At 39.3% G+C, this 72,089-nt stretch overlaps 1 protein-coding gene across 1 annotated transcript; it reads right to left on the reverse strand.

Moving 5' to 3' along the window:
• Positions 1-1,362: 1,362 nt before the first annotated feature.
• Positions 1,363-58,897, reverse strand: TNIP3 (TNFAIP3 interacting protein 3; the record flags this gene model as incomplete). Its single annotated transcript, XM_080343340.1, has 13 exons — positions 1,363-1,484; positions 2,942-3,002; positions 6,180-6,338; positions 9,069-9,194; positions 12,145-12,261; positions 17,341-17,469; positions 21,181-21,312; positions 22,206-22,271; positions 23,391-23,480; positions 25,133-25,219; positions 35,191-35,323; positions 44,690-44,775; positions 58,715-58,897. The coding sequence occupies 13 exons, from the start codon at positions 58,895-58,897 to the stop codon at positions 1,363-1,365; spliced, it is 1,491 nt and encodes a 496-aa protein (XP_080199466.1).
• Between the last annotated feature and the right edge of the window lie 13,192 nt (positions 58,898-72,089).

A 72,089-nucleotide genomic window follows, 5' to 3' on the forward strand; every position in this document is an offset into this window, starting at 1 on the left:
CCATCCTGGATCCCAGAATGTCTACATACAGACAGTAGCTTTTATTTTTACTTTTTAAGCATATGGAGAAGTAAAAATAGTAAGTGTAATCAAACACACATATCAAGATTACTAGTTGTGTTTTGTCACCTCCACACACACTCCTGCCATCACATTTCCCTGCCCTAGGTGAACTAAGGCAGGGATGAGATGCTCGTGCATGCTCTCGCATCATGTCCTGAACATTGTGTTCAAGAAGATGCTGACATGATGCAGGAAGCCTGTGGCACCTCTGGGAATAACTGCCTCTCTTCATGGAGCATCTTCAGCCTTACATCCCGCAAGGGCTACAGACCCTTCTTTTCATCCAGATTAAACACTAAAATGGCCCATAGGTTAACTGTATAACACAGAGGCAGATCACTAAAACCAACTCCTTATGCTCAAGTACTGCAAGGCCTACAGACCTTTCTTTTCAGTAAGATTAAATCCTTAAGTGGTCTGTAGATATTTAGCTGCAAAATACAAAGGCAGGTTACTTCACCAACAAGAAGCATAGGATAGTTCTATGACACTTTAGTCAAAGAACTGAGGACTACCCAGCACATCACTGAATGTCACTTAACTGACACATTTCTTGGGAAAGAGGGAGCTGTGGTAGCCGTGTTTAAGTAACAAGTGATGTTCACAACTCCAAACTCTGCATAGACACATAAGGTTTTTGCAAATAGACATGTTTCGTTGATGTAATCTTAGTAGCTTCCTTTAGCTTTGCTCTCTTCATAAAGCTAAAATGTATAGATTTCATTTAGATAATTAAAATTGTCTTCCTACCATGGAACATTTCTTGTTCATTCTCATCTTGGAAAGGTTTGATGCAAAAGAGGGTAGAACAGAGGGGTTTGAGTGTTTTTTTAAAATCCTTTTCCCCACTGGTTCCTCTCATACTTCCCACATTCTGATGAAGTTATTTCTAGGCTAATTATAAAAGGGCTCAAATAAAAAAGTGCCAGATCCAAACCATCATACCACTGTGAAAGTTCAGTGTTGGAGATAACACTGCTCCTCAGGCTTGTATATAACTGATCCTCTGCCAGCTACCAAAACATAGATTTGTGGGGAAAATAACATTCTAGAGTAGAAACTTTGGGAAATAGGATCAAGTAGGATCAGTACCTCGGTGCAAATACCTTCCTGCCCCACAAAGGAGGGGAGAGAGGCAGGAAGACACAAATCTAGGTACATTTGTATGAAACCACACACAAACACACAAAATTCCTCCTTGATAACAATATGCCTTTACAGTCCCAAAGACATAGCAAACTAGATATCAAATCTTTGTCCCAAAGCTAGTTAGAGTTGATGTAGAGAGTCTCATATATTTCAGATATCTTTAAACCAGACTTTTTTGGATGGCATGTAATAGAAAATAGCAGTTTTCTGGTTCATTTCACTTGTGTCCAGTTCTAAAGTTGCAACCTGTGACCCATGTTCTGTAATTATCCCTTAAGAAAAAACACCCAGTGTCAAAAGAAAATTTGTTCAGCTAAGGAAAATCTAAAGGTTTTCCCTAGAATTTTAAAAACAGGTTTTTTTCAGGGAGACAGAAGTCAAGTCATATAAGCAAGCAGGCTAAAAGAAGGATTTTCTTTTCTTCAGAGCCCCTCGTACTGCCCTGGATCACAGCTGCAGTTGGTGGCCGGACACATTTTGTTTACTATTATAAACATCCTCTCTGTATTCTCTGGTGCAATTAATCACTTTAAGTGGGAGGAACTATAAAATTAATCTCCTCTCTTGCAGTCACAGCATTACTTTCCCTACGACCACATCAGAACCATCCAAACAGTTGCCATGCAATTGTGGGAAGCTCATCCTCCATTTTGGGAAGATATGTTCCTCAACCTCTCCTCTCTTCTGTGTGAATGTGGACAACAATAAACAATGGAAGAGCTCCTCTGCAGCCATCTTCTTCTAGATGCTACAGAACAGTTTTGATGATGAGCCCCTGCCAGCCTATATGGTACCCACTCACACTGAAATGACAGACACGTGAAGCACACACACTCTCGTTGTGCACACCAGCAAGCTTTGCTGGTCCCCTTGTGCAGAGAAGGATGATGTATCATTCATCTGAGATTCAAATGGGCCACCAGACTTGAGAACAGAACAAACACAAAACTTTAGGTGCCAGAATCCTCAACCACTTTTGAAGGGAAAGGGGTAGTTCAGGGGAGTTTCCAAAAGAGAAGATCCAGAGAGGCAGATTTCCACCCAGAACAATGTCCTTTCTTCCCTATGCTCTCTGGTGTCTATCTTTCGAGTGGTCTGAACCAAGTACTTCAAAACACCCAAGAGCTTGGCATGGATTCAACTCCAGGCACAGGTATTAAATACTCCTCCTGCTTTCCAAAAGAAAGTTTGCACTCACACTTCAGCAACTAATTAACTTTATACATTTAAATGGTTTTATTTTCAGACCTGGCACCTTAAACTATCAGAGCAGATCAAGCATAGCAATGGGTATTTTGCCTTTAAAGTGAAACAACATCCTAAAGCCTGTACTTTCTTATCAAGGACTTCTAAAGTCTGCCCCATCTTGGCCCTCAGGTTCACCATTTCATTAAATTTAGTCTTAGCTGGAGCAATAGAAGCTCCAAGGACAACTCTGAGGATATATTTTCTTCAGGACTCTTAGTAGGTGTTTAATGAGGTAAATGTGTGATCTTATAGTGTGTAATGGAGACATTTTATGAATTGCAATGAAGCTGAAAACCATAATGTAGATGATATTACATTAGAAACCTCATCTGTGTTGCACATACATCAGCCTCAGCTCTCTGAGGCAAAGCTGTCACATAAGCACTCTACAGATAAATAGTAAAGTTTATTCCACATCCCTCAAAGGCCCTCATTTTAAAAAAGTACATTTAAAATATGCTCTGTACAGCTGTTGTCTTACCATTTGCCTTGTGCTGCACATCTGGCGGAAACTGGTCAGGAACATACCACTGATAGTCTGGCTGCACAGAACAATAAAACATTATTACAGCAATATGGACTTCATAGACACTTCAAACAAAAGAACAGTGACATGTTAAAAATATAATTGTGCTGTAAAGTTTTTACTAGTCATACAAAAGTAGTTTACAAAAAAAAATTCTTATATTTAGCTTTATATTTCCACTGATTGAGTCTTTCAGCTTGCTTCCCTTTTTATGGCACGTGGTTTAGATGCTGCCCTCGTCAGAAATATTGGTGTAAAATCTTGCTAGATCCCACAAATCAAAACGAACATCAACAGAAACAAAACAGATTTTACAAGAGCTTTATAATACACTGTGACAAAGGAATTAAGCACACTGCAAGATATTAGCCGACATCACATTTTTAACTGGCTCCATCCTCTGTACTAAAGAAGCCCAGAGAAACGTGGTACACATCCATCTGACAGGTGAAACAGTTCTAGTTTGAATACTTATAACACACATAATATGTTTCAGTGTGATAGGAATAATCCATTTAATAAAGTTCTCTCCCCTCCTCCCTTCCCTACAGGTTAGCATTAGTGTTACAATTACATTAGCTGTTATTGCATAACTTCCTGAAAATACTGTGGGGTAGGAAAACTCCACATCTTTCTTATGAGAGGAAGCATTGGGAAGGTTGTGTCCACACAAACATAATTTTGTCCAGGGAAATCCTGGAAGAAAGAAATACTGCATTACAGTCTATGCCACACACAGTGGTAAATGAATAGCAAAATACCACTACAGAAAACAATTTTGGGACCAGACAGTTCCGTTGAAGTTGTATTAAACTGTCTATGTGGTTTGAATAGCATATGCAAGCCTGCCAAATTCCAGGTAATTACTGCCACAAATTAGTTAAACTGGGAAAATAATTACTGTTTTGCAGAAATTACTTTGACAAAATCCTGAGTAGTCCCAAGGAACATCTTACAGATTTCAACTTGTGGGAAAGAAATTTCATTGACTTCTAAAGAAGCCTTGCCTAAATTAAGATGGCAGGATGAAGCTGTAGATACAGAAAACAGATTTAACTTTTATGTATGCTGTCATCCATAGTTAAATAGCAGTAACCACTATCATATGCTGTCAGGGAAAAAAGGAACTGTCCTATATTCACTGAAATTATACCATCCACAGGAATTCTTAACTAATTCTGTGCTTGTGAGCTAACAAAATAGGCTTTGATACAAAGCAAGACTCTGCTTTACTGTAAGCATGGGTGGCTTTTCATCTGATGGCTCAAAATATATTTATTTGCATTGCTTTTTTTTTAGTTTCCATTGAATTTTTTGCTCTCTGATCAACTCTTTCACAGGCGCTTACACTATGCAAAAATTTCAGAGACTAGTGTGTATTTCACATCAGACTAAGCAAAATGCTTTGACTAACGATGTAAAAAGGAACAAAAAGTTGCAAAATATAACAAGAATGAAAAAGCAAAAGCATAGACTAAACACACAGGATTACGTATGTTAACTCAGGACACTCATTAAATTCTAACACCTTTCTTCATTGCTAGCAAATTGCTCAGGGAGGTATCAAAAGCTCAGAGCAGCAATGCTGCACTCACACAGAGAAAGAATTTGAAAGAAAACTCAGTGAAACTGGGAGTTACAAAGCAACCAGTCAAACTGACCCCAGCACTCTGGCAGGAATGGCAAAGTTGTAAACTTGGTGATACCTCACAGAATTAGAAACCCAGATGATGAAAGTTCAGGGAGAAGAGCCAAATAATCTGGGACAGTGTCCAAATTGCCATGAAAAACATTGTGCAATACTTGCAACTGATAAATAGGCAGATAAGCACATTCATGTGTGCTTAATGGAAATTACTTGTTTGACCACAGCTTTTCCGGTGGATTTCTGCAGTCTGAAAGCATTTTGCAAATTCAGCTATAATTTCTCTAATAATTAACATCTTTTGATATGCAACAGCTTTAGAGCCAGAAACAGATATTATGTATTTAGAATGACATCCACCATGTTTAAATGCATTCTCACTAGATTTGAACAAGCACAGCCCACTTAGATGCACTTCAAAAATATTCTTTGAAGCGTTATTTTTCTTGAAGTGGATAACTCTGCCTCACATAGCCTGCCCTAGTGCTAAGTTATTCTTCTTTGTGCTGAGGAAGACAGAACCCTGTTGTGTGCCAGGGAAAAAAGGTATTCCTAAAACATTCACAGCCAGAGCGTCTCAGCCTCAGTAGAACCTTATCCTTCATGTAATCCCGTTTCACAGCAGAGTACCAGAGGGAAGATACTACTCAGTACAAGCAACAGCACCTGGAATTTCGCACTTGCAGGTTAATAGCAGCACTGCGTAACCTGTTGATAGCTTGTCTGCTCACCCCAGAGTGCATACAGGGAATGTGAGATTGTGCAGTCTGTCTACAGTGGGATTGTCTGACTGTAGGACAGTTATATTACCTACGAATGCAGAGGCTGCAAGTAAAGAAGGAACGGCATTTTCCAAAGACAAGGCCAAAGGAAGAAATACCCAGTGTAAGACATGGAAATAAGACATATAAATCAATAAGCTTTCCTGGACTCAATAAAGGGAAGTGACCAGAATAATGCTGACCACAGACAGTTTCTCATTTTTGCCACTATCATGTATGTTGAAGGCCCAGAAGTGGGGTCCAGAGAGTATATCCAATTTATGAACTTGGGTTACTATATAACTAGACAGGCCTCTGAATATGTGTCATGGAAGTCAAGTAATCTAAGAAATTAGTGAGAGTCCAACCTTATTTTTTTGACTAAGGAATGACCATCAATATAATTGAAAACAAATGTATAATAATATCTTTTTTTATTCTTAGTGATAGTATAAGTAAATAACATTTGCCAAAGTAAATCATCAACCATGTATTTAAATTCCTGCAATTTTTCCTCTGTGGGCACAGGCTTCTGTTGGTTATGCACTGATTTGCAGATAGCCAGGGAAGAGAGACTGCAAAGAGATCAGGAAGGCTGTTCCAGACCTAAGGCTAATTCTAAAACCAGTACAAAAATCTTTATATGGAACCAATAACGAACTGGGAAACAACAGATTTATTTACTGGTGAGGATGGCACTGTGACAGCACCATGCTATTCTCCTGTGGTCATGATGCTGTGAGAAAAACCAGTGCCCTTGTGAAATGGGAGACAGTGGACACCTTACCGAGTGCTGCTGCTGCCCGTGGGGCCTACGAGATGCTGGGTGTGCTTGAGGATCTTGATAGGGAAGAATAAGTCCACAGCTCCCATAATTAACACACGGTGAAAGAAAGAGCGAAGGTGGGTAGCTGGGCCTCTCAGACTGTACTGGGAGGTCTTTTGTCTGTTAAAAAATAAGGAAAGCAAGAAGAAATTCGTTAGTAGTGAGAGATTATGAGCAGCAGAATATTCATGTACAAATTCATCAGTAAAAAGTAACAGGGAAGAAACCCTCCTCTCTCAGCATGTGTCGTAATGCTACTCATTTAGCTCCATCAGACTGTTCAGGATTTAAAAATATATTTAAGAAAGCTGACTTATGCCATGCCAGAGTCTTGACACTTTTTATGTGAGTAAATATTAGTTTCAAGATACAGCAAGCACTTTTCTGGGCGTTTTCTACATTCAAGAAACATTTTCGTGTCACATAGTTGTTTTCAGTAGTTTGAAATAGAACTACACGAACAGGCACTTGCATAATAAGAAAAATTAATAATTTTGGTAAAGGACCAAAGTTGATGGCCTCAAGAATTGCGTCTGCCTTTTCTTTGACCTTCTGTCTCCCAGCAGTCAATGGGAACTTGCCTAAGGACAGAACAGGGAAGGGTAAAAGAAGTGTCACAACTAAATAATTTGACTTAAGAAAACAAACCGATAAATATTCTATATGGCTCCTCTCACATTTAAAATCCTTCACAAGCTCTGTTTAATCAAATCCCAAGCCAGGAAAAGACAAACAAGATTTCCAGTGTAAACTCCCAGTGCACCAACTATTCGGCAGTGATTGCCTGTGTGTGTGGTGGTAGAGGCAAGGCAGTGCTCTGTGAAAAAGGAGGAATTGCACAGCGTCAAATGCCGTGGAGCAGCTGAGGCACTGCAAATTCACACCCTGCTTGTTCTCTCTCTTCTGCCCATAGCCACAGATAATCTGTGGAACAAATTTAGGTCAGCAACTGCCATTAAACGTGCACAGAGGATAGCTAAAAAGCCTGCTGCTGAGCCTCCTTATGCAGGTGAGCCTCGGGCACAACTCCAGCATCCTCCATCTCCACAAGAACACACCAACAAGTCCCAGCATCTGTCCTGCTGCTAATTTCCAGTTACAGAGCTGCTTCTCTGGCAGGCTAAGAGAGGAGGAAGGAAGGAAGGAAGAAGGGCGCTTGTTCTCAAGATGTAAAGAGCTCAAACCCTTCAGCTCTTCCCACCATACCTACTGCCAGTGGCTTTGGTGACTGACAAACAGAAGGAGGTGCCAGGAGTGGTAAGAAATTGAGATAATGCCTCAGTGCATCTGAGGACCAGCATTTCAGTGACATCCAACAAACAGGCACAGGAAAATAAAAGCATATCAGCTGCTCTAACTGCCTTTCTAGTTGTTCTTTTGCTTTCAAAGAGGTCTTAACCTATGTAGAAATGAAATATTCAGCCTAATAAATCAACCCCTCAAAAGCTGTATCCAAAGCCGTTCCTGTCAACGAAATGCAGGGACAGTCAAATTGTATATACACATTACACAGCACTTGTACAGCCCTTTGGGTATGTTGTACATGTACATTGCAGTTGGCATTTCTCCTGATCTAGAGCAGCTGGTGAGGAGCGGGAAAGGCCTTTTAGCCCCATTTTTAGTCCTGCTCTCTACTGTCACTGCTGTGAGAGGTTCTCATAGAGTGCATTGACCAGTTGGAGTTGTTTAAGAAATTCAGTTTTTCATAGTCTCTAGACAATGCAAAAATATAGAGGAAAAAGGCATCTTTGAGTACTCTATCCCCTACAAAAATATTCTTTGCCTTATTGAACCACACAGGAGTGGGCTGGTGGGTGGAGGAAATATACCTACAGGATACTGTATGCAATACTAACCGATTTGTCGAGGTATTTCTACAAGACTGGGATGCCCTGAGTGGCAATCATGGCATTCCCTCTTGTACCGCTATTTGTGTACTTGCAATGTTTCCAAGTAGCCTTAAAGACTGACTAGCCTGAGGCTCTACTGCAGCAGTGCCTGGTGTCAGCCAGGACACTCAACCTGCTCTGCACTCCAGCTGAAGGTGATGGGAGAGAGGGGCCATTTTCAGCACCTGGACTCTGATCCTGTTGCAAGACCCTACTAGTTTCGATGCATGGGTTGGTTGAGAATAAGTCAGTACTGAAGTTTCTGCTTCACAATGTTGGAGGGCACAATAAATCATCACAGAACACTTTGGGAATCAGTTGTTCTCTTAAAACATTGCACAATTTTGTCAAGACAGAAAACCTCAAAATTACATCATTTTTAAAGGGTATTGAGAAAGCTCAGAGTTTTGCATGCCGTGATTTTACTTTGGCTTCCTGAATGTCTGTGAACAGAATCCTGACACTACTGCAATGAGATAAAAAGGATGTCGCAACAAATAAACTATTACAGAGGCTGCTCAGCTAATTTGGATGGAGACAAGTTGTTTTTTTTTTCCTCAGTGATATTAGCATTACTCTGTAATCCCAAAGCAGAAGTCAGAATTCATTACAGAAGCTTTTTATTTCAAAAGCTGGTTTGATGTTACAACTCTTACATCAAGTGCCAGTGAAACAACCAACAATCTTCTTGATTTGTTTTTGGTTCCCCCTCCATTTCAGAACATGTTTGAAGAGTTTTTGCAATAAACACTCCCTTCATCTTCTTAATTTGGAAGTAGTCTCTAATCATTTCTCGTCTTCTTACTGCATTGCTTCGGAATGATTTCACCCCAGGTGGTGACCTCATATAAAATCCAATGTCAATTAATGGAAGCCAGAAAGCCTTGAGTTGTGCAGAAAGTGAGAAAATAAACATAAAATACATATGTGCCAGCAATGGAAGCTTTCTTTTGATTCATACCTGACAGTTTAGTTTACTCAGTTGAGACTGTAATCTCTCATTTATTTTCTGCAATTCTTCTTTCTCCTCATTAAGTCGTTCTCTGTCAGATCTCTCCTTTCTGAAGTCTTCTTCATATATTTGTACCTGCAATCATGATGATCGAGTATGTGAAATTCAGCAGAGGCACAATGGAAATTTTCATCCACTTTGTTGTTTGGTTGTTTTTTAAACACTGGCCAAGTAGTAGGGTACTTTGCAAAAGGATCCCTTCTCTTTACAATCCTGTAATTAAAAGCTTCCCTCATCTTTTTAACACCAATAAAAAGTGACAAGCAATGGCTATTCTCCAATGACACCTGTCAGTCAAAACAGTCCACACCACCCTTGTAATTTGTCTAGCAGACATCAGTTTTAAATATTCTTATAAATAAGATAGCAAATAATAAATATATAAATCTTTTAAAGTGATAAACAGTAGTAGAACATTTTACTAACACTTTTTTTTCCAGTTTTCTTTTCAATTATGAGCACTTTAATCTCCCCTCTGTACCTTGGATGCAAGGAGTTAGCATCTGGTGGAGATGGCAGGTGCTGGCACAACATGAAAAACTGACTTGTAGCATGCAGTCTGACAGATATTAACACCTTATCCAACCTAACGATGAACCAATATCATCAAATAATGTCCTGACATTTTATAGCCTATCAAATACCAATGTGACAAGACTGACTTTAAGCCTTCTTTGCTTTACATTTTTCCATAATTGTCTGCAGCTTTATCCTACCCACTGTGCTTATTGTCTAAGATGTGGCCCAAAGCACTATTCTGTGCAGAAGAAGTGAGAGTATTTAGAGCCATGGTCACATATCAGCGACCAGAAGACTGGGACTTGTCAGTATGGTCAAGGAATTTAGACCTTGGCTGGAGCACTGTGAAAAAGAAAAAACCAAAAACAACTGTAGGAGGCTATTGAGCCCCAAATGTTAGAAACTACATGTGGAAAAAAATAATTAGCCCATCTACCTCTTGTCTGCAATACAGAACTCCAATTCATCCTCTCAAACTGCAGCCCAAAGAGTCTACCCACTGCAGTTTAGAAGCAGAGGGAAACGTTATATACACAATTCAAACTGAAAATATAGAGGTTTGATCCTGTCCCTGAAAGATAAGCTGCCTTCCAAATACTGAAGGATGCAATGGCTTAGCTCTTATGTCACCAGGAATCATAGTGCTTCATCCCATTAAAAAAATACCTGACCACCAGAAGCACAGGCAGCAAGTACACAGATTCAGAAGCAAACCACAAATCTGTAAATTAATTGGTATTAAGCTGACAGGCTTCGTTCTTTAGCTAATGGACAGGCATCCAGCTGGTAAGAAGCTGAAGGTTGATGGTGCTTCTACTGACAAACAACAGCAAACGCACATTGGGGTTGGAACCACCACCAGAACTTTCAGAGGTCCTTTCCTGTACTCTCAATTGGTCACTAAATCTCACCAAAGAACTTCCATGTTGTGGGTCATGCCTTGTTCATCATATAGATGCCGTTTTCTTTTGCTGGCAGCAGCACTATGACTTCACAGGATTAGAGAGTTGTTAATGCCTCAGGAGAAGAAAAAAGTCAACACGGGGTTCTACAAATTATTTTCACAATTTATCTGTCACAGCTATTCCTGAATAACACTGTGTAAAATGAACAAAGACTTTCTGCGTGGCTGCATGGGCACTCGGCTCCACAGCCTGTGCCTAAAGGAGACATGAGTGCCCCTGACCCTCTGAAGCAGAGGCAAAGCTGTCATTTGCAGAAATCCAGGTCTCTTGCATCCCTGTCCACCTATATGCTTCTCCCTTCAGTATTTCCTCATTTCTTCTCTCCTGATTCCCTCTCTGCTGTCCCACCTCCCTCCCGCTTCCCAGCTGTACGATCTGCTGAAGCTGCAAGAGAACCAACATTTTCACAGTTTTGCTGTTTTCTCAGTTGCCTTGAGAAAGAGGAGGACACCTTCCAAGGAATTAATGCCTTCATCTCTTCTGCAGTGGCCAGCGATGGGCTGATGACAGCCAAGCTCTAATGAGACTCTGTCACACCGCTGTTTGTCCCAAGAGTCCCTTCTCCATACAGTTAAAGCCTTCTGCTCCATTTCGTGCAGAAGGAAGTCTGGGCTCACTCTACTGATTTATACAACTAGAAAAAGACATTCATAAAATGGTTACCCCATGAGAATTCTGGGGAAAAAAATGGTTTACTCTATTTTATTGTGTAGAATGAAATAATTCATTACTGTACAATCTAGTGCAGGATTTTATTCTCCAGCATGTGGCAAGCATTACATTTGAGAACAAAATCTGGCTCCACTGTCAAACGTGACAGAAACAAGTATTTTATTCCCATTGAATAAAATTCCCATTTTGATCACATCCATTTGTGTGTCAATAACATTAACCCTAACACTGTCCAGAATGACAGATCTAAAAGGTAAAATTATCTGAAAAGTATTGTGTTTTTAAACAGATTTTTTCATATGGAAAGAAAAAGAGTGCACAAAGCACTTGAATTGCACAGAAAGAAGATTAAGAATAATAAATACACTTCTCTATAGCGGCTGCTATGCAGGTTACAGATTCAATGTTTTGCCTTACACTTTGAACAACTGCAATGCCAACACATTGGTTTTCCAAGACCAGGATTCTTAGATAATTTGCTACAATTTCAACTTCTGAGAAAAAAGGAGAAGACAACACAGGCAACAGATTTGTCAGCAACTCATGAAGTTTGGTGTTACCTCTAGATGAAATTCATCCCCTAGCAGAGAGCTGACGGGACATCTCTTCAAGAGTCCCAAGAGCCATTCTGCTGCTTCAAGTCCTACACAAGGCCTTTCTCCAGTCCTCTGCAAGGACTCAGTTTCACTTTGTGGATGTTGCTGTGATGACAGCATCTTAGGAAACATCATTTGAACAGGCCACACTTCAAGTGGTTCTTCCTTTCAAAAGCTCTATATTATATCAAGTCTACCAGGCATTGTTCTTAGGGGACAGGGCAAAATTGTGCTGCATGAAATCCATCCAGTCTGAATTCCAGCTGTTCTCACCTGCTGTCTAAGAACTTCAAGTTGGATTTTCATGTCTTCAAGGCCGTTCGTGTCATCCTTCTCTGAAGGAGTCCCAAGAACAGGTGAGTGCTGCTTTTTCAACACATCCAGAAGGGCCTGAAATGTCAAATATCAAAATTAGTAAACAGAGATTCACTACATCAAAAAAGTCTCTTTAATGTATTAAACTGTTTTCTCTCTAAATAAACAGATTAGATTGAGTCACAAACTTATGGACCAAGTTGCAGTTGCTTCAACTATGTACATTAGATATAAAACCCATGAATATCATATATTCATGACCAGGTCCAAATTTTCAAAGCGCCCACACTACATTCATGAATTTGAGACAATGTTGTTTAGAGGACTATGCTTTTACTTATAACTATAAACAACATTTACCTGTGGAAATCACAGCTGCAAATCTCATTCATATACACCATTTCTCTGTGCAAGTCAGAATTTGGGAAAAACAAAGACAGGAGTCTAAACTCAGTTGAGGCCAAAAGCAAGAAAACCAAAAACCCAGGAACATAAAAGCAATATTCAAAGATGGTCTAAAAATGTGTCTATAGTAAAGTCAGGCTGACACATTTTTGCAATAAGCGTGCAAATTTCTTTAACTGAAACTGAAGTAAAACCTCCAGTCAAGAGGAAGTAATGTAGTCTCTAAGGCTCGTCACTAGAGGGAGTTATGAATACACACACTACACTGATAATGCTCTTACTCATTTTTCAGTCAAATTCTGCCATAGTTCTTGGCAGGTTTTATTTACTTGTAGCAGTATCACACAGCTCTTCCTTGGACTGGAAAAAAATTTTAAATCACTCTTACACACTGTCTATGACCACATGGTATACATATGGTATATTCTATTTTTAGACTATTCAGTACTTTTCAGTGTCTTTTACATAAGATATGGACTCAGTTAACATCTCCCCCTTGCTGGCCACACTCCATTCATGTCATAAGGGAAGGAGGCAAGATAATTTGGAGGGGGAAGAAGCAGAGAAGGAAGTGGCCGAGCAGGAAAACTAGTATCTAAAGTAACCCAAGGACTAGCACATTGCAGTGCTCTGCACAAATAGTAAAATAAATAATCTAAACACGTTTCACCCGGGCATTTAAGTTGGCCATGGATCGCCAGCAGCAGCAAGAATCAGTGAAGTCTGACAGTATTGCTGTACGTATGATACATTCCCTGGCTGACTGCAGCCCAGATCCTTTCCCAGGTGTGTGGTTTGCTGGGTGTACTACTCTTCCCCCTGCCTACATGGGATACATCTCAATCTCGCTGACAAGGACAGAGTTACGAGACTCATCTGGAACACAGGAGACCTCTGGATGTCCAAGAACCTGCTCAGCACTGAGCCAGGGAGATTAAGTTGCTCAGGGCCTGTCAACTGAGTATTGAGCACCTCCAAGGGGGATGATTCCACAGCCTCTCCAGGCAACCTCTTCTAATACTTGACCACTCTCGAAAGAAAGTGCTTCAGATGCCCTAACTCAAAGATAACTGATGCCCTGCTTCCTTCACAACATACCATTTTCCCAGTCACCTGCTGTACCCACTTTTTATATGTCTGTTTTCTGTTAAAGCTCCTTCACTAGAGTGCCATGGTGATGTTACCAAATGGTAACCTGTCTTTACAGCTGAGGTATGTATATGCACAAGCTGTTGATAAGCCTCTTGATTCTTGAACAAATGGCACTATATTGACTATTTTTCTTCTAGCTGACTTCCTAGAATCATATAATGATAAAGACCTGTTAGGTATTTGGGCAGTCCTTCAGGTTTTTTTGTTTATTCGGGGTGGTTTTTTGAGGATGTTCTACATCTTATGATTGTGGAGGTGGGGGGGAAGAAATCTAGAAAACTTGATCTTCAAAAGCTTAAGAGTAGAGAAAAATAAGGTGAGCATTTTTTTTTAATCACATTTGGAAACAAAATTGTAAGAAACCAGAGCACAAATAAAGCTGAATTGGTTTAGGGTCATACTAAAACCAGATCAAAATCTTTAAGGAAAGATTGTAAGAGACATTTTGAGAAGTTCTAGGTATGGGGAAAAAAGTAAAATTCTGTAATGTTGCTATTAGATCAATAGCAAATTATTGAGAATTATATCATTATAGGAGACTTGAGGTTCCAAGTATAAAATAGAAACTAAGCACTACTAAAGCTAATAACTCAAAGATGTAACAGGAATATTTTTCTTTCAAAATTCCCATCACACTGACCTGACAAAAGGTGGGGCTGTTTCAGAGTCATTTATGGAAGAAATGAAGATACTACTGTTCCCTGTATTTAAAAGACAAATGGGAATAACATGATCATGAGACATTTCAAATTAAAAGTAAATAAGCTATTTTAAATAGGTAACTAGGATGCTAAACTTCAAATGAGCAAATCTGAGAAAACTTCTAAGCACCTTCTGCAATTTCCTATATGCAATTTTTGAAGATCTTTTGGCTATTCCGACTTCATTAAAATTCAAAGTACTAGACAACCAACCAACCAATCCACTCCAGTCCCTGGAAAATAATATCTCAAGGAAGATGAAAAAAAATGTTTAGGAAAAGCCTTGATAGGCAGCTAGATTAGTAACTTCTAGAAGAAAAATTAAAATGCCTTTAGGAACTGGAGAATGGATTTAATCCCAAGAAAAGCTATTACTTTTGGTAGCTTTTAGATGACAGCACCGCATAAGAAAGACAGTCACACTGAGCTGTATGTTGCAAAACTATGCAAAATGTATACATCTATAATATAAAATAGATACATATAACCATATTTTTTCACTATACACATGAGTAGAAGGAGGAAGGCATTACACAGAAAAGCAAGACTGAAGACAGTATTTCCAATAAGAAGGATAACACAGAGCACTGTGGCAGTGGCAGGATGGCTGACAGCAAGGAAAACTTACAGATGAGAAAGAACTCACAGTTCACTGAGTTAAACTCAGCTTAACTTAGTGTGGTGTTAAATAACACTCATTCAGAAGTACTGCGATCTGAAAAGTGAAATTCCAAGACAAGCAGCAGAGAGTTTTTCTTAAATTTTCAACATCAAACATGGGACCGTATGACTGAAAAATAACTAACTTGGTTTCCAAAGCTGTGAAAAGAACAAGTAGTCCATGCAGCTACAAACCTCTGGATCTAACCTAAGAGTGTGCCAGGCTTGGGAGGAAATTTTGAACAGAATTGCCTTACAGACATGAGAAATGGGATGAAGGAAAGCACTCTTCAACATGATGTCTTTCATAAAAAAAAAAATAAAATAAAAAAAATAAAACTCTCAACAGGGGAAATACATTAGAGCTTCTTATTAACTGATTATTTAAATATCAGTTGAGATGACACTGCAGTAAAGTTATGAAATAAGTCAGAAATTTGGCTTGAACTATATGGCAAAGGAGGAAACAGCCACAGGAAAGACAACATTCTTGGGAAATGGCATTGCAAACTATTATGGTATTTCAACATCACTTTCATGCTGCAGACATCAAAGTAAGATCAATCAGACTCTAGTCACTCTGGATGTCAGGATCAAAGTTAGATGAAGCCAAAAGTTAGAAGATTAATGTACTTAAAGTAAAAAGGTTATTGTACTTAGAAACAAGTAGTAAAGTCTTCCATAAACTGAGAACTAAAGAGTCTAAAATGACTGAGATGAAAACCATGAATATTAGCAGGCAGATTTGTATTTTATAAGACCTAAAGACCTGGGTCAGCTTAGCTAAACTGTCCTTCAGTGAAAGTATGACTACTCACTGTAGCTATAGGGGAAGAACAAGTGCCCCTGAAAGCAACTATATTTTCACTAGAGGACAGTTCTGCTTCACAGAGAGGACAGACCTGCTTCACACGAGGTGTGAAGATCTGTTCAACAGCAGATCTGTTCAACACAGCTACCAAGAGAGTAAATGAATGTCATCTGCCCAGAATAGATTCAGCCTAATTGAAACAGATGAAAGCATCTAATGAAAGAAGGGTTACAGTTCCAGAACAGCCTTCCAACAGAAGCACAGTAGAAGGAGCTTAATTATTTTTAAGGAAATATTTTATTTTGGAGAATTTGTAAGAACTTCAATACACTGAATATGCAATAGCAGGAGACTAGACTTAAAAGGGCACAGAGGGTCCCCTCCAGCCTTACCTGCATTCAGGATATGAGATTTGAAGAATGCAAATATACAGAAAAATCAATAAAGTATTGCTCATGGGAAAATATGTTACATTAAATTCATGTTTCATTGAAAAATATGGTCTGTTTACCCCGTCTTTGTTACAACCACATGGTAAGATAGGACAGTAAAATAAAACATTGAAATAAGTTGTTTTACAAACAGAGCCTCTAAAGAAAGTTACCAAAAGAAAGTTTGCTTTGAGCAAATCTTGTCAATGAATTACAAAAAGAGCTAGAGATTATACATTCTGTCATATTTTTTAATATAGCAGTGTTACTTTTTTGCCTTGACTTTTGCACATAATGGCCCAATAGATTGTGTATCACTTAAAGTTACACAGCAATAGTTACTGCAGTGCATTTCCTCAGGAAGTGTTTGTGGTTCACCATGAAATACAAAATTGCTAGAAAACACCCACTGTTTTATGTGATCTTTTGATTAAACAAAGTTACATTTATTACTTTCCCTTGGCTGGAAAAAAATAAATTCCATTTATCTATTTTATGGCAATTTCCTCAATGACACATATATACACAAACATATGTATAAATATGTATGTACATAAAAAGCAAGACAGGAGCATGTCTTGTGAGAAGACACCATTATTCTCAAACACAGAATATATGTAAAACAGGTTTTAGACTGATTTTTTTTTTTAATCATAATGTTTGGCTGGATGCATATGAAAGCATCTTTGTGTTATTTCCCTTTTGTTGTAAGGAGGGAGAACATAGGAGATCTTAGATATGACAAACAGGTTTCATGGGAGAAGCCAAAGAGTCTCTTAATTTTTCCCTTTAGAACACAATCCCGAAGAACAGCATGCACAGGTATTAGCTAAAGTAAGTGCTTGCTTGTATCCCCAGCTCCCTAATGGTGCCACAGGCTTGCTCCTGTGAACAGGTTGTTCTCCCAGGGCAACTGGTAGTGCCACTGCATGGCAACAGAGACCCTGGGAATTAAAGGAAGAGGTCATGGTCAGTGGCTCATTTTTGTTCATACCTTATTGAGACGACTTATTTCACACTCATAGTGTTCTTTCTTTCTGATCATTGAGGCATTCTTCTGCTTCAGAATCTTGTTCTCTTCCTTCATTTCACGAAGGGCTTCACTAAGGACCTTTGTTTCTTTCTGGGATGCAAAAATACAGATAAATGCTGCTGAAATGCAGATGGAACCATTTTTCAAAAACAATTTTCAGCATATCTTCTGTCTGGCAGATGTGCTGCATTTTTGTTGTCCCAAACACAGCTGGGAAGGAAGGCAACAGGAAGGCGGATGGTTAGTAAAACCCAGATATGATAAAGTCTGTTGGAATTATTTTGACCATTCACCATATGACAAGACAGAGACAACATACCAGACTAAATCCCAACTCTTTACAGTCTGCAGTTGCACAAAGGCGTGAGAAAGCTGGCAGGCCAAGCAGATTGGTACCATACAGATGATCGTCCCAAACCTGCACTGCTCTCACGTACTCATAGTGTAAGGCCAGGGCTAAACACCATTGAAGCCCCAGCTGTACCCAGTGTCATACAACATTAAAGACAAAATCAGATCTCGGCATCACAGTCTGAGGGGTTTTTCCACAACATGAGAGGTTAAGGCAGGTCTCAGCTTGCTCAAGAATTACCAAGCTACCAACCAAGGCTAAAAAATACACCGTCTTTGACCTCATCACTGTTGTTGACTTGAGCTTGACCCTCCCTAGTGTGTGTGCCTACACTGTTGCCACTGCAGCAAACTACTTGCAAAAAGATTTACACATTAGTCTTTCAAGAGAGTAATATAGGAATTACTAGGACAGATTTAACAAACTTTTTCAAGTTTAATTCTCTTTTTCTATTGCTTTCAGCCGGGCTATGTTCAATTTACAGTGAAGGGAGCTAAGATCCAAATGAGATCATGAAGCAAGTGGCATAGTATAAGTTTCCCTCCCTTCTCTCCCAGGTTAATGCACTCCTCGCTAGCCCACTTTTGTCAGACTGTCTTAGACAAAAGCTGTTTAGACACATGAAACAGAATGGCTTCTTCTACAATTAAAAAAAAAAAAAAAAAAAAAAAGTATTTTAAAAATTCTTCTGCAGCTCCTTTATGTGATTAAAAAAATGAGATCCAACAATCACACTCCTGGGCCACGATATGAATGTTATTTTCTGTGCAACAGCCATAGCCCTTGTGCAGCCAGCTACTCTGGGCATTTATTGTTCAGGCTCATGAGAAGTGCATCCCTGCGTGCTAACTGAGCCACTGAAAAACATTCTCTTACATGTGAGGTAGCTTTATTTTCCTTCGTTCTAGGTTAGGTAGAATGTTTAATTTTCTCCCCAAACTAGGCAAGATTAGCAGAGTATGTCTGCATTAAATATAGGAACTCACCCAGAGAGCTAGCTCAGGCTGGCATGAGCATGTATGTTTTCCGATACTGAAGAAAAACAAGATACTGAAATTTATATAGGCTATTAGCTATGTTCTTCTCTCCACTTTTGCAACCTCCTTTTCCAAACTCCTAGCACACATTCTCTTTCTTGGAGGCTGACACCTTGGGAATCATGGCCATTTACAACATTTCCAGTTTGTTCAGGTTTTTGAACCACCTTATTTTGTACATCTCATTGCTTCTTATTTGACAAGGAATCTTAGGTGTCATGGCACCAAGACTTTCCAGTGACTAGGCTGATCTTCAATTACTGTCTCTGGGTACATGCTCATGGCTAGAAAGAACAAAAACAAATTAAACCTCCCAAACAGTTAGTATACCTCCGTGGGCCTTAGAGGACACAGGGACAGGTAAGGTTCACAACATTATCATTCTGTGAGAGTCACACCTCCTCATGCATTAAAAAGCAAATTAAATGGCTCTGTAAGATAGCAGCAGTATGTAATCTGTTCCAGGACTGTTTGGTGCTGCTGTTTTTCCTGAATGGCTCAGCAAAGTACCCAGAGAACTGCCACTCTGAGTAAACAAATTTAAAAGGTACTGTCAGGCTGCTGGACTAGATAAGTGAGTAGAGAATAAACATCTTTTTACTTTGCTCTGATGGTTGCTCTATACATGTGTTGCAGCTCCCTGGCTAGAGGGGGGTAAGAAAAATATTTAAAAAATAAAAAGGTTACTATCTTTCAAGAAAATAAAAACATACATATATACACACAGGTATATATATAAAACCAAATGCAGATATGAAGAACATTAGTTGCTGTATGAAATAAATAAATAAACAAACAACACATAAAGCCCTAAACCCCTAACCATAATAGATCTGTCATTCTGGGCCACTTCCACATCTGCTGAACTGTTTTTTCTTCATCCTGCCCCATGGTCACTATAGTGTTACTCGAGTTAGCACAGCTGCTGACATGGGTGTTAGAATCTACATTCATTCAAAATTCTCTGCTTTTAGCAGCTACATCTGTAAAGGTGCAGATCTGTATCCCTGCATGACATCCAAAAAGTAAATAAATTCAGAGTAAATAGAAGCACTTACTGGCTGAGTACATAATTTGTAAAGAAATCACTGATCTAAGGCTGACTTTCCATGCAGGTTGCTGGCCCCATAGAGATTTTTTTTATTATATTGTTATTTTGTTCATTATTCATGTGTGTAGTAAAAAAAAAAAAATGGGACAACATACTGCTCATCCTTTCCTTTTCAAAATGGTAGCTAGGGCCATTTTTCATATGCTAAAGGGCAAGCAGTAAAAACCTTAGCAATATGAGTAGGAAGATATATTGTCTTGCATTGACTCATTGACTTCACACTCTGCAAATACAGGCAGTGATTCAGCAAGTACATAATGACATGTTTTACTTTAAAACATCTAAACTGTCCTAGTGGTTGAAAATCAAGCATATGCTGAGCTAAGACCATATTATAACTGATAAGCAAGTAAGATGAATGTCCTGTTTATGAAGATTTTAAGGTTTTTGCATTTCTTTTCCTGCAGCAGCTAATGCACATTTAATCTGAGTCCAGAAGTGATACAATTGCCACTTGTTTGCAGGTTTGTTTCATGTTATCTATAGAGGAGCCCAACCTCGACTGTCAGAGCACCATCCAGAAACTCTTCCATAAGGTCATGAAGTACATGACACCATGAAACAGAATTAGAATAGGAGGTGTTACACTTTGTGGTTCTTGTGAAATGGGGTACAGGTTTTGTGTATACATTGGGCACATACATGCTTGGTGGTTTTACTGTGCTGAGAATTCTGGTTAGGGATCTAACTTTAGATGTGAATGCCCACACAAGAGTCAGTGCCTAAGGAGTCCCAAGAGAGGTGCCCAACCACTCTCAGGGTGAGGCAAACACTGCTTGAGAGCAGCTGATCAGCCAGTACTGACTAAATGGCCAATATTTACTGGGAGCTGAGATAACCAGTCTATATTATCAATACCAAAACATGGGTGTCTGGAGCTGAATTCATTCCTTCAAGTATTTATTGCCAAACATTTTGTGTAACGTCTGCAATGATGTTCCTATTCCATTTCAAATCACTGCAGCATTTTTGTTCACAAAGAAATTCACCCCGAACTGAACAGTAAAGGAGGAAATCTCTGCACTATTCATATCAATCTGCTCTTTACTCCCCCGCACACACTAATGCTGTGTTCTCTGCCAATTTCTATGGAAATGACTGTCTCTCTATACATAAGTTCTCTGATCAGACAGAAGATCAGCCACTGCCTTGGGTTTGATATTGAAGAACACCCAACAACACAATCTCATCACCCAGCTATGCAACAGCCCATGCCATGCCACTCAAAAGAAGAGAAAGAGGAAAAGCAAGGCAGCCTTCAGCCCTGAGCACAAACAGGGTAACAGCATGTACTCTCCTACCGTGTCCTGCAGTGGCCTTTCTCTGCCCAGGACTCGCAGCCTCTCATTTTCTGGGTGGTGTTTGTGTCTCTCTTCCTCCAGCTCACCGACTCTCCTCTCTGACATGTCCAGTTTTGTTTTCATTTCTGCCAGCTGAAAAGCAAGTAACAGACTGTGGTGGGCTGACTGGGGATCCTGAAAGGCACAGCACCCAAAGGTGCTTTCAAATCCTTTTGGCTTTCAGCAGATTTGCATAAAGGTGTGAATCTGGTCAGGTGTAAGGTTCACAGCTAATGACTTCCCTCTTCTTCCCTGCAAGTTCTGCTGATGTGTCTGCAGTGGAGACTTTTAATGATCCTGGGCAAGCTGTCTGTTGGTGTTAACCCAGCTGGCTCTAGCATTGATTTGCTGCCAAAGGGCAGCTACCACGGGTCTGTGCCTCCATACCAGTTCTCCATTTTAGTGTTCTTTTTGTTTCCTTCTGAAGTGTGGACTCCTGCAATGCTGCACATCCAAACAATCTAGCCAGAAGCATAAAACAGTCCCACATTAACTAAGAAAGAGACATTTGAATTCTTCTTCAATTTGGGAAAAAAAAAAAAAAAAAAACAAAAAACAAAAAACAATCCAGCTCTCAGTAGAGTTTACTGGAAAATAGTAGAGAGGAAAATTTCCTGATAAGAGTGTCATGAGGTCACTCTGCAAATATCCTTTTCATAGAAGGAAACAGGAGATGAAAAGTGTCAGTCAATGAACCAACTTGGGTTTTGGAACAGCAGGCAAAATTGTAAGCAGCCAGCTTCACTATGTAGCTGATAATAATGCGTGGAGCAAAGATACCACACAGCCACAAGCAAGAATGAAAGCTATGCCAATAGAATTTTGACCAAAAAAAAAAAAAAAAAAAGTATTTATTTACAATTTTTTTAAATGAAGAGCTTTTGTACAGAGAAGTTTCTCAAAAACAAAAAAGGCTCTCTGGTTATAGAAGGAAGCATTCATGGAGGGTTTATTCATATTACAACAGAAATAGTCAACATTGTTACCTGTTTTTCATAAAGCTGTTTCATATTTCTGAATTGATGATCCCATTGCTTGTTCACCTCCAGAAGCTGTAATTATCAGGAAGCCACAATAAATAACTCTTATTTCAACATTGATAACAAGTAAAAAAAATAGACTCACATTCTAATCATCTAGCTATGAGTGTTCACAACCTTCTCATTATCTGGCCAGCTCATATCACAAAAAGCAAGTTTAAGGTTTGGGAAGCTTTACAGCCCATCTGTCAGTGCTTTGGTATTTCAGTTAAAGTGCATGAACATTCAGGAGCTCACATTCAGGAAACAAGCAAATACACAATAAGCTACAGGTGAATAATTTACAACACTGTACAAATCCCAGGCTGCAACTCCTAAATGGCCAAGAACTTCCTGGATAGCTTGCTTCAACTTACATAAGCGTATTTCCAATTAGAAGCTCTCTGACTTCAAACAAGTGAACTGAAGACTCCTATTAACCGCAATTACTACTGGGTGCAAGCCCCACTTATCTTTCTCAGTATCACCAAACCAAGCAAGTATATGCATGCAGGACCAGCAATATTGGCTGACACTACGTATGCAAATGGCAGGAGTGAAGTCAATGTGCATGCATTTTTATTGGAGAAAGCCAAATATGCCCCTCTGAAGCATTTTGCTTTGTATAATATAGGGTCACTCTTCAGGATGCTCAGCCAAAGAACAGCTTCCAGTTTGCTGCTTCCTGGGACACAGACACTACTGGCTACTACTTCTGGTGGTTCCTTGGCCTTTACAGTAGTGGTCATTAAGAAAGTTTGCCCTTTGTACCATATAAATCTCTGCTCTTCTAGATTCTTAGCCACCTTACAAAAAGTCATCATCTGTTGTCAGGAATCGTTCTCCAAATACAACTCTGCCTAGCTTGGTAGAGAGAAGTAAGACTATAGGAATTAGATTAACCCTAACACTAAGTGCTTGCACACATCACACTATGAAGAAATACAAAGCAGAAAGTCTCCACATAGAAATTTTCTCACAAAAGTACAGGACAATGTCTTGCTGGACTGGCAGGTGAAACCAATTCCAGTGTAAACACAGTGTAACAGTTATAATACATTCAATGATTTCCTGCCCCGGACATCTTACTGATATTGTAATGTTTGCCTTAGAGGTTATAACTACATAGGTTAAGGGTAAATTTAAGATTACCTCTCGTCTCTGTCTTTCCAGTGAGAGGATCTGTCGTTCCAGTGAACTGGCTGATATAGTCTTCTTTTTAGTCACTAGTATGTGCCTTGACTGGAGAAAAGATATCTTCAAAAATGAATGCTTTAAGCATCCTCTCTTCAAGTCAAGATTATCACATAAAACTCCCATCCACCCTGCCATGTGCATGTAAAGAAACTGAAACAGCAACATTGCACTTGCATTTCAGTACCTTTACACCTGCTGATAGCAGATTCTGAATCACACAGATCCGCTTTAACCCAGTTTAATCTGTATTTTAATTGAAGCATTATACAAACAGACACTAAAATGAACAAAATTATGTCCATTTGTACCATCTGAGACATAAAAGACAAAATAGGATTTTAATTATCCTACAGATGGTAATACAAACAAGCTGTACAAACCACAAAAGTTAAGCATAAGCAGGAGTGGGCATAAGTAGTTCCCTTAATTTACAAGAACTAGAATAATTAGTAGTATTGCCCCTGGTAAGTGTTTGCAAGCCCAAGGCAATAAACTCTAGCACAATGTGTTCAAAACAAGCAATACGGTAAACAACTAGGTCATTTAGAGAAATTTGGAAATCACTCTGCAATTGTTCAATTTTTTAAAGTGTGGAGTTTTGTCCATGCAGGACGACACCAGTTAAACCCTCATTTTTATAATGGTAGTTTCATATACCACAATTTCCAGTAAGTTTCTATGGATTCTCATGAGAACAAATATGTGCTCTATTTTTTATATTTTTATATATATCAAGAGAACTGTACTGCACAAAATATATATATTCATAAAAATGAAACAACTATCTGTTCTGATATGTGGTCAGAGATTGTTTCTGTTCCTCTGTTCTGAATTTTCAACCAATATATGAGAAGCCATAGAATAAAAGTGTGAGCCCTTCTGAGGTCTTAAATCTCCTGAAATAAATTTTTCTTCATCTAGAGAATTTAGTGCCAAACACTAATGAAGAAGATCAAATTATAGTTTTGTTGTGTCTTTTCACAGGCAGAACTCCTGATCACTTATTTGCCCCTTGGCCAGTCCTGCCAGGCTCTAATGTGGAGCACTTGACTTCTATGCCAGAAAACACTTACTTAATCCCTCTCCCTGTAGAAGTTCATGAACATGTTTAACCTGAAGTATCTGAAGCAATGGAGCTAATAATGTGCTGAATTGTCTTCAGGGTATGGGCCTGGGGCATATATTTAAGTGTATGCAAGAGTTCTAGTAAAGTCAACACGACAACTCAAAAACTGAACAGCTATAGATACATTTGGCACCGACTATCACAGAATCACAGAATGTTAGGGATTGGAAAACTCAAATCCTGGTCATGCAAGTTGTTGGGTCACTTAACTTAGACAGTTTCTACCTTTTGTAAAATAACAAATTTAAATGACTTTTTTAAAAGGTCCTTATTAATATATATATATATATATAAAATAAAATAATAATAAAGTATTATAAAAAAAATACTTTTAGGAGGGAAAGAAACACACTAAGGGAGGTTTTCTTTCTAAGAATGCCATATCCAAAAATATTTCTAACATTTCCTTCTACTTTTAAACAGCGTAAAGCATTCAGACAAACCTACTGGAACAGACACGCTTTCCCATTAATTGTCCATCTCCAAAGTGACATGTACAATACCAGCACCAGCTCACAACATTCCTGTTAATCAGACAACACTTGAGAGGACAGCTGAAACAGTCACTTACTTCTAGTGGGTCTGCTGGGGCTTCCATATCACTTACATCTGCCCATGCATATCCAGAATGGCCTTGAACATTTGTTTCTCCACAGATCTTTGGAAGAAAAATAGCAGTGAAACAGATATTTTACATAGGCTAAAGGAGTGGGAGGATCACATTCAGACCCTGAAGATCCGCAAGCACTGCCTGTGGAAGCAGCCAAGGCTCAAAATAGGTGGTGGAATTCTGATTTTAACCTTTTCCTCCTTCCTGGCGGGGGCTTCCCAGCAGAGTTGAAGGACACTGCCTATGACTAATATGCCGGGCAAGGCAGTACTCTGCCTAATGTGCATGTAAATCACAATCAACCAGCCTCTTCACCCAGAGAGAGGAAGTTGCATGTACAAGGGAAGGAAGGGTACACTTTTTCAGTAAATAAGTGGACAGGGTTTTCTACCCTTGCTTCCAGTAGTAAAAACGGTCTTACGTAAGTATGACAAGTATTAAGTGACTGTAAGACAATGGGAACTATCATAACTGAAATATTAGTGAGTCATGCTTAGAAAAGAGTAACAGTGAAGTCTGTTAACAGCTATGGGGAAGAGCACACCCATACAAACCCCAAGATGTTTAGGGGAAAACCATAATTGGAAAACTAATTTACTTTCCCTGAAGAAAAGCTGTCCAAAAATGTAGAATGACAGGTGTTTTTATTATTCTCCTAAGGACCTGGTATTTGCAGTTACGTACCTTTTCTAAGCATAGATCTATATTCAAACTACTCAAGGCTTATTCACTTGAATACGCAAGGTATCAAACACTTCAAACTTGTCTTAGTTTCCCATTAGGAAAAAGTGGTTAACATTACCAAGTTAAACTCACAAGAAAGATTAACAAAGAAAAAGCTTCCACAGACTTCAAATACAAAGTCAGGATGAAATAGAAAAGCACACAATATTGTCATCTTCAGTCTTGGAATTCTGAACAACAAGAAATTTGAAAAGAAAACATGAAAGAAAAGTACATTTTTCCTTATTGTGGAAAGAACCATGGGTCTAAGGCTTTTTTTTTTGGTAGAGGATCCATATTTGATTTTCAAGGAATGGAATTAAAGCCAGGCCATGAAAAATCAACACAAAATAATATAAATAAGTGAGAGATCTTTCAAATTCAAAAAAAAAAAAAAAAGGATTTAAACAAAGTAAAGTAATCCTGTGAAATCCTGGAATTCAATAGCCACATTCCAGATCTCTGGTTCATCATGTGTGACTAAGCAACTCCTGTTTTGAAAAATAAATAAATAAATAAATAAATTGGAAAGAAAACTACTGTTTTATAATATTTACATATGAAATATATCCTCCCTACCCTGATGTTCTTTTTTATTTTTGCGTGGTTTATGGAGTAGATGGAAAAGTTATGGGGTATAAAGAGACAAATTTTAAAAAATGTTATTTTAATAAAGACATTTTTGATTCTGCATAGGAGTTATCCTACCCATCAAAAAATAAAAACAATTCACCTGTACCTACGTCAAAACTAGTCTTTTAACAAATATTCCTTACAGGTACAGCATTGGTTTAAAGAAGGAAGATCTACTGGCTGGTAACACAGCAATGCATTTATTAACATTTCTGTAGTGATTTATTCATTGCAAGAAATACAAGCCAGTAACTGTCAGGCAATGAAACAAAGTAAAGCTCTGTAGCACCTGAGCAAGGTTAAGTGAAAGGGGAAGGTCATCCTCGGGGAAACAGACACGCGAGAAGGCCAGCTTCCAAAATGAATAAACACACTGTGCTACCTGAGAGAATGTAATAGCAACAGTTAAACTGTATAATCCCCATAGTGGAGAAAGAAGAGAAAGCACCATGCATTTTTAAAAATAAGACCAAGTATTACATTATTATTAAAAGTTTATGTCAAATCAAAGCTCACATTTGATTACTTCAAAGCCCTTTGCAAAAGTAGGCAATAACCCTATTATAGACAAAGGGAAACACATCAACTGAATGCCTTTATGAAAGGTGCCATTTATAGGGATTTTAGCTAGTTGCACTATTGCTCCTTTCCACCCTCATCCACCCCACCCCTTGCGATGCTGTGAGAGATCTGGGGAGACCTGGAGAAAAAAGTGAAGCTCCAGGAAGAACAGAGGCTGGAACAGCAACAGTGTCTTCATGTCTCCCCTTTTCCATGCCAAACTGACCTGTACATTCATCCATTTTCACTCTCCGTGAGCCCACCATAGCGACCAAGCAGCCACAGCCATTACCCTTTCCCACACTAGGGCTATGCACAACTAACAGCAAAACTTGAGTCAAAACTCTGAAATACCTGCTGTGTGTATGCAGTTTGGCATTGTCAGTGAATGCAATCTATACTGGCCTCATTTACTGGGCAAATCTTCAACCAAACATTACAGTATTTTTTGAAAGATGCATTGCTCCCTGCTACGAATCAACTATCTCTGAACAAGATGTGCCTGTGTAGAAGCTCTCAGCTTTGTTACTGGTCTTCTATCCTACACATACACATTAAAAAACAGTGCCAGGCTTTCTTGCGTCATCTTAGCTTTTGCTTTTCACTACACGTATTTTATGCAAAATATGACAGCATAGAAATGACATTAAATACTCTTCAGTGCCTAGCTAGGCAAGTATAGCACGCACACAGATAACAGTGATGCTCCTTCCCACAGAGCTTAAAGCCAACTGCCTTTTAAGAGACTTGACAGGAAATACATCTCAAAGGAGAGAACGTGCTGCTTAAGAACAACAATGCTGCTCAGTTGTGTGGGTAGCTTGGTGGGAGATAGGTATCTTGTTCCCTACCTCACAAGTGTTTTTCTGTACTGATTGCCAAGTAAGAACACTACTGGGTATTGGAAAGAGAAGAGTATGTCTAAAGTCTATAGGGGTACCAGAAATGCCAACAAGTAGGGAACAAAAGCTCAAGCCCTTCTAGAGGTGATGGCCTTTTTCTAGTGATAACTGGGAGAGGTTAAAGCAAAATTGTTGTCCTCCTCTGTGAAAACAGCTCATGGCACTGAAAAGAAGGACCAGGAGATGACAACATTTGATTTCTTCGGCATCGCAGAGATAAAGACCCTACATTTGTTTATCGATCTACTGCTACACAATGAGGAACAACTTAGTTGTACAATAGCACTTCAGAAATCTGAGATATATAAGAATCCTTGAAAGAAGAACTCTTTTGACAAGTATCAGAAAGAGCACTTCAGAAATCTGAGATATATAAGAATCCTTGAAAGAAGTCTTTTTGACAAGTGTCAGACTTCAGAAGTTAAAAATAATAATAATAATTAAAAAAATTAAGGCATTCATATGTGGTTTGAAGCTATCAAATCAAATACACAGTTTTAAATTGCTTGGAGAATTCTAGTTGAAGACCGGACTTTGTAGTCACAGAGGACTGCTTACAGATACAAGCAAACTTTCCAAAAAATGTTATATTTTTCAGCCTGCAAAGCAGAAACAGAGCAGTTAAAGAGGAAAATTTGTCCTAATGTTACAGAGCCACAGGAAGCTTCGCAGGAAGCAAAAGCAACAGCTGAAGAAGGTGTCTGCAAAGTGTGAACAGGTCTGCACAAAACACTGTGAGAGTAAATTTTGGAGGAAAAACACAGACTTAGCAGCTTTGTCCAAATGCATGGTAGTGTATGATTGCTAGGTGTTGCATTGTTTGGTAAATTTTTACAGAAAAATTGAGAAGATATCAGAGGAGAAAACAAGCGTGTCTGTTTTGAACAGTGGAAAGGATGCATACCGATGCTGATGTCTGAGCAGCTCTAGCAGCCATGGACTGACTCCTGATCATATATATGCCGGACACTGCCATGCACGTTAACATCACCTCTAACATTGCAGTAAAGGGCTTGCAAGGAAAATCTAGTCATAGAATCATAGAACTCTTTTGGTTGGAAGAGACCCTCAGGATCGTCAGGTTCAACCATAACCTAACTCTAGTACTAAACTGTGTCTCTAAGAACCTCATCTAAAGGCCTTTTAAACTCCTCCAGGGATGTTGACTCCACCACTTCCCTGAGTAGTGTGTTCGAATGCCTGACAACCCTTTCTGTACAGAACTTTTTCCTAATATCCAATCTAAACCTCATTCTCTTGTCACAGACAACTGAACACCAGATTTTACTGTGGTGAAATCACACCTGCTTTAGGCACTAATATGCAAAATCAAGACTTGCTAAATGTGATGTAACAGCAGTGACAAACTGGTCAGCAAGTTTTATAAATCTCAACATAATGCTTGCACGAACCTTAATTTCCCTGATTATTCAATCTCTTCCTCTTTAAATGAACAAATCACTCCATGTCACAGCATTTACCAGTTACACTGAGGAAAAAAATTACGAGAAAACAGACTGCAGGGAATAGTCTCTGAGTGGAGAAATACAAACTTGGCAACCTCTCACAGCATAACTGCCTCTGATTTCTCCATAAGCACGTGTAAAATGACATCACAGCCTGCAGTGGACAGAACTGTGTTAGTTTTTATAGCCTCCCTAAAACAGACAGACATACAGGCCTTTATCTAGCTGGAGTCCACCACACGCTTTATAGAAAAAGTGTAAGTAATGTACATTCTTTTTTCACCTGTTTCTCATCCCTTTCTTCTACTTGCACTCTCTCTCCAGAGTCACTTCCTTCACACAGTCCTTCTATCCATCCCAAACAAGGAAACAAAACGTCATTACTCCTACTGCTGGGCTATGACATGTAGTTGCAGCATTAGCTACCACAGAGTGTAAATCAAGCTTTCCTTAAGTTTGAGCATAGCTTACATAAACACGGGGGAAAAAAAGGAGAGAAACAGACAGAGGAGCAAGTGGAGTTCTCTAGCTGTAGAAAATGAAGTTAATACAAAAAGAATGATCACACTTTCTGTCTTTGAAAACCTGGTCAGATCTGGCTCCTCCTAGAATAATGGTTGATAATTTCTATCTATGTGTATTGTAAAAATGTTTTCTTAACGTCTGTATGAGCCCTTCTGTTCCTTTTCTTCCACTACTGTATCTCTATTACTGTGACTGATCAAAACATGAAAATATTAAGAAAGTATTTTATAGAGCAAATCTGTATCTGTAAGTTTAAGTAATAGTCTGAAACCTTCTATATTGTCTGTAAAACATAATTTAAAACATTTACATTCTCTTAATCAACTTGAATCCTTAGTCAGACCTTTACCCAACTTTCTCCCACTCTTCACACTCCTTTTGCTCTCCCCATCCACGTTCACATACTTAGCCTATGAAGCATTACCCTTGGAATTTATTATTTTTGTCTGCACTACAGGCAATGGTGACAGAACCGGTCATGTGTTTTTCAAAAATCACCAGGCAGCTCTGATCATTAAGACAGATGGTACCTGTTTTATCTTTCATTGTTGTTCACAGTGGTCTTGTATTACTTTAAAGACTGGGTGAAGGGGGAAACACCCCCTTGTATTGCAGTCAGTTTGAGCACACTCAAGGAAGAAAGTTTCAAACACTTTGGAATGTGCTGGCAGGGAGCTGGGAGACCAAACCTCCTATAGAGAGGCTGCTGTGAGGAGCAGGAATAAGCTGGCCAGCTACCAGGTACAGAAAACACTTCCTGGGAAGCAAATGGGACCAAGGAGGATTTTCTGCCCCTCAGAAACTCACCAGGTTCACTCACAAGTGGCAGCACATAACCCTGCCGGCAAGGGCAATGTGGGCCAAACTGCTTAGAAGCCCTTTATCCATTTCTATTCTATTTCTATGGTATTCTGTAATTTCTGTTACTAGCAGCTTTGAGGTTGGATTTTTCCTCCCTGTTTAAAAATGAGAATTCTTTTCATTTGTACTCTAGGAACATCTGACTTTCCTGAGTGTAAAAGCTTTTAGTCATCTTTGGAAAGCTTGCAATGGGAGAAAAATTGAAGCATTGGAGCCTTAGCCAATACTGAACCCTCTCACAAGCATCAGCACCACAAGAAGAGAGAAGTTCTCATTTTGATGGTGTTGGATCTTTATTCTGGGAAAGGCTTCTGTTACAGTATCACAAAATAGGCACTCACAAATTAAAATAACGAAAGCTACTTATCACTTCTGAAAATTACGACTGTTCAGTAACTGCAGTGAAACCAAAAGCCATTAGAATGTTTGATTCAAATAAAAGGGAATTTTCCCTTGATGATGACAAAATGGCAAAATAATCCAATTATTTTTTTTTTCTTTCTAGCTGATCAGGTATCTGTTGCAAGGTTTGTTCTGGATTTTTTTTTATTTAGTTATTGCACTGTTTGGTTGCAGAATTTTGGACACTAGATTTCCTCTGAGATTACTTAGGTTAAAATTTGGTGGCCTCTGGGGAGCCCTCTGTTTGCTTACATTTTGGTTGAACTTCTCTTTTGGCTTTTTTCCTGAGCTGTTGTTATGCCAGTAGTTCTTGCTGCAATATTCTTTGCAACCCCTTTTCCCATTCTGGTGCACAGGATAAAATGGTAAAATCTAAGGAATTTTACTTGAAGAATAAAATCAGCTCTTAAACCAGAAGAAGAATCTACCTCCTCCTGTCTAAACCTGGTCCATATACACACCCAGCAAAACGTGCTAGTAAGGGATTTTCCCTTAAAATATGTGCAGATGCAAAGTGTGTCTTTTCATATGCGGGAACCAGATAAAATTAGAGCAAGATGTGGTTTCAGAGTAGGTAAAACATAGTGCAGGATTCTGTTTAAATATTTCCTTTATCTGCCATTTTCCACCATCACAAATGAGACTAACCATAAGGGCACAGCTACTCAATTACCTGAGCATTTGCACGCTCAGGCTTCATGATTAAAATCCCAGTTTCATGGTACAATAATTGGATGACAATTTCTAACTGTAGCAAACAGGCTATTTCGAGTTTTACAACTCAGTTGCTGCAAGTACAGACAGACCTTAAATGAAAAATATTTCTTCCTCACTTCATACCCAAAGCAGTTTAGATGCTTGAAAGTTTATTGCTGGGCTTTTGCTTGGCTTTTGGGTTTTTTTGTGGGGTTTATTTGTTTGTTTTACCAATTGATCCCATAAAATATACTGTCTCTGTCAAATTTACGTTGACACACCACTATTTATTTTAGTTGATAGTCTTTCCTTTCTATTTGATACTCTTACCTGCCCTCACCTCTCCCAGAAAACACCCTTCATGTGTGTAAAGTCTTGATGAAGCCCTAAACATACTGAAAAAACTCTGCAGGAGTACTTTTTAGTAATATTTGTATTTTGGTCCATAGTATTTAGTCTAGCTTATTCCAGCTGAAATGTAATCAACTTTAAACTTGAAAAAAAGGAAGCTGTCTTTCTGGTAATAAATGTGTTTCTTTGGTTTTTTTGTATTAAAATAGCAAATTGCTTGATCCCTTTGGCCTTCAGTTTCCCTCCTATAAAAGGCAGAACAAAGAGCCCTTTGCTTCCCAAGGCACATTTTGAGGACATGCAGTTTCACACACTGCAGCCTCTGCAGGACTGGAGCTTGCAGTCCTTGTTCCTACACACGCCTGCTGCAGGTCGTAGCAATAAGTGATGTTACAGAAGACAGGGGGAACAGATAAGTACGCATGAATTAGACATTATCAATTTCTCTAATCAGTGAAGATTCCATCATATGTTTCCCTTCTTTGGTCAATGGATCTAGCAAAAGTAATCATGTTTTATTAAAGCAAGAAGAGCCTAAATCAGTGCAAAATAAGGATGCCACACTCAGGTCTCACTTCTCATTTCAACTTAACACTTAAAAAAAAAACAGTTTAGACAGCTTAGATGAGCTACATAAATTACACAGGCACTCAGTCCCTCATATTAGATCAATGGACCACATTTGGGTGTTGGAGACCCAAGAACATCAACAGGCTCTCATTTCTGTGACCTGCCAGTAAGGATGTTCCTCTGTAATCTCCTTCCTCTTTTCCCTCTTCAGGAGGGGGGTGAACATAGCATCATGACAAGCTGCACTTAAAGTACTACAGATAAAGGAGTCATAGGGCTGAAGGATATGCTGAGAAATAGCTCATTCTGCAGACCTACATGTTCTCTCTCACAGATGTTTGCCTTTAAAAACCACAACAATATTATATGGGTTTGTTTGTTTGTTTTTTCTGGGGGGAATAAATAAAACTAAAAAAACCCGAAACACTGATGAAAAAAAGGAATTTGTTTACAGACATTTCCAGATAACAGTCTCAAAAGTGATTTAAGCTCAGAAGGAAATGCTGCTTTGCAGTGTGCAATTTATTAGCTTCGCTGCAGAAGTGTTACAGAATAAAAGTGACTTACTCACTCAGACAAATTCCTTCCTGATAAACAACACTATAGGGAAGTGTACACTTTTTTTCATTATTAACTTTTTCCTAATTCCTAAATATAGAATTTTCCCCTCATTTTAAGTCTAAATCAGCATTTCATTTCATAAACTGATATTTTTTGTTTAGTAGTTGTTGGGTTTTTTTTTAATTTTAATATTATTTTATAAGCTGCTTAATTAAAAGTATACTAGGTTTGTTAAAAATATTACCTCCTTTTCCAAAACACACATTCTGATACATGTACTCCTAGAATCTTATACTGATGTTGTTGGATCTTATCACAACAGTCAAGCTGTCACCCACTTGAAGTCCAAGTTAAAAACCAACCAACTGATAAGCTGTTTGACTTAAAAGTATAAATAAGATATAGCTAGTATAGTTCTAGTGTGGAAATAACATAAGCCTTCCTCTCTTAAGCTATGAAAACCACACACACCTTACATGGGTAAACAAGTGCTATAAATGCAAAAAGCATAAAAGCACTCCAGATGAAATATCGCCACAGTGTTCTGTGTGAGCACTGAAGCACCCCACAGAAAAGGTTAGGGTGAGTATATCCTTTCTTTTTCTTCCCCACACCAACACCTCCCCTTTCCAACATCTCCTTCTGTTGGAGTGAAGCTAATATGCAGGACCAGGTGTTTCCAGAGACCATCTGTAGCTTGCTGTTCTGCCCTGTAATTTCATACTTTAATGCTATTCAGTTGTGCACTGACTTCTGTTTTACCATGCTTATTCCTTCCCTGGGGCTGGGAATCCCTGTTCTTCCCTCTGGCTTCTCCCTCACTGTTTCTAATTCCACTAGTCTGACCCTGGGACATCTCCTTAGGCTCAGCTCTGCTTCATGCCTCAAGGTCTTGAGTCATTTTGGAAATGGCAGTTTACATGTGAAAGAAGCTATGTGTAATTTTGTATTTCATAGAAGGGAGTCATCTCTCCTTAACCTCCTCACCAGTTTCCTGCATTACACCCCAGGCTGCTGCTTTCAGAGGTTTCCTCTCCCCCAGCAGAGTCACACAGGCAGGTAACTATGTCATCCCTTGCAGCTGGATGGCATTTGTGGGTTGATTACTCCTCTCCTCGACACCTCTCACTCCTGCCTTTGCCACTTTGCAGAAAACTGGAATTTCCTTTTGTCCTTCTACTGCACAATAAAAACTGGCTGAGGAGGGAAACCAAGAAGGAAAACTAGAACATGTTTCTGTCATGGTTGTTAATCACTGCTTCACTGCAAGCAAAGACAACCATCTTAGCAGATGGCTTACAACTTTCTGTTTGTAATACCACAGAAGTGTGGGTTTGAATCATCATTTTTCTTCTTTTTCCTATACATCTAAATGCCTTTCTGACACTCCCAAAGATCTTTGTCTCCCATATCTCTGTTCATCCTCAGTTAAATCAGAACTACCAAATGCAATGACCTAAAGAAACATCAGTGTTCTTTGGGTATGCAGTTTTGTGGATCTGCATTATCCAAAAGGCACAGCTGACTACATAGGGTGGCACTTAAGCTAACCAGTACATTTACCTGACCTTTTAAAGCACTATAACAAGTGTCTCGTCACTCAGACTTCCTTGTAACAGAGAGTAACTGTATTGGGAAAGCAGCATGTAGCAAGTTCATTGTGTCATATCAGAAACCAATAAGTTTTATGCATAATCAAGCCACACAGGGAACATCCCCTGAGTGTTCTTCCCTGACAGACAAACATTCAAAAGCAGACTGCATTTACCTTAAGGGAACTCAAAATTCTCTGAGTATTCCTACTCTCTTGAGCAACAGGTTCAGGGTCCTCACAGGACTGGGAAGTGTTATTCTTCTCTATCAGGTTCTGTATTTCAACATCAAGCTCTTTACTTTCACACCTGTTTAAAAAGAAACAGCAACATTATACTTTGCACAAAAACTTGAAGCATAGAGAGGGTAAATTTGTCAGCTGTCTTCTTAATGTGATGACACAGACAGAGAACTGGTCCAGCACCAAGCTCCTGCTGCCTTCCTTCCTGGTACACAATCAGAGGGCACTAGAGCAGTGTCACACAGGCAGCCTCTAAGTGCTTTGTGATAGAAATCCATTTAAAATATTCAAACAGGCGGTCCTAATGAATTTTACCACCTTGCATCTAGAAAATCCAAGTCAACACTTTTGGGCAATATACGAAGACTGCCCTGCACTTTCACCCCCACCCACCTCCAATTTCAAGCATCAACTTTAACAGAAATGCTATCCAAATGGTTAAATTCATGTTGAACTCCAAATTTGGTGCTCAGTTCACAAAGTTTTTTGGTGGTACACTTTATTTTCTGTAACACTTTGTAATAGATACCTGACATGCATTTTCTTTTCTTCTTTTTTTTTCTGTTTGGTAGGGAAATTATTGTCTTTCAGTATCTCTGCTAAGCACTCTCAGGACTTAAGTGCACTTCAGGGCTTGCTTCAAATTTGTAGAACTAATTAGCAGTTAGGGCTGATTCACTTGACACACTGTAACGGTGTAATGCAAATTTCAGAGAATGGACCAGGGCACTATTAAAACAAACACCAAAAAACTCTAGACCCAACCCAAGTTTTCAAGAACTACTCATCTCTTACAAGCTCAGACTTCCATTTCCAAATCAGCTTAAACCAACTCTAAAATATAAGTAATGCATGACCAGAAAGCAAACTGCAAGGCTCAAAAGTATTACCAATCTGTTATAGCAAGAACACTTAGGCAGAAAATAATAAATTTTCCATTGGAACTACCAGAAAAAAAACCAAAAGCAGTAAGAATTTAACAGTTATACTTATTTCAGCTTAGACAGGCAATCCACAGGGATCACCCTGCAGGTTCTGAGGAAACCCTAGAAGGGTGACTGATAAAATTATCCAATAAACAAATGCATCTATTCTAATATAAAAGTAAATAAGTGTGGCAAATTTCATACTGACAGCATAAAGTGATTAATTTTATTCTTCATATTTACAGAGACTGTAACAAAAATGTATTTTCATTAAGCCTGAATGCAAAATCATTTGCAGAGGTACTACAATATAATACCAACAGCAGGAAATAAGGTCAAGTAAAATGCAAGAGGGTTTTTTTTTTTGACTTGCCAACTAGTAATCAAGCAAGTGGGAATTTCATGGCAGTTTCAGAGCTGCCATGAAGCCTGACTGCACCAAAACAAAACAAAACAGTTTAATGGCAGAAACAACAAGATATTTGGGTATGTTCTGAAAGATAGACCTCTGACACAGGAAATAGGACTTTTGCACAAGGAACCAAGGCCAGGTTTCTTTAGCGCTGGATGGTTCTGAAGCACTAGGAGACATCATGCGATTTTTTCTTCTCTGTAGAAAGATAATTCCTTGTACTAACCTTTTGCTTTGCTTTTTTTTTAAACTGGTATAGCAATTAGAACAAGTTCAAAGAAACAGAGTACCCAGCTAAAGAGAGTATTTTCTTTTGTTAGACCATTTTAACTGGCCACAATTCCCTTCCAAAGCCATGACAAGTAAGAGGAAGACTTGATGCAGGTTTTTATGAATGTCTGGGTGGCGCAGCAGGCTGCAGCTGCTCAGAATGCCTGCGGCAGTTTCCACAGCCCCAGCTGTGCGTGGGTGGCAGGTGAGCCCCAGCAGCACGGGACCATGTGGCGGCTCGTGGGGCTGGGCAAGCAAGCAAGGTCGCTCAGCACAGGGCCAGCACGCGATCTCCGCACTTCTCAACTTCCCTTTTGCTTCTAGTTTGAGGAAATGAGCAGGACTCTGGCCATACACAGAATCAAGGAACCACCAGCCTTGTCAGCATAAACACGTGTACAGCAAGAAGAGAACTACAGAAGGAAAACAAGGAAACTTGAGAAAGAAATCCAGCCCTTTCCTATCGTGGTAAATATTGCAAAATCCTGGACAAACCAGTGCAAATGGCACTTTTTCTTTTTTAAGCTATTCTGTGCTAAGGTTCCCCGACAATAAATTCTCAGGCAGCAGCATGACCAAGCATTCTGCTTATAACCTTTGTTTTTAATCAGCTATGTAATGTGAACTTTGTAACCTATATAGCAACACCCCTTGACTCTCAAGTTCACTCTCCTGCAAGAGAGCATCTTTGGCTCCTTTCAACTCCCATGCCTGACCTCACCTGAGATTGCTTTGAGTAAAAGAATTGGATATAGAATGTGCAGAGCACTCTGGGCTTTTGCAGATGCTTGGAAAAAAATGAAAAGCTGCATCACAGAACCAATCACTCATGGTGCAGTTTTGGAAAAGTGTGTGAAAATATCTATACACAGTATAGACACCTTAGGGCCCCAAGAAAGGTGGCAAAAGGAATGGACAGGTTAAGTAAAGCAAGGTGAAACATTACTGAGCAGTACTGAGGCATTTAGGATGGAACTGCTAAAACCACAAGCCAGCATTTTCAGATTTAGCTTTCAAAACTTCGGGTTTTTTAAATGTGTTTAAGCAACCAGCCAAATGTAGGCTAGTTTCTCTCTTCTTTTCTTGCTCCACACATCTCCTGTGTGAGATCAGTAGAGTAACCAGCTTACACTTAGCTGAGAGAAACAACTCTACCCTACAAGTTGATTCTGGTAAAGACTATTTTGCTCATTGCCTGGGGTTGCGGTCACACATCCTGCTCTAGCAACAGCAAAGCCAGCCAAAGAGTTTAACTCAGCTGCAGCCCCAGCCACTTTCCACCTTTGCTACTTCTCTATAGCAAATTACCATCCCCAGCTGCCTGCACAGCCCACTCACCTGGCTTGGTCAAAGCAGTCAGGGATTCCTTAAACCCTTTTAAGTAAAATAAAGCAGCTTAGACTAAAACAACTCTTCAGTATAAAGGAGCAATGTTTAGGTGCAGTCTAGAGCACAGTCAAAGATGAGCAACAACCACTGGCAGGAGAGTAGCAGCAAGTATTTAGGCAAGCTGCACTCATCTCTGCTGCAGGTTCAACCACAGAGAGAGGAGATGCGTGACCACAGCCTCCTGAGATCAGAGAGTGAATCAAGCTGGGAAATACCCCATGAAGGTGGTGGGTTGGCTTTAAATATTTCTTTTCAGACAGGAAGTGTTCACTCCTCTGCTCCCCGCCGTCTGAGGCTCTGGCTGTACGTGATGTTACTCCCAGCTGGTCCCATCCTGTCTCTGCATTCTCCTTTCTGAGCTTAGAGGTGCCTGGGCAAGAGCAGGAACCAGCTGTGCCTGGCTAAAACAAAGGGAACCACAAAAGACTCAGATCCCCACAAACTGATTGCTGCTCTGTAATACACTGGTGTTTCGACATTGTCATGAAAATCAGAAAGTTATTTCATTGACTGGAATTCTCAGTGCATTTGGCTTTCCCTCAGTTTTCAGACTAAGGTCTTCTGACCAGAAATTATTACTCCATTTAGCTGTATTTTATATTAGCCACTTGGATTAATGGAATTATATACTTATTGTGATGTAAAACGCTACAGTCCACACTTTCAAAGCACACAGATGATCTGAGTGCTGGTGATTAGGAGCTACCCCAGAACCTGACAGTTCTTGATGATTACCTGAGCTTCCCCTGGTGAGCTCTAGAGGGCACACGGCATTAGCTTCCACTTAAAGCAATTTTTTCAAAACTACTTTTGTTTTGTGAGATTCACAGATATGTTTCTGCACCATTAATATCCTTACTGTACTACATCATTGGTAACATTTTCTAAGATGAGGTATTTCAATTTTTACTAATTAAATTACGGGTTTGCAAGTAAAGCAAATAGGCAATCTGCTAGAATTTAAAACAAAAATCAGAAAACTGAAATACATTCAAATTTGGAGGTGGTTTTTCATGTTTTGTAAAATCAATCATCAGAGAATATTAAAATTTTCATGTGGTCATATGAAGAAATGTTATTCCTCTTCTATGTGTAAAAGCTTCCTAAAGTATAGAAGCAGGAAGGTATAGAAAATACACAACCTATCCTACTTACACAGTATATTATGATTAATGCAGAAGTCAATAAAAGATTAGATTAACTCCTCTTTGTAAACTTTGAGTTACTTGCTAAACTTCCTTTTTGGGGGGGAGGAAATCAAGACATTTCACATGGAAGCAGAACCTACAGATATTAACAGAGAAAGCTGATCTCCCTGCATAAGTTTTAGCAGCTTATAGGAGAAAGAGAAAGCACAACCTTACTCATAATTTCCATGTCATATCCGAAAAGTGGTAGCCAATATCCTTCTAGCCATGTTCTCCAAGAAGAAGAAATTCCATAGGTCTGTTTGCAAGTGGCCACATACATGCAGGGCTTCACTGCTAGAGATTAACTGTGCACCAGATTACAGACATTTTCATTTTTCCCATGTATTCACCTAGCTGCCTTTAAAACAGTTTTGACTTTTTGCTCTATGGTTTGTCTTTGCGCCATTTCAAGTTCTAGGCTTTATCGGCTTTTTGTGATTATTTATAAATGGTTGTGTAATTTTAATAGCAATTCAGTTTTTCAGCTGAGAGTCATGATGTAATTGTGCCCAGCACACGCTTTGTACATTAATGGGACTGAAATTCCTACACAGATCAAAGCCACATAGCAAAATAAACTATGCTGATCTGTCTGTCCTCACAGGGTTAGGCACTGGAGTGCTGGCTGTACATACACAGGGAATTATATCAAATTATGCATGTAACTGAGTCAGAGCAAACCCTATATTTGGCCCAAAACTATCCCTAAAGGCAGAATATGATGGCACCAGAAAGGAAGCGCGAGCTGTGGACACCAATGGCTTCAAATAGCATCAAGGGCTCTCCTTGCAGTCTTTCCCTGGCTAGGAGAAGCAGCAGAAGACAAAACAACTGCCACCAATCCATGCTTTCAATAATGGAACAGAAACCAGTTCCAGCTCCCAATGACCTGGCTCCATGTTCTTTTGATGAGACACATGCTTGGGGCTTGTAGTAGCACAGATTGATAGCCGAAAAATATATGTTTACCAAATAGCCTGGCAGGAGGCTCATGCAGAGTCCCAGTTCTGCAGCTGGTACCATTTGTGAGCTCTTAGCTCTCCCTCATTTTCACTGGAACCAGCATTATTGCTTACAAATAGTAGTTATGTGGCAACAATGGACATAGCTACAATGCATCTTTAGGCAATTATTGCAAAACGAAAACAACAAGGAAGACATATCTATTTGAAATAAAAATTTCAAGGCTGTTGTGCTGGGGTCATTCTTTTCTGGTGAAAGGGCAAATACACACATATACAATTGTGGGGGAAAAAAACAAAACAAAACAAAAAAAGGTTTTAGGCCAGGATTTACAGCCAAACACCAACACCACAGAGTCATATTTTGACGGGAAATGAATTCCAGAGTGTAGGGGTTAAACACATGCTTCATCCCCTTGGGTGGGCATTTGGGACATGTAGGATTCTTACTCAGCTAAGTCTGAAATGCAGATCCACATAAATAAATTTCTGCATTTGAATTATGGAAGATGAGCTGGTTTGGATGAATTAAAAAACATGGCAAATTTCAAAGCAAACCATTTCAGCTAATATTTCCCTCGACACATTTCACTTCAGTAAAAGGCCTTTAGAATATGGGAGAGAATGAGACCTATATTACAGAAATTTTAATCTAATTTGTGCTGGAAACAGACTTAAAAGGGGAATAAAATTAAACATATAATTCTTACAAACTACAATGTAATGGTAGAACTAGCCTATTCCTTTATGTTCCATCTGATTTTACAGGATTCTTGTTCTCTTCTAATTTAGTTTTTTTAGAATTACATTTTTTTCATGTAAATATATTGGGATTTTTATATTAAAATCTTTTCCAGTTAAGTCTGAATGACAAAGAATTTCCGGTCCTACAAGCAACGGGAAGAAATTTTGCCAAGAAAACAAAAATACTTTTGTTACAGAAAAAAATTTTGCAGCCACATGAACTCTTATGAGTTCAGTAGATCCTGAGCTGACAGACAATAGTTACAGCGTCATGCAGCTCCCTAAGAATCAGTGGTGCTATTCCAGTACTCAACACCCAATGAGCAGAGCTCTGCTCAGAGTTTAGGGTTAGGAATTTGAGCCAGATCTCTTGAAATTGAGCTCCACTAGTTCTACATTCCCTCTCACTATTACCACTATCAAAACAAAACAGTTTATTGGGTACAAAGTGTACTGCACTGATGCAAACACAAAAAGAACATCTCCCTTTCATGATTATGAGGATATACTTTAAAAGAAAGGGGGGGGGAGACACACAACAACAACAATAAAGAACACTAACCACCAAACCAAAAGCAACATGTTATTTCAAATTATTTCCAACTTAATTTTTTAACTCCAGTTTCATAAAAAATAATTCACCCTCTATTTCAAAAGCATAGCTGGAAGAACAGCCACTAGCAGCAGCTGAGATCCACCTAGCAGAAGAACTGCATTGGTTTTGGATATGTCCCAGATGTTAAAAAAAAAAAAAGGCTGGCACTATTGGTTTGGGACATGTGAGATAAGAAATAATCTCACTGCAGTCCCAAGAAGAGAGCTCCGTAAAGCAAGGTGTATGATAGGGGTTAAAACATGTACGTACTGCAACTATAGCAGAGAAACCACTTAAACTTTCGCTCAAATCTGATTTAGCCAAAACATCTGCCTATCACCCCATAAACGTCCCTACACTTCTGCTCCCTTTATGACAAAGGAATGGAGCTTTTAAGGCACATTTAATAGCCAGCAGCTGTTTGGCTGTTAAATGACACATCTGGAGAAGCTGTGTGCTGTTAATGTGAACAGAAACAATTATTCTTTAATAGTTTTGCTTAATTTTAAGAATTACACAAATCACAACAACCAAAGGGGTGAATGTTCTTAATGAAAACACATCTGGTTTCTCTGAAAATAAGCCAAAAGAAAACAAAAAAAGGCCCAGTGATTAAGTGAAGCTGCACCTATAATCTGCCACATCTCAGTGGAGAGAGAAGCTACTGATACATAGACACTTAGCATCTCCCAATCTTTGACTAATCTCCACAAACATGTAAAATGCGAGAAGATGACAACTAGCTGGTTCATTTTAAATAATACTTTACTTATCACAAAGTGCTGCACTCCTCCATGCCTGCAGGTTCCTGTCCTTTGGGACTGTGTTCCAATGCGGCTGCCTCACTTCTGTACCCCAGGCATACAGCCTGTACATCAGGACAATAACAACATACCCTTTTCACTTGGATCTTCTGCTTAGTTATGCTACCAAGACAGTACTTGAATTTCTTCCTGATGGATGGCATTTGGGCTGGCTTCAAACCTCAAGAAAGCCATTTAAATTATTTTCACTCTCTTTCTTGGGTTTTAAATGAGCCGTGAGTGAGTGACAGATGACTGTAGCTGCATGAGGATCACTGGTAGAAAGGGAATTGAAGTATTGCCATGAGAATGAATCAAATGGAAAGCTAGTCAAGAAGAGCCACCAAGTAGCATGTGCTTTCTGAGCAGATGAATTCCCCCACCAGAATGCATTCATGCAGAAAGCTGGAGGAAGACAGCAGAAGAGTGTTGAAAGAACTGAAAACTAGGAGCTACAAAACAAGAAGGGAGACAGGTCTAGATGTTTTCAGGTGCCTGCTCTTTTTCTGTTAAGACCAATAGCTAGAAAACTTGCACAACTTTTAGGACACCGTCCTAGCCTCAGTAGGCACCTTTTTGAAATTATCTCACTCCAGCAGCACTTTCTGGACTGGCTGCTCGCTCCACAGCTACAGCTTGAGCACCACGAGTCTATTCACATCTTACACACACTCATTTCTGTGAAAAGCTGTGATTCTGATGCAATTACATGGTTGACATTTTTAGCTTGTACTTTACACCACTATCCTTTCTTGTCCCAAATCAGGCATCACCACAAACAGAACAAGATCTATGCACTGGCTGTTTTGCTTCCTAGTTCAGCCTTGGCTAGAATGTGGATGCATCACCAACACGTTACTGACCTGGGCTTACAGCTGGGCTGCGCCCTTGGAGGAAAACACATCCATGATTCATCTGGCTTAGTGTCTCCCACAGGGACCTAATATTTTCAGTGACTTACTAGCAGTGCAAGCAGAATAAACAGATGAACACCATTTGGAAATTCGGCCAGGAAATTTAACATACAGTAGCTGACAGAGGACAACCGGCTCTGTTAAGTCAGGCCAACTTCTTGCCTGCGGTAGCTGTTAGGCAGCCAAGCCAAAAGGCAGAGGAAGCTCATTGCATGGCTGTCTGTGTTACAGATCCAGGGCTTGAACTGCCAGCAACTGGCATTGGTTTCACCAGAGTCACCATTGCCAGACAGGAACTTGGTGCCTCCCACCCTCCACAGAGACAGGTTAGAATCAAACTACACTGGCAGCAGCTCACAATGTCTTGAATAAGTGGGAAATCCCAGCCCACAAGGGACTTCAAATCCAGTTCTTTCACAATAAACTAACCTGGAAAAAATGCAGGAAGAAGGGTAGGGTATTATTTCTTAAGCTTCCCCAAACAATCTACAGTTACCTTAAAACAATTTTTTCTTTTTATCTCTCTCTAAAATCCACACCCTATACTTAGTAGTTTTTAAAGCTACCTTTTAATCATTCTCAGCTGCCTGGAGGTTTGGTGGGGTTTTTTTTTAAGCCAGAGTTTATCTTGCTGCCTGCAGCGGTATTCACTGAAATACTCAGCACTATTGATTTTTGTGAAGCTCCTTATTACTCACTGACAGTCTTAGAAAGGAGGTACCATTACCACAGCCTCATTAGAGGCTGCAGCCATAAGACAAGCTCTTTATCTCTATATCATACAGTATAACCTCTTTTACTGTCATTATCAATAGAACTAACATTAGTTCATGAACAAGCAGGTGCCCAAAGAGGTTGTGAAATCTCCATACTTAGAGATGATTGAAACTCACCAAGACAGGCCCTGGGTAACCTGAACTAACTAGCCCTGCTTTGAGCAGGAGGTCGGTCCACATGACCTTGAGGTCTCTTTCACCTACACTGTTCTCTGTGATTTTGCTATTCTGAGCACAGAAAATTTCTGTTTCACTCAAACAGAAATGATACAGACTTCCACAGGACAGATTAAAGCGGAAGAAAAAGTAGTAACCAGAGTCTCTGGAAGATAAATTGATTGTCAAATGCAGGAAACACTCAACTGTATATTTCCAATAATGTAATGTAAATTGCTTTTTTTAAAAATAAAAACAAAAGAAGTCTCTACGTGTAAAATTAAGATAGTAAATACCTTTCCATCTCAACATTCTGATTGGGCCCCAATTCTAGATTATCCTCCGCATCTTTATTCTTCCTTCTGAGGTGCTCGCAGTGAAGCTATTAGAAACAGGGAGGTAAAAAAAAAGTACACTTAAAGGGGAAATAAAATATTTACTATATAGGAAGAAAAATTTAAGTGCACAATTACAATGAGAAGAGATAACCAGGTCTTGCATGCATTTCTATTTTCCTTTTCATATACCATAAGTGGCTGACAGGTAAGCCAGGAATCTAGTTTTTCCCTCCCATCACCATTCTCTCTTAATTCCACCACACTGTCAGATACATTTTTGCAAGGGTAGGAGCAATACTAGTCTCTGGCTGTGGTGGCAAGAATCTCCCCAAGAAGGAAAGCTGTCAGCAGTGGGAGGAACATTGGAAGTGTTGTAAAAAGGACTCATATTATTCATCTTAAAATAATCAACTATCTTAAATACTCTAGAGATCAAGCATGTCCTCATGTTGATCGGAAAATTCATATGCTTCATGGAAGCATTCAGTAAAGCTACTGCTCCAAATTCAAGTGAATTTGGGTAATGAGTCTGATCTAGATCACTTGGAAAGAAAAAGAGCCATGCATGAGTTATTGTGCATTAGTGCATTGTCCAAGAACTGTATGTTAAGGAATAAACTGTTTCAGCTTACTGAATTATTTGGTATACTGCTTCTTATAGAACTTCATTAGAAATAGCTTATATAGAAATTGCTTAGCATAAGTAACGTAGGCCACAAGCTGTGAACTTCTGAACTTTCTGCCTTGTTAAGCAAAATAGAACCCCAGAATTAGTTCAAGCAAGAAGATAAAGGAGCTTTTGATCATCAGCATGAGCTACATCCCTAGAGATAAGTAAAGGAACAGCACGGCACATCTAAAAGAAAATGAGAAACAGAAAAATGTTTTGGTTATTGCCAAGGACTTTTCTCCCCACCTGCAGGTCCAAAACAACAACTAAAGGACAGACTTAGACTGACATCTGGTCTGACCGACAACAGACAAACAAGTACCTACAGAGACAAGAAACAGCCTGCCTGATGAAAATTAAGGGATCTAATGAAAAATGGGGAGATCCTAGAGTCTCATTTTACAATTGGCCCAAAATGATGCATAAGGAGTGGGAAGCTTAGATTGTAAGGATATCATTGCCCAGGGTTTTCTTTACTAGGGGTCCCTCTTCTGGAGGCACCCAGCTCGAGCTGCTCTCTACACCATGCCTTGCAAATAAGTTATTTAGTTAAGAAGAATTTCTGGAATCCACACCTGAGTCTCTGCTTCAGGAAACCTAGGGAAAAGAAACTTCCCAAATGTATACAGACTCCAAACGAGTTTCCCTCTGGTCAGGGCCAGCTACTGTCTCAGCACTGCATTTCCAAAGAGAAAGGAGAGAAGAAAAAACACACCTTTCACAGAGAAAAGGACACATATCAGGGTAACAGTAAGCCGTCCTCATTTAGATATTTCCTTTCAAACTCCAAACTGGAAAAAAAAAAAGTGCAAGCTTTTAAAATTTTATGAGGTACCAGCACCTCTCCATCACAAGGGAGAGAACAGATGGTACAGAGTGAGCCAATGCTACCTCATCCAGAGGAGTCGTTCTGCTCCTGTGCTGTCGGCTGGTAAGAGCCCTGGGTACATTTCTTCAGGCTATATGAGACATCATTAGTTCATCAGAAAAAGGAGACTAAAAGTCTCATTCTTCTCTTCAGATCAAAATGACAAACAATAACATTATGATAGTTGCTGGATTTAGCAAATTGGCAGGTTACAGTTAATTTTGAACTAAGCAGTTTCATAACACCTATCATAAGGATAGCAATGTGACCACTAAAAAAAAGTGAGAAGCCATCAAGAGCAAAACCTGTTATTTATAACCAAATAAGTTTTAAATTACAAGTCACTCTCTTTATTGGTACCATCAACTCTATGTGAAACCACAGCTGAACATTTTATAGAAACCATGCTGCTTCATCTATGTGCAGAGCAGAAATTTAAAAGGAAAGGTTGCCAGGAGAAGATCTGAGGTGTTCGGCATCCCTCCCCTATCTTAATTCTCATTCCTGCAGGCATTTCACACATTTTAAATGCATCTGGTAATCACTAATTACAAGGATCCTATTAAGAAAAAACATCAATTCAGTTTAACAAGAAACTTGATTCCAGCTTGTCTGAGTTTTACGAGTGTATGTTTAATCATAACAAAAACATGTTGAAGTATGGAAAGCTGTATTTGTTTCATTTCAGTGGAAGCTGCAGACACAGGGTACCAGTGAGAATTAAGTCTTATTTTGGAGTGCCTAAACTTGGCTTGTAGGTGTCTAACTTAAAAATACAAAATTTGAAGAATGTTGACTGAGAATTAATGCTCCCAGCCCCCACTGAAACAAGAAATAAAATGAAATCTGCCCATACTTATCTGAAGAAAAAAAAAACCAACCAAACAAAAACAAATCAGAGAATCCAAACTGCTAGTCCATCTCTAATGCATTCAACTGGGCTTAGACATTTCAACAGCCACAGATGCATCAGTCAAGTTATGCACAGTATTACAGCCCAGGTGCTGAAAAATAGGCCACATTAAAGTGATATGGGTTAGATGTTACTGAAAAGAAAATAGCTATGTTGGTAAAATTGATATAGCAAGAAGCAAAGAAAGTTCTGGAAAACTGAAAAGAAAGAAAAGATGAGAAGAACACAGAAAAAGTGTTTCTCAGGCATGTCAGCTCCTGGTTCTGCAGTGACAGAAGAGCAAGCCAGGCTCAGGGGTAGGCAGGAAAGAGACGCTGCGCACCCCCTGTTGCTGGGGAATGCTCTGGGATCACTGGGTGGGTGCTCTGTGTTCTCCCCGGCCCTGCTCTGCCAAGTCAGGGAAACGCATGGAAAGAAGCTGCTAAAGCTGACAATTCCCAAATCACTGTGTGGCCCAGCTGCACACCCAGCTAGCATAACTAAGCAGTTCTCCAGAAGTCCTACTGCTAACATCTGCTGGGGTGGGGGGGTTCCCTCCCCTGTGGCTCAACACAGTCTGTTGTACATATCTGCTGACTCTTAGTCATATGCAGATTTTGCAATGTGTCCTTCAGTGCTGGGCACCTTGATTTAATACGTCTATACAAGCCAGCCCAGCTATCAGAAGCCATTTTTTTCTTGTAGCATGGGAGCGCGTCTTCCCTTTTTTATTCAGGCCAAGATATGGTGAAAAGTAGCAAAAAATTATCTGTGATGAAAACTGGCGTGAACCACCCAGCTGAGCATGGTCAGGCTAGTGCCAGCTTAGCAGCATTGCAGCATGACCACCCACTTAGATTTGCTTTCACTGTTTCCCAAACTATTGATGCACAAGGGCCTATGTTGATATGGAGTAATGGCTTTGCCTTTCATTTCTTATGGGTTTTTTTGGTAAAGCATGTTAGTTCTGGAAGTCTCTTTTTTATTGTTATTAAAAAAATAATTGAAATTATTCTTTACAACAAAGAATTTACTGCAATGAATCTGATTTGTGTTGGCAGCGCAAGTTATGCTAAAGTTACAGCTATGCATCTGAACAAAAGAGATGCAACTAGGTTATCATACCACGTGCAAGTGTTTGGTTTTAAAACAGCTATAAGTTTTTACAACTATAATATGCAATCTAGTGCTGTAGGTTTTTATTACAGACAAATTGAAGCCAAGATGGATAAAATTCAGCTACTTCAAAGAATTAAGGCTCTTTAGAAAATAGGGGACTACAATAGTCATGTAAAAAATTGCTCAGAATTACATAAATTTTCTGTTTTCTGTCAAGGCTTTTAAGAACCTGAATACCCTGAAGTAAAACAGGATCAGTTTTGCTCACAGATTTATGGGTTTTTTAAAAATAGTTGGTAAAAAGCATGCAAAATTCCCTTGGTGCTCACCCACCAAATTTATAACTGTTCCAGTAATAATCTAAGTCTGAAGTACTTCCTAGATACATTCAAATAGGTTGAAAACAGCAATTTTTTGGTTGGATTATTAATTTGTATTAAAAACAAGGGAGTTTTCCAGATACAAAAATCACATTTGGAGAGGAGAAAGAGAGAAAAAAAAAATCACTCAAGAATGAAAAGGTGACTTACTAATTCTAATAAATTCTCTATTATAAAAATGACCACAGACAGAAAGACACTCATGCTGGAGTTTAAGAAATGTTATTCAAAATGAACTTCACAAACATCTGTATTGTAAGTGTTAAATCCTGCACGGCTCTTGCACCATTCTCTTTTCTTGCTCCAAGTCTAGTTCCAGGTTAAAGGCATCCTACTTTTCCAAACAGTTGCTCATTTTCCCCAAACCCACTCTGTAATTCACTTGTTCTTCAATTGTAACAAAGCAATATTTTGTAGGGATGCAATGTAATATGGACGTCAGAAATGACTCAGCCTAAAAGAGGCAGAGAAGGGAAAGGACATTTTTGTTTTGCTTTTTCCTGCCTGGATCAGCTCAACAATTCAATTTTACAGGCCACCACCACATAAATGGATATATTGTCGCAGTGGAAGGAGCAGAAAACAGTAGTATGCCAAATAAATGGAAGTATACTAGCAAATGCTACATAAGGAACAAATCCATTAATAAGTTACCCTTTCAGTGATACTCATTTCTGTATTGCAAAAGATCCAAGGCCTGTCACAGCCCCATCAAGTAAACTTACCTCATGTAAGTGTTACCCATATTGCAAAATAGCACCGAAACAAAGTGGAACATATATAATCATAAATGCTGTTGATAAACAACCATCAGGTTTTACATCTTCTGTGTGTGTGGCTGTCATGTAGGAGGAGTGGGAGGGAGAAGTGGATTATTACTGTAAATGTGATCAAAATGGAAGAACAACTAAAGAAATTTTAAAAAGCAGTTAATGAAACAGATCTTAAGCAACACTCACTGAAACTCATCTGAAACAGCAATAAAGCCTTCAAGACTTTTCGCTCCGAAGAAGTCAAACCTATAATATTTCTGTGGTCTCCTCCTACCTAGATATTCCCAGGTTTGGTATTCATAATAGCACTAGTGTTCAGTACAGTCAGCCTTGAACCAGCCATTGCATTACATGTGCCTCTACTTTTGCTTCCACCACCCTTCGCTAAAAATGCAGCTTCAGTCATGTAAACGCAGCACCAGAAAAAGCCACAGACAAACACAGCAAGATCTGCCAGTTCTCTCATCCTCCCAGTTATTTCCTGATAAAGTGCTGAAACTTCAATAGTACACAGTTTCCAATCAAAATTTTAAGTGTGAGGCTTGATTTTTGACAAAATAGAGTAGTTAGGTTCCTTAGTTCTGTCTTGGACTATTTGGTTCAGATAAAATGAAAATGGTACCAGCTCTGTGTGATGGAGGAAGATTTAATGCCGAATACTTAAAACTGATCTCACCATTAAGTACAATTCTCCTTGGTTGGGGTAACAGTGGATTCAGAACACTGAACACCCCCAAAAAATTAATTCACAGATGCCCTCCCACAAAGCTGTGATATCCACAACTTGATAAGCAGTCTATTTACATTTCTTGAGATAATCTCAAAATCTGCAGCAACTGAAGTAACTCAAAACCTAAACCAGTAGAAATGCCTTGAAGGGGATCGGACCAAGCAATGAGCCAACTAAAAGCTGAACACACTATTTCTACCTAGAGTTGAATGCCTGGCTTTCCGCAGAGAGCAGATGGGGCTCCTGGGAGTCTCTGCACTGTGGGTCCTCTGGCTCCGGTCCAGAAAACGTGCAGTGTAATCTCTGCATTTGCTTTCTCATACTGGAGGTAGCAGAGTGACTTCGCACAGATAAGACTGCTGCATAGCTCTTTGGTCCTACAAATGCTGGTTCACCACACAGTGTCTGAAAATACTTCTGTTGACACACACAAACTAGCTAAAGTGTGTACAAAACATTGTTTTAAACGACATGATCTTGTTAAAAATCAATATATCACTTTTTTCTTAAAACAAAACAGGAAGAAAAACAATTTTTCAGGCATATTTTTCTCTTTGAAAATCAGTCCATTTGTAGACATTTTTGTATTAAAGATCACGAGAACTATATCTAGAAGTGAGAAAATTATTCCCCAATGAGTATAAATCCCTTCTTTGAGTAGAAATCAGTGGCACAAAACCAAAAAGCAACCACAGTCATGCCCAGGGCTCAGGTGATACAAGCTTTTGCATTTGAGCTTACCATGTAAGTCACTCCACGTGGGCATCCGCACAGATGAGTTTAAAGCACGCAGGCTAATTTGAAAGGCTACGAATCATAAGTTCAGTGCCAAAAATACCTTGACCACACTTCTAACATGCAAAACAGTCACATAAGAAATAACTAGAGGAAGTTGTAAATATCAGGCCATGGAAGCCACACACAGCATACCTCAAAACATCCTCAGTACTTATCTGGCTTTCTTTAGTCACCCTCTCTCTCCCATCATCTGAGACTATTTAAAAAAAAAGGTGAAAATTCTAGCCTCTAATTATTATAAGGTTATGAGTTCGGGGGATTTAAGCTTTTCTGTTTTGGGGAGCTTTACAACATGTTAAGAAGTTGCTAGAAAAGGTATGATGACAAGTAAAGATGTTGCCTATAGAAAACCCTATAGAAAATTTTTCTGTGTTTTGAAACAAATTTTAACTTTGAAGTTAGTTGAGCCCCTTCAATATTTAAATGCAGCCTGTCATTAATTTTCTAGATATGGCACATGGATTCCTGATTTTTAATATGTTTAGAAGAGAATATTTCTTCCCTGGAAAATGTTAGGTTCAACTAAATCCAATTATTGTACACAGAACTAGGGGCAAAGGCAATGATACTTTGAACAATACCTATTGTACACAATTTCTGTGAAAGCAAACTGTTGCTAATAGAATACAAATTAGTTCTGGAAAAGCATAAAACATATTGATAAAATAAATCCCCCAACAATAAATATCTCTGATTTGTTTAGAATTCATTTCTCAAGCTATCATAGATCTGTCAAATACAGAGAAATCTGTCAAGTACACAGATCTTCAGAGAAACACTTGCAAACCAGGCATATTTAATGGAATAGCACTCCATGAGTCTTTCCAATGGTATTTTCTCTTGTTCTGTATCCAACTTTAATTAGCATGACAAATTATTTGGAGGTGGGCAAGATGGGAAGAACTTAGGTATTGGCTAAATATCAGCTTTAAATTGTGCAGTGAAAAAATTGTTCTTTATTATTATTCACTGCCAAAGTATGGACAGGAAACACTCAAGAGATAAAATACAGAAGTGAAAAGGAAAAATGCCTCAGGACAACAGCAGGATTAATAACTATGATATTCACTGATAGTGCCCAAGATGATTTTTCTGAACCATTTTTTACTAAGATCTCACTACAGTGAAATTGTGATGCTGTGATAAGAAAGAGAAATGATGGAAATTTCTTGTGCGATCCAAAGTCAAGAGAGAAAAATTTAGGATCTCTCAACTCAAATGACTTCAGAATCAAATATCTGAAGTATAAAGACTTAGTACATTAACAGGAAGGAAATCACTCCAAGAATGGGGCCCATGTGGCTGGGAAGGAAGGGAATCTGTGAGAAAAGAATTCAAGATCTAGGTAGGTCTCCCTACAAAAACTATGCAACTACAAGAACAGAAGTTTAACAGTGAGAAGGGAAGAAGCATCTGACTTAGACGAGAAGTGCAGCTCCATTTTATTTCAATTTCATGCTCTCCAGCCAAGCTTCAAAATCCCAGGACAAAAATCAGAAAGAAGAGCCCATAGAAATGTAGGAACAATCTAACAAGCTAGCTGCAAAAAACTTTGGTATTGCTTGGCTGGCAGGAGCACCAGTCTTAAGCAACTTAGAGACCTGTGAAATGCATGTTCCTTCCTATACATTCTAGAGTGCCCATGCCCACACTTCTGGAAACACAATGCTGCTGCTGCTGCTGCTAGAAACTGGGACTCTGCCGGCAGCATATCACAGTGTACTAAGGATCCAGAAGCAAGTCAGGGGAAGATGATCCTTTAAAAATAAATCCTTCCCCAGACTTCTTAATGGCTTTGCTGTGCGCATTTTGTAATACTCACAGGAATACTGACAAAATTTGCTTCAATTTGAGAAGTGGGAGGTGAAGCAACCTGGAGTTCCTACAGCTACCCTAGCACAACAGGTACACATGCCTTCTGGCAGCAAACACTGGCTCTGAAAACAGAGGGGTTACTTCTCACTACAATGGATAGAGATACCACAGCTTTACATTTTTATGAAAGAATTAAAACACGTTTGTTTTCTTCTCCCTCCAAACAAACCTCATCTCAACAGTCCTCGTAGCTCACCTCATTTATCACTTACTAATCCAAAATATACCACTTGAAATTTATAATACTGTGATGACAAGTATTCCTTACTCAAGATTGCAATGCATCAAAACTTCTTCTGGGACACAGCATTAATGCCAATTTACAGCAACAATGCAAGTAAAAAAGAAAAATCAACCAGCCCAGAGCCCTAGCCCAACTTCAAATGCTACATGGATTATAGAAAACAATTTGTACCAGATGTGGCTAAAAGGCCCTCCTGTTGCCTAATGACATACCCAGCTAAGGGAATCCTGTGCCTGCTCCAGTCAGTCGGCAGCACAAGGAGTACCCCAAACTCTACAGAACAGGTTAAATTTCCAAAGGTCTCAACAGAAGCATTACCCAAGGGAGGATGAGAGTCAGACCCAGTACAAGTGCAGCAAATCTTTGTATCACTAGATTTACCCTAAAATAACTATTTAGTCTTAATACTCTATATGGCAATAATCCTTTACTATTCCTGTATCTCTCGTTGTCTAGCTTTGTGCAAGAAATTGAAGAACTCTGCTACAGTTATTCTATACAAAAATCATGAAGAAATTAAAAAGCTATTTAGAAAAATAAAATTTTAAAATAGTAAGCTTTGGATTTGAGGTCTCTTTGGTAGAGGACGAGAGAAAAAAGGCACATGACTTCATTCTGAGGCCAGGCAGAGACACACTGATAAGAACTTCAAATTAATGTAGAAGTTACTCACCATATTTAGGGAAGGTGATCGTCTCTGTGCTGCTAGGTTAGGACACACTAGTCTCAATAAAGGCCTCTGAATCAAATGAGAACTAAGTGGTTTGGAGGCAAATATATATATACATATATATATCTACCTCAAGGTTTAACCTACACTCCAGACTTAGGGAAACCCCTTTCTTAAAGTCATTCTAACGTTGAGAGCATATTCATATCTCTCAAACACAGCCCACACAAATATACTTGAAAGCACCGCTTGTAAGAGACCACAGAGGATTCCCTCTCGTTCTTCAGATTACCATGGAACAGTGACACAATGGTACACCCACGCACCAGCAAGAGCCACTCTGTGGGAAAAGCAGTGGTCTAGCACGGTGGAAAAGTTGCATCAGCACAAAAGGTATAGAACACAAGTATTAATCTAGAAGCAGAATAATTTACTGTAAGGAGTAGATAGGTCAGGGACTCATTTCTAGGAATGCATTTTAATTAGAATTTATTCTAAAGGTTTCCCTACAGAATCAGCGCTCAGTTCAGCCGGCTATAGTCTCCTCATCAGAAGAGACATTCAGCTCTTCCCTCAACCAGAAACACTACATTATCATATATGATTTTCTCTGAGTAAGAGGGCGTACAGAGGTGGAGACTTGCTGAAATGTCTTCACCCGGATGAGAAGTGATGAAGCATTTTCAAAAGTATACTACTCATTTCAGGCTATAGTCCACTGCACATAGGAGTTGATTAATCAGGTTTCACAGATGATAAAAAGTAACCTTGTCATGCCTAGAAGTGAAATGCAGGTATATTCAGAAAAAGATTCATATGTAGAGGCTGATTTTTGTGTTGGTTTCGGTTTTGATGATAACGAAATCTGTGCATCAAGGAGTATTAAACCATTCTGACATTTTTAGGAGATTCCTGTGAATTCTGGGTTGGAAATACTAGTGATCTAACTACCCTGAGATCATTTTCACCCTCCTAGCAGAAATAATACAGCTCCTCAGTAGTGCACAGCGGATCTTTTTCTGTCAAACCATTTACCCGCTGTCACTCACGTGCACATAGGGAGTAATCAGTTGCAAATTCACGTTCAATTCACTGCTGTTTTGTTGAAACAAAACTGTTCTGGAGGCATTTGTAATTATAGTGGAGGAAACAACAGGCGAGGGTCAGGATGTGGGAGACCAAGGTTCAACTCTTTCCCCAGCTTTCCCTGAAGGGAGTTTAACTGTGTTCATACCTCCTGGATAAACATTTTAACTGCTGGAGTCACAGGGTGATTTCTACAGTTTTTGCAATAATTGTCCTCCTCTACATGTGAAGAATTTAGTGTTATTTTGTTGGAGAAAATTTTAGCAACTTCAGTTTGATGGTTCAGACACTTACACCAGACACAGCACCAACATCTTCCTTTTCTCAGAACAGCATCCTATTCACTCAGCTCCACATCAGTCACTTTGTCTTACCCTGATCTCTAGTTTAGTTTTATATAAGCATTTATAAAAAGCAGAACAGCCTCCACGGGGGAGGCTGAAAGAAATCCGCCAGTGAATGCACAGTAGTACACTGCTAGAGTACTGTCTCGGGAGGGGAGCGGCATGTACTCAAATCCTTCCAAGCAGCAAAAGAAACTGAAGGAAAGACACACACCTCTGAGGAGGGGAAATGCTTTTCCCACTGGATGACAGAGTAATAAGTGAATAGCATTACTTCTTCTTCAGTAATGCGTTCACACAGAGTACAGCTTTCTATGTTTTTGGCATTCACTGCACACAAACACAGCTTTTAACTTTGGACTGACCAACACATTTAATTTCTATGGGAGTGGAAATAGTTCGGGGTGTTGTTGTCACCTTGTCATCATCTGTCAGCTTAGCAACAATGATGGGACTAAATTAAAACTTGCATGTGTGCTGTTCCTGGGTTTAATATCCGTCACCTGTTCAACTGCTTCACTGTGGTTCCAGCCAGGGAGGTCAGGAATAATCAGATTTCTCCTTATTCTGGACCAAGCGAAGCCAAGACAGTTAAGCCTTTAAGGTCAGGTGCCTTCTTATCTGAAAGGCAGCATGCCAACCCATGAGTGAGAAGTGATCAAAGTGATCAAAGATGCCAATTAATTCTGGGAAGCATTCCCTGAATAAAACAGAAAATTAATGCAAACATTTTAACTGGAGTCATTCTGAGCCACGCACGTTTACTGTTGTGCTGGGCTACTTCTAGCATGTCTCAACAGCCATGCGTGAAGCACATGTAAGGAGGGGTGTGCTGTTCTGTCCACTGCAGCAGCAGCTGCCTTGTGCAGAGACTAATTGGGAACAGCATCCTTGCAGCTACCAGAGAAGGGGAGATGAAAACACGGGCTCTTCCTTTCCTGTTAACACCACCTTAACAGCCACCTTGACTCAAACAAATATATTGTTTCAGTTTTAACTCCTGTAAATGTTAGTGGTATGAAAGTAATGACATTTTGATCACAGCAAAGCAGGTACAACAAAATGTTTTGTGGAGGCAGCGAAAAGTAGTCAATGGAAAAACTGAAGGGGGAACCCTTTCTCTTAACAGTGGAAAATTGTGGGGGTACAGCAGAAATCACATGTGTATCTTTTAACCTGACCTCCCCACTCCCTCCATTCATAAAAGGAAAACCCCTTTGGCTACACCATACTCAACTGAATAATAAAAGTTTCATTGCTTCTTATGCATACCCAAGCCACTTTCTAGAGAAAATCCAGATTGGATGGCTGCCATTCAAATTATTTTATTATTCACTGAAGGACTGTTTGTTTAGGGGCTTTCCATAGGGGAAAAATAAGGAAATGAGTTAGAGAAAATTTAATATAATGCAAAGACAACAGCTTAAAGTACTGGATCCTAGGTGACTTGTAAAGGGCTTAATTGACATGTAAGTATTATTCAGGAGAGAAAAGATCACTACAAAGAAAAAGAGACTGGAAAAAAGGCAATTTTGGAAGTGCTCAGAAACATTGTGGAACTCCAGTATTCTGGAGTGGAAGCTGAAGGGAGATTTGCTGCCCACGAAGTTTCTAAGATTTAGGTTTAAGTTATATTTTGATACCACACTTAGGGTGTTAAGAATTCGTTCTGCTGAAACAAGGCAGCCCTCTGTTCTCGACACGAGTCACTCGCTGACTGTCTACAGCTGTCCTCCTCTACTTTTGGTGCATGAATGAGAACTGCTCCCATGCACTTGCATTTTAGTCAAGACAAAATACTCTCTTCTCCTTCACTGGCAGAAATACATTGACTGCTATCCTTATTTCCAGCTGTCATGTTTTTGAGGTGAACTAAACAGTTAATAGTGTGGGTACATCTTATCCACACTTGAGATAGAACTGAAATACATTTTTGTGCTCACAAGTGACTTTCCCAGAGAAGATGATGCTGCTATGCAGTTCTACCCTAAATTTTAGTGAACTGCTTTGATTTTAGTTTGGACTCAGTCAATTTTTGCCTGAAATGTACTAAATGTCAAAGTACTTCCCACCCATTTTGTTTCTGCTCCCTCTGTGGTTTACTGCTTAGCCATGAATGAAAGACCACCCAAAACAGTTTCTCCCTTCCTTGCAGAAACATTGGAAATGCCACAGTTCCTTTATGCGGTCTTGGATGGTGATTCAACCAATGCTTTATTACTACTGAAATACATTCTTATGCTATTTCCCTGGATTTTCAGGAAGATGTTCATGAAGTTAATACAATAGCAAGTACAAACACAGGCTATAGAGCAGGCCAGCAATGCGTTCCACTAGAGCATCACTACCATCACATTTTTCAGTTCCACAAACTTTAAATACACATCTCAATGTCAACCAAGTTTGACTACAAACCCTTCCTCTGGCCAATAAGGCAACCTCATTCTCCAGTTGGTTGCCCACCCATTGGTTTCTACCACTCTTTTTGTTTACTGAAATATTGCAGTGTTTAAATTCTGTTGTAAACAGGAGTTAAATATAGTTTTAGGCAAGGTCTGAGTTCTGCGAGAAAGGGGTTTCTCATAAGCTTCAGAAAGATTCCATTCCTATCCGTACATGGGTTAACCTGCTTGACAATTAACAAGAGAGAAAAGCTGATGCTGAAGCCATACTAAGTTTCCTGCTTTATATGTCAGTGAAATATGAAAGCAACATCTAGTGGTTTGACAGAAACATGATCTTTACCTCATGGAGATAGGGGTTTTTTGGATGAGGCAAGGTATGTTCACCAAGATTCAGGGACTGCTGAAAACTGCAAGCTGCAGGCACTTTCCTGCCTTTGCTATTACGTGGCTGAGCTACGACAATAAGATGAGGCACACAGCCTAGAACACCTCATACTACTACAAAACAGTACCAAGAATTTGCTCAGTGAGATGATCTACAACAAAAAACAAATTCCTCGTCTTTCATTTTCTTTTCAGCAGCAGAGTGGAGCAAGTAACTGTGTTTACCTGGAACACTGGACACCTCAACAGAAAATGTCAATAACAGATTGCAATATGTTCAAAGCTGAGTTCAAGGTAATGGAAAGAATTAAGGAAACAAATCACATCACCACACACTCTAAATGAAAGGCACACACTGTTGACACTATCCAGTCTTTCTAAAATAGATCATGCAAAAAATGTGTATTTTAAAATGTCAAAAAACCTTACAAAAACAACCCATTACATTTGTTTGTCCCTCTGTATAGACACTGTGGAATTTAAGCATAGCAGAGGTTTTGGTCACATTAACTAAGGCACTATTAGAAGCTAATGATCATGGTAAAGAAACACTAGAATGATACTGAATAGGGTAATACACAATAATATCAAACAGCATTGTACAGAAAAGCTGCTCCCTTGAACAGCAAGCTTAGCCTGCCTTCATCAGCTACCACCAATACTATAGGTTGTAAATTGTCACACACAAGAGATATGAGAGCCTGGCTTAAAAATCAAAGGACAAAGGAAATAAGGCCCAGTGTACCCAGTAAGAGCCAGTGTTTGCTGTCAGCACAGGTGGTAGAATAGCAGAAGGTACCTCCTCCTGGGTTTGCAGCTGACCAAAGGCAAACAGGGGAAGCAAAGGCATCTCGTAGGAAGTATCCTGGTTGTTGGTGAACAGCAAGAAAGGCACTTTGCAGGAGAGGACCGTGGTGAGGGATGACATGTCTGCTATGTTTCAGATGAAAATTGTACTCATTCTTGGCTGCTCTGGAGGATCTGATGACCTCCTTTTCACAACCACTAATACTCAACAGACAGCAGAAGTTTTTTCCCCCCTCATAAAGCATATGAATCTAATTTTCCCTTTTTGTAAAATCAAGAATAATATCTGCTTACAACTTTGCTATATGGTTGTGCAAGACATACAAGTGTGTGGTGAAGCTAATAACCACATTAGAGAGAGTTCTCTCATTGTTAGAAGCCAGATCTAAACATTTCTAATGCAGCTCTCCGTCACATAAGCACGCAGAGACACACACACACACACAAAAGTGTAAGGGAAAACATTCCTATATATCATCCTAGAAGCAAACTGCCTTTGCACTGTTTCCTGTTACCAAAAGAAAGCACTATAAAAATGAAGGAACTCCTGTTCTTAGGCTGCTATTTCCACCTCATATGACCTTAATTTTGTGTAAAATGTACCCTTGTGTTACTCAGACTTTCCTCATAAAACACGGACAGAGGCAGTGTGTAAGCATTGGGGAACAATCAAGAAAAATGTAAAAATTCTTTGAACGGTAAAGGAAAAGGTTGTTAAAATTATTAATTTTTATAAATTATGTAAAGAAAAATGAATTGCTGTAGTGGAGATAAGGTGTCTCTTTTTTTCTTTTCTTTATCCTTGAAAAAAAAAAAAAAAAAAAAAAGAAAGAAAATAAGAGACAAGTGCTTGAAGCACTGGGATGCTATAGCAAATGTACAGTTTTACTTCCTCTATGTACTTTCCCAGTAATTAAAACCTTGAAAAAAAGATTGAGTACTGAAGATTATTTTACCAAGTAGGGCTACATATCCATCCATTAATTTTACTCTAAATCTTTGCAGTAGAAGTCTTAGACCACCACAGAGAGCCAGTTAGCCCAATAAATATGCCACTACTACCTGTAAGTCTTTTAAATGTTAGCAAGCATCCAAGTATAGCTCATCTGAATTTCCTAAAAAAAAGCATGGTAATATTTTGAAAAGTGACTGAATATGTATGAAAGGATTATTCAGACAAGACATTTTACCACAAGAGAAAAATAGTAATGGTCATAGAAATTAAAACAAAATATTTGGCTATTATCAGTTCATAGTCTAACTAAAGTGCCAAGGTAACCTTAATTGTCTATGTAGAGATCTCAATGTATATATGATGTGTTATTTTCAAAATTTCTATAGGGTGCATGGAAGCTTTTCCATTTTCAGAAATGACAGAAGCACTCATGTCCAAATATTCCAAACCAGCCAGGCTCCATGCTATGCACCTAGGTGCCATATGGGACTGCCAAGTGCCCACTCAGCTCCCAATAGCCATGTTTTATCCAGCTTTGAGTCCAAGCAAGACCACAGACACAGATTCCTGATGCGACTCCCATGAACAGCTAGCTTGGGCCATCACCCAATACAAATGTCTCAGTTCTGCAGCCAAGCCTCTAGACCTTGGAGACACAGACAAACCACTCCACCCAGACCTGGCTTTGACCCATGTGGGTTTTGCACTGTGACGGGTTTAACAGTTTCTGCTCAGCATAACATGAGACAAGTCTGCACTGCTGGACCCTGAGACACCCTCATGGGAGGAATGGTGGGAAGCCCAGTATTAGGCACTGGTGATCTTCACTGGAGAAGGCTGACCTGTACTGGCCAAGCCAGTCAGCTTCCAGATCCAGAGTGTCTCCACAGGGACCCACTCTGCACCACAATGCCCCCATTTGCAGTATATGCTGTTCTGGATGGGCAGCCCAGCTCCTTTGGTCCTGCTACCATAAGGGGATGGCAGCTAAGCAAATTTGGCATTTTAGGGCATTGCTATGTGATTCTGAGTCTTAAGCACTCAAATACCTTTGAAGAAAGGTAAATCCAAAAACATTTTGGGGGTTGAAGGATAGAGCTGTCTGTGTCCTCTTGTTCATCAGCACAGATTCTCCTCATGCTGTTAGGAAATGACTGTTTCCTGAGGTCATTGGTTCAGAGCAAGGCCCCTTAAAAGTAGTTTTCCTAAGGAAATCCCCTCAACTTCAGTTAAGAGTGTTTTTTAAATGTTCTTTCTCTTAAAGCATTAGTCAAAGGCTATGGGAACTAGTACATCTTTGTGGCTTTTATTAACTTATTTCCTTTACAGCAATAGCTGTAAAACCAGTTCAAACTTGAGAGTTATTGTGGGGCCTTCAGCCACCTCAGGGTCCTTTTCAATGCTCAGTAATCACCACATCTCAATATAAAACCATCATCTTCCAGATCTTAATACTGAAGACACTGATACAACTTGCTTTCAAATTATGTCTTTTGGGTTTGATTTTTGTTGGGTTTTTTGTTGTTTTTAATTTGTTTTTGTTGTTGGGTTTTGTTTGGTTGGTTTTTGGTGGGTTTTCTTTTTTGCATTCCTAGATGGCCCAGACTAAAACTGCATCTGTTGAGTTCTGTTTAAGTGACAGATAAAACCAGAAAAGGACATGGGAAAGAAAAACATGCCAGGAGGTCTTTCAGTGTCCAAAAGCAGCAGAGAACAAGTTGTCTCACTTAGTGCCGGGTATGGAGGTACTTGTCACCAGCAGAACGGGGGGAGCCTGGATTACAGCCTGTAAAAGCTCTCAAGTCAATTCCGAAAATAAGGAAGGAAATTCAGAGCTGAACGGGGAAGGCAAGTAAGCATTTGGAGAATACACCAGGATTGTCTGTGTATCTCCGCAGGCATGAGAAGGCAGAACCAAAGGCTACTAAAACTGAAATTTCCATCTTCTGTGTGCACACAGAGATTTTGAGATGTGATGAGAACTCCATCATGACACACAGTTGCAGCAGTCACTCTAGATAAAAGAAACCAATAGACCATGGTTTCAGATGACAGCTTCTTAAAGTAACAGGGGCTAAACCAACAGTAATGTAGATACAAGGACAGTCAGATTTATAATGAAAGAAGGAAATTCAAAGCAATCTTCCATGCCGGAAAGAAATATTTTCAAAGCAATTCAATTTTGAATCCACAATCAACACACAAAAAGAAGCTAAACCAGACTGTGCTTCATACTGAAGAAATCATTATAAGGAAGACATGAATTATTATAGCTTAGGTTTATTGTGGATTAGATTTTGTTTTTCTTTGGTTGTTTTTTTCTTTTTTTTTTTCTTTATTTTTTGTGTGGTTTCTTTTTTTTTTTTTAATTTTGTACAGAACTTCAGAGATACATAACTGCTGAATAATATTTTCGGTTTGAGATTGGTTTTGATCTATTAACCTTCTAAGCTGCTTACTTCTTACTGGAATTGCCATTAATCCCCAAATTAATAAACAAAAGTAGCAACAACATTGCTTGCTTACCCTACAACTCCCCCGAGCCTTTCTCTGTTTTAAACTACAACCTACGCAATGGAACAGGATTATATTTTAGCAATAATACAATTTTATAGTTGGAATCCCCTTCAGTTTGAAGCAAACAGCAGCAGTGACTCATCACAAGGTATTTAAAAAAGGGGATTTCCTACTGAAGTAAAACACCAATGAACGTTACAGAAAACAAAAATCAGCTAAGAGAACAGCAAAGAGGGAGCCCAAGGGTCCACTAGGGAGGAAAAACAATTATAGAATAAAAGTAATAGCTTTTATTTCAGGTAGAGGTACATGACCCAGACTGGATTTGTTATTCTAAAACTGAAACCAGGAGACACGCCGAAACATGAGCCTTCGCTCTGAAACCCAGATGAGCCAATGCAGGGCTGCTTTCATCAGTCTGCAGAAGTTCTGTAGTTTTCGCTTCATCCTAGACTCTGGCAGAGACAGAACCACCATTTGCATCGCCTATTATATTGTATCTGACACAGAACTAGGCTTTGGTTTAGCTGTTGCACAAGACAACTGAGAAATGGATTATCAAGAAGCAAGCCATTACCCAATACCTGGGCTCACTCCATGAGTCAGAGCGGAGCAGTCTATCGCTTTCAGTAAGTATGAAGGTCATTTTTGCAATTACTGTTTCTAGTAAAGATAAACTCCCACATACAATGAAAGCAGGAGGATGGTTACAAACTACAGGGGATGTTTCATACGTAGGCTGTTTGAACAGGGGACGCCTTCTGCCTTGAGTACAAACACAAGGAATTAGGATTTTTAATAACGGGTGACTACCAGTGCGTGAGGCTCTCACAGAGCACTGGCACGCCAGTACATCCACAGAGACGTCATGTTATTGGGGCAGCAGATCACCAGCAGGCAAAGGATAAAACCAGGGCTTGTTCTGCCACTGAATCAGTGTTACCTCCACAAGTCATACCATCTGTCTACTGCTGTCCAGAAGGCATAAGCAAATTGCACAGCTTAATGTTCATACTGCACTCAGTCCTCCAACAAAAGATATTACTGCTGACTGACTATAGTTGTATTTAGGTATCGTTTTTGCACCGAGATCAGCTACATAAGTTCTACTTCTTCACTACAGAGATACAGGAACAGCAGACAACATTAGGAAGTCAAATTAATCCTCTGCCTCCACCATCTACCTGTGTTAGCAGCATAAAAACGGCACAAAATTAAGCAACAATTAAAAAAAAATTCTCAATTTCAAATAGCAGGTATAGAAAGCAAGAGGTGACCAGGTCATGTGCATATATGCTAACTAAAAGGAAACCAATAGGAGAGGTATCAAACAGCTTCACTTCTCCACAGCAGTTGTTGCAAAGAACTGGGCCAACAATTCTACCAACTTGTTTGTGAAAACTTAATACCTATATGAATTAGAAAAGGTCACTCACCCTTTTGTAGAACTGTTATTCTTTCATAGCAGAGTTTTGTGGATGGTTTTTTATCAGAATGACTCCTCTGCATTGATTTCTAGGTCCAAGTATTAGAGATCCCTTTTTACTTTTCTCAGGCTCAGATGGCTCAATGCTTGCGTCTAGAGAAAAGAGGTGGAAACAAAGAAAACTAATGCTAGAATCAAGGGCATCAGTTAAAGGACCGGGGTGGCTAAGGAATGGAGGGAGGGATGACACAGGCACAAGAAAAAAAAAATCAGCATAGCAGAGCTATGAAAGAGAATTCACAGCATTCTCTTGAAGTCTCCAACTCTCCCTTTTCAGTCAGTAAAGGACAAAGCTAAATTTACACTCATTATATTTATACACATACAGATAAAATATTCCGCTGGGCAATAAAGAAACAGTAAATCTTTTTCAAACCTCTTTTCAGTCTGCTTTTCCAATCTCTCTTCTTCAAGCAGTTTATCTTGCTACATCTCCCACCACTACAGTCTCCTCATCTGTAGGCCCAGCAATAAAACTGGTTGAAAATTTTCTGAAAAACTGGTCTGTTTGAAAATGATAATTCATTAAAATCACAGCTCTTCTGCAGAAACGTGAAAAGGGGACAAATACTTGGCCAAAAGGAAGGAGTAGGACAAATAACCACTGGCCTCAGATCAATCAAATATGCAGATGCTTCAGGCACTGTGGCTCAGATGACAGTAGCCTTTCCTTTTGCCTGTCTTTGCACTCACTGGTCAAGTACTTCAGCTTTCCCCTTGCAGAGAAGTACACCATGACCAGCGCTCCTGCTTTCACGTGAGGTGAGGGACAGGAAAACACTGGAGCCTGCTGTCCACCCATTTGCCCGCCTTCCAGTCCCCTACACAGCGAGGTGTCCTGACCTCCCCTCTCCCCAGGCATGAGAAAAGGCAAGTTTTGAGGTGCAACAGCCTCACTCTGAATTTGTTGCTGCTCTTGCTGCATTTGTCTCTCAATCAGCTGCTGAACTCCTACAGAGCAGCACCTGAGGACAGCATCTTCCTCACCTCCACCCTCCTACAACAGCAGCCCAGTCCTCCCTCATTCCTCGTTAGACTGGAGAAAAGAACTTTCTCCATGGCAAGGGACAGTGGAACTAGCTTCTATTATACCAAATAAGCATTTTTCTGCAAAAATATTCCCTTAAAAAGGTCCCAACTATTACTACAATTTTGTTAAATCATGCAGTACAGATAAAGACAGCTACTCTCCTTCACCCACCACAACAGTTCAGATTTACATATACAAATTTCCTAGTATCCACTCTTTTTCTCTCTGGAGTTATATTCGTTCTTTCAGTGTTTCCCTTGCTCTTGAAGGCAACAGCACCAGTCTTCATGATGCTGAAACATGAGGTGGGTATTGCAGCTTATCAGCAACATCCCAAATTCTTCACTGGGAGGAGTTCATCACAGGTGTTGGTGGTCCCTCTCGGTTATATTTATATTTTCTTAACAGAGTCGGCTCTCTTTTATTCAGCTGCCAGTTTAAGTTTGAAAATTACAACACAGTCCACCCCAGCCCCAACTAACATAAATGATTAATGTTTGTTAAATTACTACATCCAAGTTCTCAAGTATTTACATAAGTAGTTTTTACAGAACAAAGCTCAGATAAGTTAGGAATAAATAATTGCCTAGCTATTAAGCAACATCCACAGCAAAAGCAAGCTCAAGGCCAAACAAGCCCTGAGAAAATCCACTATCTGGCCAGTACAACACCTGTAGCCTTTTGCTACTAATTGCAAAAGTCCTGTTTACCAGGCTACAGAGTCTCCATCCAAACTGCCTCTGTAGCAACAGCAAAATGTTTCTTACAAGGCAACGTACTCAGCATGTTCATGGAACATATGCCAACCTACTAAGTCTGTTGGAAGGCCCAACTACAAGATCAGACAATTTAGGAGAGGAGCAAGACAATAGATGTCTGCACAGACTTTGTAAGTGCAAAATTAAAAGTGCAGTCCTGCCTTGTACCTGAGGAAATTCAAATCTGTTTCTGGACTGTAGGAGTGAACGTGAACTTTTTGTTGAAAATAATATCATTTGTTGAGGAAAATTGAGAAATCACTTTGATGATATTTCAGGATGTCTTGAGGAGGTAGCATCAGACTTTAAACTGAACTGGTTAAAAAAAAATTTAAAAGCAATATGCAAGTAGTTCAGCTTTGTTTTCATCCAAAAGCAAGTTTGTATGGCTATCTACCTCTAACATCCAAATTAAAAAGGTATAAAATTAGAATTTACACTGGAATCAGAGCATAAATTGTTCCAAGAGACAACAGTAGAGAATATTAACAACAATGAAATCAGTTAAGATTAGGACAAACAGTCTGATATTCTTTGCTTGTAGTGTATAAGGAAATGGAGTTTCTATAGCAATGAAAATCCTACAAATTGCTAGATTTCTGCTTAGCCGATTTGATTAATTACTTATTCAAATAATTTGCTTTATCTGTTCAGAAATCTCAGTTTTAAACCTGAAGTTTTGGCTGATAAGCAAGTAATTCTAGAAACTGTACAGTAGGAAAATTGAACAGTCACCATAAAATCTGACAACTAAAGTGTCATCTTTCAGTTCTCTGCCGTCCTTAGTTGCCAAGTAACATCTTTGATATTGTGTATTTCATTCTGCCTACTAACTACATGTAACGAAGATAATCCTGACAAGCTACAGACTGGTGCACAATTTTAACCATAACCCATGTGGAGTATTCCGGGCAACTTTTAGTCAAATAAACCTTTCAGTTTATTTGTTCCTCAAAAGTGAGCTATAGAAGATTCTGCGAAACATCCCACAAGGTGTCACTAAAGTTGCATCAGCTACAACCCTCAAACACCCTCTCTTGTCTTTGCTTCCCCTTCCTATGAAGTATGTTATAGGCAGTTTTGAAAATATGAAACAAAAAAAAAAAGGAAAAGAGTTAATGTCTGGGCAGAAGTGCTTGTGCAGCACTATCCTTTAAGTTGGGGCCTATTAAGCAAGTAGGCAATAATTCAATAATTTGACCAGTGAATGAACCACATACTTTCACATCAATGGGAAATGCACATCAACTCTAGGCACCAACATTTAGTGAACTGGCTCCAAAAATTTGCAGCAGGTTTTACATTTTGCACAATGGGAGTCAGCAGAAGATGTACTGCTCCCCTATTAAGACTGCTAGTATGGAAAGAGTAACAAAAATCAACCATCAGCTCTTCCTCAGTTCCACATTAATCCTAGGAAATATGTTTTGTCTCATCTCACTTTATTTTCATCATCCACAGTTTTATACCCACCTTTTAACAATCACATCTATCCCTCAAAGCTACACAGATGTTTTGCAAATACCTGTTGTCATCGAACATGATGTCACAATACTACCCTCATTTTCAGTGATCACTTAAGGCCCTTTTTATTGGACACTGTATGAACAAATTATTAACTTAAATCTAGTCTGCTGGAGAAAATAAATACATTCCTCCTTCCTTCTCCCCCAAGATTTCCCTATCCAGAAAAACACACCTCACTTAAGACGTAGGTTAACTAACATTTGAAAAATATCTTTGACACAGAGCTCTCAAATAGAAGTTACTTTCAGTGCCTAATTTTTCCTGTTTTCTGAAAGATCAATATGGTTTATAGCCTTAGTAGATGACACGTTTACTCACAGATGAACAGCACTAACCTAGCACTCACCTGCTCCAAAAAGACTCAAGCACACCAAGTGTAATGACTTGTATTGCTTATTCCCTACTAGCCAGTGCACTGCAGTTAATTGCTGCAGAAATTAATCACCTCACCCCATCCCTGTTCTACATTTCACATTCCAAAGAATGCCTCACATGATGCCAGCAGCCAAGTTCTATGTGCCCATGCTGTAATGCATAGAAGTGACCTAAGCTGATTGATTTCTAGCTTTTAAGGACTGTCCCTTGTGTCTTTGATGGGATGCTTCAAATGATCACTTACGCCTTATTTTACTCTTCACAAGTAGCACAAATGCTGAGCCAATCTATCAAATCTTTGCAGAGTAATAGCAGGCAATGTAACCACAAGTGAGCCATGTCGTCATTACACAGTCCAGCTTGGACAAGGGGCTCTTAAACAAGAATGGAAGCACAAAGGGGGTTTTTGGCCATTTTGTCATCACAAAAACACGCTGAATTGCACATCTAAAGTAAGAATTACGGCTGCAGATTCATGCTTCAGGCTTAAGTCTCCCAAATAGTTGTATTCTACCCGTTCACATTCTGAAATAAAAGATTGTGCAAGGAAGATATCTCTAAGGGGTCATACCTGAACAGCCAATTTTGCCTTCTACAGGGTCTCACACAGCTTAGGACAATGACGCAGCAAGCTATTTTGTGCAAGGAAGACCTTGTAAAAACAGCAGAAAGTAAGGTCCTCGTGGCATGTCCTACTATAATAGATGATTCTGGGTAGAAAACCTATCACAGCTTCCTAAAAATTTTCATCCAAGTTCAGCAGCCTCTAAAGAAAAGAAAACTCAAATGCCTAAGGGGTTTTCTTTAGCAACAGCCATGGAGACCTACAGAAGAAAGCCTTTGTACTGGCCATGGCTGGGATGCAGTTAGCTTTCTTTATAGTAATGTGTATGGTGCTACAGTTTGGATTTGTGATTAAAACAGAGCAGGTAACACAGTAATGCCTTGGTTAGGGCTGGACAGTGCTTGCACTGTGCCAAGGCTTCCCCTTTGCCTTACATTGCTCCCACACCAGCAAGTTGGCTGGAGATGGGCAAGAAGTTGTGGAGGGACCCAGGCAGGACAGATGACCTGAACTGGCCAATGGGATATCCCACCTTATAATGGCATGCTCAGCAATAAAGACTGATGCCATCAAACTGGGGGAACAGATCGAGCAGCTGTGTGGGTGCTTAGCTGCTGGCTACCCACAAATCTCTTACAAACTTGTGACAGAAGAGTTACATGCTGCCTTTATGCTTAGGATGTCAGCTCAATAAAAGATCAGAAGGAAGGCTAGAAAGAGGACATTCCCAGAGCTCCCCGTGATTGTGTGTGAGAGTGAAGAGTCTTTCCAGATAGAAGCAAAGAGTTCAGACCAGCTGAGCAAAGCCTTTTGAGCACTCCTGCAGGGAGGCTGCTGGCTCGCTCTCGGCTGACACCAAGTCGCATGCATGTGATCAAAGGAAAAAAAAATCTACATTTATGCATAACCTTTAAAATCAAATAATTTTAAGTGGCATTAGAAATTTTACATAGGGAGGATTTCTGCTGCAAGCTGAAATATTTTCTAAAATCAATTTTAAAATATTTCCAACCACTTAAATTGTGAATATAGATATAACTAGTTTATATATAGTGGAAATATGAGAGGTTTGTACTCCATCTTTCTTATAGGCCAAATATTGACCTTATTTGTAAGTTCATAATTTCAGAACTGAGATTTCACCCAGTTGCTAATAAAGGAATCTTTGTCCCTCCTTTTCCCCTTGGGCTTCCCCACACTACATCACTAGATTTGAGAAGCAGGATGTCTACAGCTATGGGCCTTCTAGTACACTCCAAGGAGTCTGGCAATGAGTTGTCCAAAGGATTTAGGAGTGCCTTGATCTCTGTTTTTTTGTATATCCATTCATTAATTTATGTTTCATGCACTCAGTTTCTAAAACAAGAGAGAAACAGGCAACCATTGTATTTGGTTTTTTTTGAAAACAGAAGATTTCCAGAGCAAAAGGGATGACCTTTCAGATGTTTCTCTCACAAAGGCGAATGTAAAACATCTCAATTAAGGCTCTGAAAAAAACAATAAAACCAGTTTCTATTGTATTGGTTATATTACTGATCCTTGGTCAGTCATTAACTCTTTAACTCAAGTTTTTGTCCTCCCTCTGTTTCAGGCCATAGCTAAACCTAAAGGACCTCATACTGCACTCTCTCTCATATCAGAACAGACCTATTCCCTTTTCTGACAGTGACATCATCTTTCTGCAGGGAAAAACATCATTTCAAAGTTCCAAGAGTGGATTTGGATGTTTAAGCTGACAAAATCAGAAAAATGTAAGCTTTCAAATTCAGTATCCTCCACATTATGTGATGGCTATAACAGCCTTGTTAGCAATGTCACAGAATATATGACATAAACCCCAAAGCTGAAAATAAGGAAATTCTTTAAGAAATACCCTGTCACATGCAGCTCTCACTGGGAACTGAAATAAGAGACACAGTCTTTATTAGCACTATCTAAGAGAAAGAGCTGTGTATCCAATGTGTTTCAAAGCACCATTGCACATAGGAGAAAAAAAAATATACATCCAACACCTCTCTTCACGTTTCTCCTTAATGTGCAGTTCTAGGGAGACGGGAGCTCTATCAACCCTTCCTAAATCCAAAGAGCAAGCCCATGATGGCTTTTCGTGTTCGGCGATGGTGCCATCTACAGCCCGAGACCGGTCACAGCACATCCGCACGGAGCTGCTGTAGGCAAGGGATTTTTCAGATGTTTTTGGCAAAAATAAGCTCTTTGATATTCAAGTCTGAACGAGGAAACAGGTTCAATGTGATATTTAGTAGCATATATTTTTATACTTCACCCACTTCACTCACTTAGTTGTTCTATGATTGCAATGTCTAAGACTCTTCAGCTATGGATCAAACCTACTAATAGCTAAGCTGGGCACTTAACAGACGTGCCTACGGAAACCATATGTTAGAGGCAAGAACTGAGAAGCAGAAGAACATTACATTTCTGTTGTCACACACACAAGACGCTACACAGAACATATTTTACAGACTCCAAGAAGAAAGTTTGTGAATCTTTTTATAAGCTATGGTTCAGCTGTGTATAATCAAGACAGACATCCACATTTGTTACCTGAGGCAAGAAAACTCAATTCTGAGTGCCACTGGCAGATCATTGAGAAGTCTTACTTCCTAGGAATTAGAAATATGTAGTCAAATAAAATAGAATATGTAAATAGAAATGCGTCATTAAGTAGAATTAGAAATAGAGTGTCAATAGAAATACGTAAAGTCAAATTCAGAAATAACAATATATAGTACCTGTAAGCTACCACAGGAAGAAAGTATTAATAAGCAACCAGAAGCTTGAGCTGATGGAAGTTGCATTTTCTTCATATATTAATTGGGCCAGATGGAAAGGCAAAAAACAGCTCGTTTACACCAACGACGTCAAGTGGAGCTGATCTATTTTATTACAGGGGCCTCAATAACTCTATCAGTGCTGCCTGGCTCAGCCCACATCATGTGTTGCTGCTCATCTCGCCACCTTCACTGTCATTACAGCTGCAGCCAGGCCTGATGCTGACTGACTGTCTGACAGCTGCATACACTCCTCTTAGTGAATCTGCAGCTCCCCTAATACATGCAAACCTTTTGTTAGATAAGTGCAGGTGTCTCAATAATTTCGAGATTTCCTACCATATGCAAGCCAAATGTAACCAGTACAGTGGGCAAGGTCTTGTTGTAACCTCATCAGCAAATATCTGCCTGCAAAATGACTGGCTTGCACAAAATTAAAGCCACCCAAACTCTTTTCCCTCCACGGACACAGATGTGTAAGTCTTCTGCTTTATTTATTCCATCAAGAATTCATTCCTCAGTGCTGGGAGATACTGTTCAATCTTGCAGAACTTTTGCTTGAACAAGCTGTTGAAGAAAAAAAGTGTACCTGTGATACTACTGGAAAACTGTCTGATCACGTAACAGTTACTTGTACATACATTATAATATATATGAAGGTGGCATAACTACAAGTAGCAAGAACACCTATTTCAGATGAGAAAATGAAATGGATTTACAAATTAGTTATAAACACCCTGAACATATCTGAAATCCTTCTCACATATTTCAAAGACTTAATAAGAGAAATGTGGACACCTTGCCTTAAACTTTAAGTTATTTAATTAAGGCTTTGCTCCGAAGCATGGGGGAAAGAGAGTCTAAATAAGAATTTGAATGTAATTAAAGATAAAAGTTTAAGATGTGGGAAAAATCACCTGAAGTCTGAAAACTAGAATTTCCAGTTTGTAAAGACCCACAGTCTTTAGTACCCACAGTCACACACTGTGAATTCTGTACAAGGAGACAGTTAAGCATCCAAAGGCACTTGTATTCTGGCAAACAGAGCCAGCTATGATGTAGCTGTCAGAAAATACCAGTATTTATTCCATGAGGCACTGTTAAAGCCTCAGCTGAAACACTGTGTACAATTTCATCATGCATGTTTGCAAAAGCTGAGATGGAGAAGAGAAAGACCATGAGCAAGGAATCAGTAAACTTGCCTGACAAGAGAGACTCCCAAGAAACCTTGGTATGAATCATTTAGAAAAAGTGAGTCCTGCCATCAGAAAGAGTGAACAAAAACTAGAAAGCTATAAAGAGATTTCA

This window comes from Nesoenas mayeri (assembly GCF_963082525.1).
Source record: "Nesoenas mayeri genome assembly, chromosome: 4".
In the NCBI taxonomy this organism is placed as follows: Eukaryota; Metazoa; Chordata; class Aves; order Columbiformes; family Columbidae; genus Nesoenas; species Nesoenas mayeri.